Here is a 60,948-nt window from a genome sequence, read left to right on the forward strand (position 1 = left end):
TTTAAAGTATATGGGAAGATGAGCTGGTTATATGTGAATAATGTAATGAAAAGGGTACAGAACTGAGAGGAGACAGGATACAAACTCTCAGCCAGAACGAATTTATTTAAGGAAAATAAATAAATTTGCAGAGGTGGTGACCCACTGCCAGCACACACACAGACTGAACACGTGGCAGAGGGCCCAGTCCTTAGCAGACTGGATTTGTTATATCTCATGGTGGGCTAGGGGTCTGGAGCAGAGGTGGAAGTGATAGATGGAGGTGAATTTTTCCATGCAGTTTTTTTTTTTCAAGTTTGTCGCTGGCTTCCAAACCTGAAAAAGACTGCAGGGGTGGGGGTGGAGAACAACACAGGGTATGAGACTCAATCGGTCTCTTAAAAGGATGTTAAGGATAAGGGGTAAATTCTGATTTTATCTATTTTTGTTTGAGAAGCTAGAATGGCTGAAGCCTATGTCTCTGTTCCATCAATCCTGGCTCTGTGTAGAGACAAGGAGATGGGCTCCGGTTTCTTTCTGGCTACTTCCTGCTGATACGGGGCATAGATGCAGGGCGGGGAAATCTATACTCAGGATCGGATTGATGGAAGAAGGAGAGCAGTCTTGTGTTGTTCCTGCGTGATGGCTTGGGATATAGTAGTCATTCATTCCTGAAGAACTTTTGAAATAAGTTAATTATAAAGATTTTTATTTATTTATTTGAAAGTCAGAGTTACACAGGGAGAGGAGAGACAGAGAGAGAGAAAGGTCTTCCACCTGTTGGTTCACTCTTCAATTGGCTACAATGGCCGGAGCTGTGCCAATCTGAAACCAGGAGCCAGGAGCTTCTTCCGGATTTCCCACGCGGGTGCAGGGGCAAAAGCACTCAGACTATCTTCTACTGCTTTCCCAGGCCATAACAGAGAGCTGGATCAGAAGAGGAGCAGCCAAGACTTGAATCAGTGCCCATATGGGATGCCAGTGCTTCAGACCAGGGCGTTAACCCACTGTGCCACAGCGCTGGCCCCAAAATAAGTTAATAATACATGGTTGGAGTAGGAGCACTATGATTAGGAGGATAAAAGGAGATATTAGAGACCTTGCCTATGGCAGAAAAGATGGCCAAGATGAGGCAGAATTATTTTGGGAACACATTTTGTTACCACATTTTTTAATGCATTTGAACCCTACTCTTGCCGCACCCAATTTATTGGTGTAAAAACAACATTATTCACCCAAAAAGAGGCAAAGGAGGTCTAGCCCCAAAGGTTCTGGAGAACTACTTGTAGCCACCGATGAATCCACCTGATCCTGGAGGTGAGACGGTTGCTGAGGGAGGGATAGGTCTTCAATTTTATTTGCTTTGTCTCCCAAAATGGCCAATCCAGCTATTCCTGTTCCAATTCCTACCAAGCCACCCAATGAGATTAGCAAGGGGCCAAGCCCAAAATTCCTCTCAATGAGGTGACTTAGAGGGACAGAAAATAGAGATTGGTCTAGGGTATAGGACAAAGTGGGAGACAGGAAGGTGAGTGTATAAGTCCCCGTCTGGTTGGTGGGGAGGCAGAGGTACGCCTGGTTGCCACAGAGAAGGAGAGCCCGTGCTTCTGGTCCTGTACATGGCAACCGTGTGGAAAGAGACAACCTTTGGGCTTCCTCCTGGTCGGGGGACTTGATGAGTAATTGCCATGGCAGCCACTTCCACTGGGTGTGAGGAGGAGTGGTGGCCAGTAGGGGGTGGGCCTGGAAGATTGACAAGTGGGGGTGAGAGGTAGCGGGGACTTGGAGCCATGAAAGGGGGCCAGGTTAGAAGCGGCAGACAACAGTAAAGCACCTTTCCTAGAAGAGGAAATGAGAGTGCTAAGAGAAGTGTTTTCAGTCGGTTGGGGCCAGGATTAGGGCTAAGACTGACTAAAGACACTGGCAAAAGGGGACAGTGTATTACAGTGAAAAATGTAAACAGGAGGTAGAAAATGATATTTGCGTAGGTGTGGGGTCACAGGTCACCCTGGGAACCAGCAATCAGATGAGGTCAGGAAGGTAAACGGGGCAGAGATGAACAGTAGAGAACAGTAGCTTCCCTGTAGAACTCTTGCAGAAATCTACAGAATTCAGGAATTGTCCTGGCAGGGCCCCGAGGAGGCGGTTCTTGTGGGGGAGAGGTGGCACTTAGAGGAGGGAGGTGTCACTAGTTCCAGCGAAGTAAAACGTGGCTGGGCGGGGGTTCCTCTTGACTGTGGCGGCGGTCAGTGTCCCTTGGTAGGGACAAGCTCCATTTTAGCTTTAGAGCAGCCTCATTTTGTTTTAGATAAACCCAGGCACCAGGTTGAAAGCTAGGAGCGTGGTTGGGAGGCAGAGAGTGCGGTTTGGGTAGGTGTGTGTCTGCGTAGGTCGTCACCGAGAGGAGGAGGAATAGCTCCAGAACTTTGGAGGGGAGGGAAGTCGGATGCAAGAAGAGCCTTCCACAGAGAATTCCGAACAGGAGAGAGAGAGGTCTTTCATCCACTGGTTCACTCCCCAAATGCCTGCAATGGCTGAAGTTGAACTGATCCAAAGCCAGGAGCCAGGAGCTTCTTCTGAGTCTCCTACGTGGGTGCAGGGGCCCAAGGACTTGGGCCACCTTCTGCTGCTTTCCCATGAGCATTAGCAGGGAGCTAGATTAGAAGTGGAGCAGCTGGGACTCGAGCTGGTGGATGCTAGTACTGTAGGCCTGGGCTTTAGCCTGCTACGCCACAGTGCCAGCCCCATGAGAGATGTAATTATTAACGGAACTAGAGGAAGGGGCCTTATCCAATCTAAGTGGACCTGGGCAGAGAGTTTAGTTAGAGCTCGTTTTAAAATTCCATTCATCCGTTCTACTTTTCCTGAAGAAGCTAGAGAATGAGACATGAAGAGAGGCAATGCTGTTTGAGTAACGTGAGAGGTAAACTCCGGGCCATCATCTGAGTGAATGGAAGCAGGTAGTCCAAACCTTGGGATGGTACAGTGGGAGTGGAGGAAGCTCTTCTGTCTGTAGTGGGGAAATCTCCCACCCACCCCGAGAAGGTGTCCACCATAACCAGAAGGTAACATGTCCGCCTAACTGGTGGCATTTGGGTCAACTCAATCTTCCAGTCCTTCCCTGGGAGTGACCCGCAGGCCTGGTGGATGGGGAGTGGGGGAGGCCTGATATTAGGGTTAGGGTTAGAGTTGGCCTGGGAAAGCAGCCTGGTTGTAAGCTGCTGTTTATCTTTCTGGTGGCCTTTGCAGTGAATAATAGCAGCCTTTGTTGGCAGCTGGGCAGCATCGAGTAGAGCCTTCATCAGCTTGCCATTTATTATAGAGATCGCTCGGCTGTCACAAAGCCCCCTTCTTAAGGGACTTGAGCAGATATTGGTATCGTGAGGTTCTAGAACCCGTCCCCCAAGAAGACCGATGAATGACTGTAGCGTGAGAGCCTTAACTTGTCCCCCATTGAGACATAGCCCATGGTCTCAACACCATTCATCAGAACAAATACATGATTAAGCGTTTCCTCCTTCATTTGGAATGTTACCATCGCAATGTACTGCATGTCCACATACGCATGTGTTTGTTTTGGGATTCTCTTCTGTTCTTTCGAGGTATTGGTCAGTGTCTGGATAGCACCATGCAATTTTAATGTAGAGGAAGAGTTTTGATTTGGGAAGGCAGTTTCCTTCCCCTGTCCTTTCTCCCCTGTTTGTATTTTTGAATCAGTTACTCTCCAGGATGTGACTTTGCCTCCAGGGGACATTTGGCACTGGCAGGGGAAATTTTTCACTGTCACAACTGGGGCAGTCCCATTGTTCCTTCTGTAGAGAAGCCCAAAAGCATTGGGAGCCACTGACAGACTGGTGGACGCAGGGAGGGAGACAGACAGGTGCAGACCAGGGGTTCTGATTTCTTTTCTTTTTTTCCTTTTTATTTTTGTTTCAGTGCAGCGGGTTAAGCTATGGGTTGCAATGCCAGCCGGCGTTCCATATCAGAGCGCTGGTTTGAGTCCCGGCTGCTCCATTTCCGACTCAGCTTCCTGCTAATGTGCCTAGGAAGATAGTGGATGATGACTCAAGGATTTGGGCTCCTGCCACTCATATGGGAAACCTGGATGACGTACCAGATTCCTGGCTTCACTCTGGCCCAGCCCTGGTTGTTGTGACCATTTGGGAAGTGAATCAGTGGATGGTAGATCTCTCTCTGTCTCTCTCTCTCTCTCCCTTTGAAATAAATAAAATACATCTTTAAATTTTAAAAATTTGTTTATTTGAGAGACTGAAAAAGCTCTCATTCACTGAATGGTTCACTCCCCACTCAGATGTCCACATCAGTTGGAGCTGGGCCAGGCCTGAGCCAAGAGGCAGGAACTAAATCCAGGTCTCCCATTTGGGGATCAGGGACCCAAGTACTTGAATCACCCCTGCTGCCTCCCAGGGTCTTCATTAGCAAGAAGCTGGAGTCAGAAGCGGCGCAGAGACCTGGACCCAGGTGCTATTGTTAGCGGAGATGAGTAGTGTGGGGTTCTTGTCTTCGCACAAGAAAGAATTCAGGTGTGAGACAGAGAGCAGTGCTGAGCAAAGTGGCAAGGTTTATTGGGGGTAGGGCATCCATCAGAACGGATGGGACAGAATCCAAAAGAGTGTGCAGTCAGACTGGGGAAAGCAAGGCTCCATAGTTAAATGGAGAGGACACACCTGGCCGGCCGGGTGGGTGGCTCGGCAGAGAGCTGAGCACTGAGCACACAGTCTGCATTCAGATTGCGGCTTGTAAGGGAAAGCATCCAGTTTTCCTCGCTGTTTCTCCTTCCCCTCCTTCTCCAGGACAAAGACAATTCCTCCCAGGCTTTACTACGCAGTGCTCTCAGACCAGGGAGCCCACCTGGGCCAGAGGAGCTTCCCCTAGGGCGCCTGCCTCAGAGGGAGAACGCAGTGGTTTTACGGCTCGGTGTTATCAGGCAGGTAAGCCACTGGGTGCTGAGAAGAGAGGATTATCCTGGGGAGCGTCCCTAGTGGGAAGGGCTGAGACCACCTGGAAGGTTATGGGGTCTGGGCAGGACTTTGCAGCGTAGATGCTGGGCTGCTTCCAAGGTGGGCTTCTGCAGATGCTGTTTTCCTAGGCCCCTCCCTCACACACGGCTCATTTCTAACTTCCTACCTGACATGATGATGTGGAATGGGGGTGTCCTAGTCTCCAGGCTTGAAGCTCACGCCTGTGATTGCTGAGTGGATTAAAGGTGTGGTCTTCGGTAGTAAGGTAAGGGTGGTGGGAGTGGGGAGGAGGCCTGGAGAGTGAGCGTGTGCAAGTGCGAGGAAGTGGTGTTGGGGCTCCCGCTGTGGAGTTGTGGACACTGACCCCCAAGCCTAGCTGCTCCTGCAGAGCTCAGCAGTAGGAATTAGAGCATCTTCTCAGTACACATTTTTTCTGCATTTCCTTGAATTTCACCACCCAGGTGGTTTTGAAGTTCATGGACCAGCTGTGTTCGTGAATGTCTGATAAATCCTTGGTGGCTGGATTTAGGCATCTTTTGCAGGAATCTCATCCAAAGGAGGCTGCGATCTCATTGCATCCTCTAGGGGGCACGTAATTCCGATTTGTCTCATTCCCGACATCGTTTGTGTTCGCCACTTGGCTCAGGCGGCCTTTGCCAGGCTTCGCCTCCATGAAGTTACTTATTTTCTTTGGTAATAAGTGTTTTGAGGGGGGTAACTATGAAGTTACATAAATATCTGTTACCCATTAATTAATATCAGTGTGGGACTACCATAATGGAATACCTTAGACCCAGTGGCTTAAACAACAGGAGGCCATTGTCTCGCAGTTCTGGAGCGCGAAGTCCATGATAAAGTCCAGTGTGATTTTTTTTTTTTTTGACAGGCAGAGTGGACAGTGAGAGAGAGAGAGAGAGAAAGGTGAGAAAGGTCTTCCTTTTGCCGTTGGTTCACCGTCCAATGGCCACCGCGGCCGGCGCGCTGCAGCTGGCGCATCGCGCTGATCTGAAGGCAGGAGCCAGGTGCTTATCCTGGTCTCCCATGGGGTGCAGGGCCCAAGCACTTGGGCCATCCTCCACTGCACTCCCGGGCCATAGCAGAGAGCTGGCCTGGAAGAGGGGCAACCGGGACAGAATCTGGCGGGGCGACTGGGACTAGAACCCGGTGTGCCGGCGCCACAAGGTGGAGGTTTAGCCTAGTGAGCCATGGTGCTGGCCGTGATGTGGTTCTGATGAGAGCCCTTCCTTGCTTGTAGATGGTTGCTTTGTCATTGTGTCCTCATGTGGAGGGGGGGGCGAGATCTTCCACTTCTTGTTTAAAAGTTTTTAAATTTTTATTTTTAAAATTGTATTTAAGCAGCCGGCGCCATGGCTCACTAGGCTAATCCTCCGCCTTGCGGCGGTCCCGGTCGTGGCGCCAGATTCTGTCCCGGCTGCCCCCTTCCAAGCCAGCTCTCTGCTGTGGCCCGGGAGTGCAGTGGAGGATGGCCGAAGTCCTTGGGCCCTGCACCCCATGGGAGACCAGGAGAAGCACCTGGCTCCTGCCATTGGATCAGCGTGGTGCGCCGGCTGCAGCGCGTCAGCCGCGGCGGCCATTGGAGGGTGAACCAACGGCAAAGGAAGACCTTTCTCTCTGTCTCTCTCTCTCACTGTCCACTCTGCCTGTCAAAAAAAAAAAAATTGTATTCAAGTTATACAAGTTTCATGTATTTTGTGTGTGTGTGTGTATATATATATATATATATATACATACATAGGAACATAGTGATACTTCCCACCCTAAGCTCCCTCCTGCCCATGCTCCAACCATTCCACTTCTTATAAATTGGATTAGGCCCACCCACATATCCTCATTTAATTTTTTTTAAATTTTTTATTTATTTACTTGAGAGGTAGAGTTACAGAGAGAGAAAAAGAGAGAGAGAGAGAAAGGACTTCCATTTGCTGGTTCACTCTGATCACAATGGCCAGAGCTGAGCCGATCTGAAGCCAGGAGCCAGGAGCTCCTTCCAGGTCTCCCACATTGCTGCAGGGGCCCAAGCACTTGAGCCATCTCCCACTGCTTTCCCAGGCCATAATCAAGGAGTTGGATCTGAAGTGGCGCAGCCAGAACTCAGACTGGTGCCGGTGTGGGATGCTGGCACTGCAGGCAGAGGCTTAACCTACTCCACCACAGTCTTGGCCCCAAATGCTCTATTTTAAATGAGAGTTTACTTTCTCTGTTATGTTATATAATTTCTTTAAGACTTATTTGTTTATTTGAAAGGAAGAGTGAGAGATCTCCCTTTCACCCATTGACTCCCTGAATGACTGCAAAAGCCAGAGCTGGGCCAGGCCAAACCCAGGAGCCAGGAACTCCCTCTGGGTGTCCCATGTGGGTGATAGGGACCCCAGTACTTGAGCCATCATATGCTGCCTTCTCAGGCACATTAGTTGGAAGCTGAATGAGAAGTGGAGGATCCAGGACTCAAAGCTGGCATCCGACATGGGACGTGGGCATCCCAGGTGGCTTAGCCCACTATGCACCATGCTTGGCTCTCAGTTATGTAATTTTTGTAACAAACTTGAAACATTTTCTTTTAACATTATTATAAATTAGTCCTGTCTAAACTAGATATATTTTTCCATGTCGACACCAAACATTTAAAAATAATCATCTTTTTTTTTTTTTTTTGACAGGCAGAGTGGACAGTGAGAGAGACAGAGAGAAAGGTCTTCCTTTTGCTGTTGGTTCACCCTCCAATGGCCGCCGCAGCTGGTGTGCTGCGGCCGGCGCACCGCACTGATCTGATGGCAGGAGCCAGGTATTTATCCTGGTCTCCCATGGGGTGCAGGGCCCAAGCACCTGGGCCATCCTCCACTGCACTCCCTGGCCACAGCAGAGAGCTGGCCTGGAAGAGGGGCAACCGGAACAGAATCCGGCGCCCCGACTGGGACTAGAACCCGGTGTGCCGGCGCCGCAAGGCGGAGGATTAGCCTAGTGAGCTACGGCGCCGGCCAATAATCATCATTTTAAATTAATTTATTAGGTGTTTAAATTGATGAGAATTATATATAATTATGCTATACAACATGATGCTTTGAAATATGTATACTTTGTAGAATGGCTAAATGAACTAATTTGCATATATATAACTTCACATATTAATCTTTTTTGTAGTAAAAACACTTAAAATCTTTCTTAGCAATTTTCAAATAAATCATACTTAATATTTTCTACATTAATTTTGGACTGCTTAATTTCTTTCATGAATTTTTAAATGTCATAATCTATTTTGTTGTTGGTATTTTTTACTTTTAATTAATGTCATCCATTTGTTGTTGTTAAGCCATGGTTTCTGTTTTCTTGCCCTATACCACACCAGAGGTGTGCACCAGGAACAGTGGCTCCTTATATTCAAGACAGCCGTGTATTTCATTTCATAGAAATGCCTTCGAAAGAGAAAGGGGACGCTACTCTCAGCTGTGCTTGGACAACGAGCGTAACCCTGGATCTTTCTAGGCAAACTGGGATATATGGTGAGCCTGGTTATTGTGGCGATTCTGAAATGGAGAAAGGGCAGGATCTTCCGTAAGTGAAAGAGCATGTCAGCATGCACCCAGGGGTGCAAGCCGCATTTAGAGTCCAAGCAGAAAGCCAGAGACCACACCAGAATGGGACCTACGTAACTGCTAACCAGCAACTGGGAGAACTGACAAGAGAGGAAGGGAGCACTGGGTTTCATGACACGGAAACTGCCAGAAGCAATGGCCGCTCCTAGGCCTGCGGAGGAAAAGTGGTCTGATTATTTGAATCTCCCTGCTCCAAAGAGAGCTCCCGAAGGAGCTGGAACTCAGACCCTGTGGAGGGCGCAGCAGGTGCCTGGGGTGAAGAGCTGCAACCTGCAGCCCAAGGTCGCTGCTGGACCCAGTGTTGATGCCCTGGTGAGGAACAGTTGCCTGGTGACACTGGCAGGGAAGGAAAGCAAACACGAGGGAGGAAATCCCGCACCTGCTCTCCCCGTGGAGCCCCTATTAGAAGATCCTGGAGAGAAGCTAGCAGAGGAAAAACACGACTTGCAGATTTCCAGGCATGGTAACATAAAGAAACAAGAAGCTGGCCGGCACCATGGCTCACTTGGCTAATCCTCCAACTGCGGGGCCGGCACACCGGGTTCTAGTCCCGGTTGGGGCGCCGGATTCTGTCCTAGTTGCCCCTCTTCCAGGCCAGCTCTCTGCTGTGGCCAGGGAGTTCAGTGGAGGATGGCCCAAGTGCTTGGGCCCTGCACCCCATGGGAGACCAGGAGAAGCTCCTGGCTCCTGGCTTCGGATCAGCGCGGTGCGCTGGCCACGGCGCACCTGCTGCAGCGGCCATTGGTGGGTGAACCAACGGCAAAAAGGAAGACCTTTCTCTCTGTCTCTCTCTCTCTCTCTGTCCACTCTGCCTGTCAAAAAAAAAAAAAAAAAAAAAAAAAAAAAAAAAAAAAAAAAAGGGAAGAAACTTAGAAAATGGCTTCATAACCAACACAGTCCATCTCTCAGTCCCTCAGTGCTTCTGGGCACAAGACAACAAAACAACTTGTGCCTTTGGCTGGGAGATGCATGTTCCTCTGTACAATGAAGACATTCTCATTCTCCTCCTGCAAGGAGAAGACACAAGGCCTTATCGCTATTCACCTCTGGGTGGCAATCCCTGTGTCTTTGGCAGGTGCATAGAACAATCACACAAACAAGCACCCCATTTGCATGCCTCATTAGAATGAGAAGCCAACTCATTGTCCATTTCCCGGAGAGAGAGAAAGATTCATCTGGCGTGCAAATTAGCTTTATTAAGCTTCAGTGGTCATCTCACTCACACAAGGCTGTGTGCATCGGACATCTGCTTATGCCTGCAGGGTGCCAGCTGAGAGAGCATCCTCTCCTTCAGTGGAACTTGTCCAGCTGAACTCCCCATCAGGCAACCCTCTGACCCCGTGGAGCTCATGGAAGTAGCTACTCCGGGGAATCCAGGAAACACAGCAAATCACGCGTGGTCCTCCTCTGATTCATTCAACACCACCGCTCTCCCTGTACAGCTCAATGCTCCTTTGACAGCCTTGCACCTGCCTTGCTGCCTAACCTTTGTCTGATTGGCTCAGCATTACTCCTGGATTTGTTTCTAGGCTTAACACTTGGCACTAGCATTAGCCTTCCCTCTCTTCGACAGATGATAAGGTTTTTCTTCTGTTTATGAAACTTTTGCTCTCTCAAGCGAAAGCTCCTCTTGCTGGATGGCAAGACTTGTCCAACTGACCCTGTGGGACTGGGCCCTGAGCACCTCACTGGCTGGTTGTACAAAGACATTCCCTGCCCACACACTCTCCCTGCCTGTGTTTTCCTGGCTTACGGCACACAAATGCTTAACTCTGATCCCTACTGCAGCCATGGTTTGCAGTAAGTGACCTGGTTTTCATAGGAATTCTTCCGCTGGACACGTGGGGTGGGGGCGTTAATTGGTTATATGTATCTCATAGACTCTCTGACCTCAGATGAATGGCTGGTCTTACTCTCCCTTGGCCCACTGGAGCTAGCTGGCTCATTTCAGGTCAGTGCAATCAATTTGCAGCTGTAAATGACAGAAAGTGGAGGAATGCATCCTGACACTCTCATATTTTTGGGAACAAATTCCCTCCTACCCCTTGCACCCAATCCCAATCTGGGAGCTTCTCTTGGGATTTAACATCTTGAACCTGGAGATCTGGATTTGGGAGAATAGGTGACCATTTTTCCACGGTGGCAGATGTTTCTTTCCAATTCTTCTAAGTCAAATACTGGGAAAAACAAGGGTGAATTGACTAATTGCTTTCAACATTACTTATTTATTGCTCTCATTTACTTATTTACTAGGATTTCATTTACTTGTTTACTACACTTTAAAATAAGAACCAATCCTTTATTTCTATAATTTCATTCCCAATAAGATAGATGAGATACTCGGAGCTGGCATTGTAGCACAGCAGATTAAGCCGCCCCCTGTGACGCGAGCATCCCATTTCAGTGCTGGTACAAATTCTAGCTCTCTGCTAATGCACCTGGGAAAGCAGCAGAAGACAGCCCAAGTACTTGGGTCCCTGACACCCACGTGGGAGACTAGGGTGGAGTTCCAGGCTTCTGGCCTGGGCCTGGGCCAGCCCTGGCTGTTTCAGCCATTTGGAGAGTGCACCAGATGGAGGATCTCTTTCCCTCTCTTTGCTCTCTGTCTGTAACTCTGCCTTTCAGATAAGTAAAATAAACATTTTTTAAAAAAGGTAGGTATCACTGCATGCTCTTTGCATTAGAGAGAGGATAAGAAAAGCAATAAACAATGGCAGTTTTAGAGGAATACTCACTTAGGTGATTAGGATATAAAAAAACTAAGCAAATAAAGACAGTTGTTAACTAGAGAAAATAAAATGTGCAGAAAATAAAAAATAATAATTTGCATAGTATTTTTAAAAAGATTTATTTATTTTATTTGAGAGGCAGAGAGAGAGAGAGAGAAAGAGATCTTCTATTTTCTGGTTTACTCCCAGAAGGGCTGCAATGGGCAGGGCTGGGCCAGGCAGGAGCCAGGAGGCAGGAGCTTCCTCCAGGTCTCCCACATGGGTGCAGGGGCCCAAATACTTGTGTCATCTCCCTCTGCTTTCCCAGGTGCATTATCAGGGAGCTGGATCAGAAGTACAGCATCTGGGACTTGAACTGGTGCCCATATTGGATGCTGGCATCACAGGCAGTGGCTTCACCTGCTACACCACAGTGCCGGCCCCTTGCCTAGTCTTCTTCAACACTGAGCATCAGTCTGGCCAGATTTTAGAATAACTACGTTGGAAGAGTGTAGGCTGCGGAGGCAGAGGAGGGGAAACAGGCTGAAGCATCAGGCTCCACACTGAGAGGCCACGGAACGCATCCAAATCAAAACCGACCCAGGAGAGCATCCCAGTCAGACGTATGGCGGCAAAAACCCAGAGAATCAGCTACCAGAAAACAAAGCACTTCCTCCATGATGGTGGAAGAGCGGGGAGGGGGACTTCCGCTTTCCACAGCTGTCTTTATAGAACCGTCTAGCTGGCTGGGTCCCTATTCAATGCTGGTAAAAGTTGTAAAAAGTGACAGGCACCATTCAATGGCAGGCATTTGGTCTAGCAGGTAAGATGCCAGGTACGATGCCCCTGTCCCTTGTTGAAGTGCCTGAGTTTGATTTCTGGCTCCGCTGCTCACTCCAGCTTCCTGCTAATGCAGACCCTGGGAGGCAGCACCGATAGTCTGAGTAATTGGGCTCCTGCCACCCATGTGGGAGACCTCAACTGAGTTCCTGGCTCCCATCTCCCACTCAACTCAGTCCAGCCTTTGCAGACATCTGGGGAGTGAACTGGTGAATGGGATCATGCTATCTCTCTCTCATTGTCTCTCCTCTCTTTCTGTTTCTCTGTGTGTGTCTGCCTCCCATATAAATTTAAAACGAAAACTACACACAATTTAAAGAAGGAGATGGAGAGAAGATTCCCTTGATTTCTGCAAGCAGCCTTCTGTTGCAAACAGCTAAAGCTGTGATTTGGAGGAAATACCAAAAGCATAAAGATGGGAATTAAAGCCACAAGCATCTCACTACCCAAACATAATTGCCGTTAGGATTTCAGCCAAGATTCAGAGTACTTATACATTCCCAGTTGAATATTTAACCTGGCACATTTCCATTACAGGTTGAGTCAACTGCATGGAACAAGCCGGGTGGAACACCCAGCAGGTGCCAGGCGCTGAATTAGGCACAGGGCCAGGAGGCAGGACACAGCCCTGTCCTTTAACTCTGCTATGAGTTGGATTCACTGTAAAAGAAGCAAAAGCAGTGTGGGGATTGACTGAAGAACTCTCTGCCTTCTTTTTTACTAATAAACTAACACTGTTTAATAACTGTGTTTAATTGAACTTAATTCTCACAGCCTCAGAAGTTCTAGAAGTTCCTGGCTCCTGGCTTAGGCCTGGGCAGCTCCAGCTATTGCAGACATTTGAGGAGTGAACCTTAAAAATGGTTTATTTATGTATTTGAAAGGCAGAGCTACAGAGAGGCAGAGGCAGAGAGAAAGAGAGAGGTCTTCCATCCGCTGGTTCACTCCCTGGATGGCTGCAACGACTGGTTCTGGGCCAATCTGAAGCTTCTTCTGGGTCTCCTACGCAGGTGCAGGGGCCCAAGGACTGGGGCCATCTTCTACTGATTTCCCAGGCAATAGCAGAGAGCTGGATCGGAAGTGGAGCAGCCAGGACTCCAACTGGTGCCCACACAGGATGCTGGCACTGCAGGCAGAGGCTTTACCCCCTACACCACAGTGCTGGCCCCAGTAAACAAATCTTTCAAAAAAAATTCTTTACATTTTTAAGTCAATTCAGGTCAAGAGGACTGAGATTTCTTAATCTGATAATAGGAAAAAAATTAAACAAGCCTCACAGGTTAAAAAAATAAAAATGTTTTGCTGTGCAGCTGCCAGGAGCCAGGAACTTCATCTGGGTCTACTGTGGGTGGCAGGGGTGCAAGCACTAGGGCCATCTTCCACTGCTTTCCCAGGTGCATTAGCAGGGAGCTGGCTCAAAGTGGAGCAGTCAGGACTTGAACCACCACCCATATGGAATGCTGGTGCTACAGGCGGTGGCTTAACCCACCGCTTATTGGGACAATAAACCTGGAAGAAATAACCACCTGGGGGCCGGCGCCGTGGCTCACTAGGCTAATCCTCCGTCTTGCGGCGCCGGCACCCCGGGTTCTAGTCCCGGTCGGGGCACCGGATTCTGTCCCGGTTGCCCCTCTTCCAGGCCAGCTCTCTGCTGTGGCCAGGGAGTGCAGTGGAGGATGGCCCAAGTGCTTGGGCCCTGCACCCCATGGGAGACCAGGATAAGTACCTGGCTCCTGCCATCGGATCAGCGCGGTGCGCCAGCCACCGCGTGCTGGCCGCGGCGACCATTGGAGGGTGAACCAACGGCAAAGGAAGACCTTTCTCTCTGTCTCTCTCACTGTCCACTCTGCCTGTCAAAAAATAAAAATAAAAAAATAAATAAATAACCACCTGGGGTCATCGGACAATGGTACTGCCTCAACTGAAGCCACCCCAAAGATAACAACGTCATTCTCAGTTATGTCAGCCATGTGGGGAGCAACTCGGACTAGACTGTTACTGGAATTAAGACTTATTCTATGCATCTGCTCTCCCACAATATGGCACTGAGAAGGGAGTAACAGCTTCTACACAGCTGCCTCCAGTTCAACCAATAAACTGTAGGACCTGCTCCTGATTGGAGGAGAGCAGCGTACTCAGCGTACTCGGCGTACTCGGCGTGTGGGTAGCAGAGTTGGGATTGGTGGAAGAGGACTATAAAGGAGGAGAGAGACAACATGCATCAGGGAACATCTATCTGAAGGAACACCTGTGCAGCCCCCGAGAGAGCCGGCCGGCGGCTGGCGGTGTGCCGCTCCCCGGCGGAAGTGGGGAAAGTGGCTAGGGGGAACCGCCCTTCCACGGAGGTGGAAGGGTCGGTAGCCAACCCGGGAAGAACCAGCAGCAAACCCGGGGAGGGCCGAGCAGACGAAAGAACAACGCAGGGTCCTGTGTCGTTCCTCCACGAAGACGGGGAGCGACAAGCCACGCTGTAGGAGACAGTACACCCAGAGAACAGAATTTGGTAGCTTCCTGATTGGCCCTTTGTGTGTTCATGTCAAAAGCGTACACTGATCTTGGCAAAGTTTCTCCTTAGTAATCTTACCAAGATTAAACCAAAGCCCCTGGTGGCCAAGTCCTCTGCTGAAAATGCCTGCAGCAGCGTGACTCAAGAGGCCTGGCTGAAAACCGGGATGGTGGTGTTCCGCTTGAGGAGTCGGCCCCAGGCACTGGCTTCCAGTTCCCAACTTCTCTTTGAACCCCGGTGCAGGGAGCAGGAGGCGGGTTCTTGTAGGTGCTGGGGAGCAGGCGCAAGGCTGTGAGCCATTCACACAGCCTGTAGAGAGCTTGTGGTTTAATCTTGCAAATGACCCTCTGGATGCGGGCGCGGGCTCTGCAGAGGGGCTACCTCGCTTATGCAGGGCTTTTGCCTGGTCTCAAATAGGATCGGGGTTCCTCCAGGAAAGCTGATTAGTAGGACAGGGGAAGGTAGCATTTACGTCAGCAGCGTAGGAAGTATGGGGATAGGAACCAGTCAGCATCCGTCCTTCGCTGCCTGTCCCGAGAGGCAGCTCTGATTGGCTGCACTCAGTAACATTGGGAGGTAGGCGCAGGGCCTTCCATCACGTGTCAAGGAAAGGGACTGTGAGGGGGCTGCACCTTAAGTGGTAAAGAGCCACGGGGCAGACGGCAAGACCCCCAGCTCCGTTCCTTAACTCTACCCGGCGTGTTAGGAACCATTGTTCTCATTTGAGTGAGGACCTCAGCCTGCTATCTATGGCACCACCAGTTCAAGAAATCATTTCTACTCGGCTTTGAAACAAACGTGATTTGGGCTGGCGCTGTGGCGTAGTAGGCTGAGCCTCCGCCTGCGGTGCCGGTAGCCTATCTGGGCTCCAGTTTGTGTCCCAGCTGCCCCACTTCCGATCCGGCTCTCTGCTTATGACCTGGGAAAGCAGTACTTCTCCTGGGACGTGGGCTAGGCAGGGAAGGAGTGAGGAACAAAGCAGCTGACAGGTTTCCCGCAGTCTCTGGCCCACGGCCTGGCACCCTGACTCCACCCCCTTCCCTGCCAATTCAGCACACCCACTTTCCCATGATGCACCTGGGCCTCCTCCACCATGAAGAAGACGCCATGTTGAACACATGTATGCTGAACTCCACGTAGAGACACTATAAAACCTTCCCAGAGATCATCGTGGGCACTGACTGCAGCCCAAGCTCCACCCCATTTGTATACTCAGGGTATGCCCCTACCCAAGAAAGGAGACCACAAAAGTGGGGTGGGGGCAGGCCTCTGTGGTGTGAATTTTCCTCATGTGTTGTCCCCATTGTGTCTCTGGGTGTATAGTTTTTCTTTAACCTCACTAGATAAACTCTATTCTCATTGTTATGTTATCTCTATGTCTCTGCTTGAAATAAGTCAGCGTGGTACACCAGTCCTACTACTGCTGTCAGCAATGCTGATAATAATAGTCCGGCCTGCCAGTTACCCAGTGGTTGGTCCTGGTCTGGAAGGTCAGGGCTGTGTAGTCCCACCCCCAGGCCAGTAGGGCTCTTAGGAAAAAACCTCGTCAACTGGTTTTCTGGAGCATGCTCAGAGGCTGCCAGGAATTTCAGGGCTTGATTGCTCAGTCCTCAAGTCAGCGATTGTTTTTATTGCTGCATACTTGCCTTGCTAAATCTATGTGGCTCAAATGCACATGCAATGAGCTGGTGTTCCTGGAAGATCACACAATGATTACAGGGGTGGGGTGAGGCAAGGAGGCAAAGCAGAGGAGGCTGGGGGAGAGGTGGAGTTAAGCTTGCCTAGTTTTGAACAGTGGTGAATATCTCATAGAGTTAACAAGCTGGCTCCCGCCTAGCTCATGCCTTAGTGTCCGTCTAGACATCTCTTTTTTCAAGACGCCTCCTCCAATCCCTCAAGGCGAGACTAATTGCCCCTGCCTTGTATGAGTTCCTGCAACACATGGTTCCTCGCTCAGCATTACGCAAATCATGCTTTTTATAAGTACTTATTTCCTTGTCCTACGCCGCAGAACTGGAAGTTCCTCCAAGATGGAGATTGAGGCATTTCACCACCACGTCTGCAACCCCAGGCACAGAACCAGCGTATGGGGATGGCTCACCCCAAGTGTCAGCTCAATGAATGAATAAAGGGTCGTCCCTGATTTTTGGCACGAGGAGGAGCGGATCTACAGCAAATCCTTCCCAGGGCACCTCACTGAAACCACAGTTGAATTGCTCCAGAAAGCAAACTGCCCAATTCTCTGGGCATCCACACAAGTGTGCAAGGTGCAGTAGGAAAGCCAGGGAAATGGGGACACCTCATGTGCTAGGGAGAAGCTGCCACCACAGCGAGGACCCAAAGATAATGGTCAGGGACTCTGACATCAAATACAGGTGAACGACAAATTCAGAATCATTTATTTGTGGAAAACGGCTAGATCTTCAGGCAAGATGGCAGAAATCTGGCCTCTCCAGCTGAGGCCACTCCCTTTGTCCCTACCCTGTGCGGCAAGATGGCAGTGCTGCAGGTGCAGGGTTGGCTGGAAAGCCAACAGCTTTGCTGCCAGTCGGGGCAGGCTCAATTTCAGGCAGAAGTGACCACACCAGAGCCTTACCAGTAAAAGCAGCAAACTCGGTAGGAAAGGAACAGAGACAATAGGGAACACAGCTCCTCTGGCCTGTTGGGCCAGCAGTAGACCAGCCAGAAACCTAGTTCACGATCTGCAGCCTGGAAACCAGTCAATGCAATACCGGAGCAGAGCCGAAAGCAAAGCCAACACTGATCATTGTCTGGAACTGGAAGGCCCTCCCAGGCTGTGACAACCAAAAATGTCTCCATGTTCCCAGTGCCTTCGGGTGGGACTGGGGGGGCAACTTGTCCCTGGTTGACAACCATTTCTCTAGAGCAATCATTGAGGAAATAACATTTCTTGAAAGTTTTAAAAACTCGGGGCCGACACTGTGGTGCAGCGAGTTAAAGCCCCAGCCTGCGGTGCTGGCATCCCATGTGGGCACCGGTTCGAGTCCCAGCTGCTCCTCTTCCAATCCAGCTCTCTGCTATAGCCTGGGAAAGCAGTGGAAGATGGCCCAAATGCTTGGGCCCCTGCGCCTGCTTGGGAAAGCAGGAGGAAGCTCCTGGCTTCTGACTTCAGATATGCACAGCTGCGGCCATTGTGGCCATCTGGGGAGTGAGTTAGCGGATGGAAGACCTCTCTCTCTCTCTGGCTCTACCTCTCTCTGTAACTCTGTCTTTCCAATAAATAAAATAAGTATTTTAAAAAACAGTTTTAAAAAATCAACAGAGGGGGCCCTCCGCCTGCAGCGTCGGCATCCCACATGGGCGCCAGGTTCTAGTTCCGGTTGCTCCTCTTCCAGTCTCTGCTGTGGCCCAGGAAGGCAGTGGAGGATGGCCCAAGTGCTTGGGGCCCTGCACCTGCATAGGAGACCAGGAAGAAGCACCTGGCTCCTGGCTTTGGATTGGCGCAGCGCCGGTCGTAGCGGCCATTTGGGGAGTGAACCAATGGAAGGAAGACCTTTCTCTCTGTCTCTCACTGTCTATAACTCTACCTGTCAAATAAAAAAAAAAAGCAAATAAAAAAATCAACAGAGGAGCTAAAATAGTGTATTAAATTTTAAAAAGATGTATTTATTTATTTAAAGGCAGAGAGACAGAGGCAGACGGAAATCTTTCATCAGTTGGTTGACTCATCAAATGCCTGCGATGACCAGAATGCTGCAGAAGAGCTGGGGGCCCTCAGTGATGTCTCCTAGGTGGAGACTCCATTCTGCCTTCAAGAATTGTTGACTAGCAGTACTTCCTTTTTTGCCTCCTGATTGGAAGATGTCCTTGGCTAAGAAGTATATTTACACACATTTCTTCAGTCATTACCCTGCCTGTTTCATGTCAGAAACTCCGACTGGGACGTTGTGTCTATTGCTCCAAGTCTGGCTGTAGCCGTCTCTGTACCTGTCGGCACTGATGCAGAGGGAGTTCTCGCTCGAGAATGTCTCGGGCAGGCCGGCCGGCCATAGTTCAATGACCTTCATATTACTCCAGGCTCCTTCTTCTTTCTGCTGCCCTTTGTTTCGGCTGAGATCCACTGGGGGCTGGGGAACATGCTGAGACTCAGCGGGGGGAGGGGGGGCAAGCCTGGCCCATGGGAGAGAGGAGGTTTGGAGGGCAGCTGACCCCCGCCCCTGTGGGAAAGAGCTGGAAGAGGGGCCCAAGCAAGGCAGGTTAGAAGGTTCGTGGAAACAGAAAAAGCCCATGCCACATCACCTTCAACTATTTTTTTTCTTTTTTTTTCCCCCAACGATTTATATATTTAATTTTAAAGGCAGAGTTATGGAGGCAGAGGCAGAAAGAGACAGAGAGAGGTCCTCCATCTGCTGGTTCATTCCCCAAATGGCTGCAACAGCTGGAGCTGGGCCAACCAAAGCCAGGAGCCTGGAGCTTCTTCCAGGTTTCCCATGGGGGTGCAGAGGCCCAAGCACTTTGGCCATCTTCTACTGCTTTCTCAGGCCATCAGCGATGAGCTAGATGGGAAGTGCAGCATCCAGGACTTGAACCAGTGCCCATATGGGATGCTGGCACTTCAGGCGATGACTTTACCCACTACGCCACAGTGCCAGCCCCCACCTTCAACTATTAATGATGACGTCTTCCACCTAAATGCACAGGTTACCACTTAAATAGCTTCCGTCCCAGACCTCGTGTCCTTTCTATTCAGGCCAGCTTCACCAGAGCACGCGAGGTCTGTGAGGTCGTCTGGGGTCTGCCTAAGCGCATGGTGGAGCTGTGGCTCCCTGAGGCCGTGCCACTCCCAGAGGTGCTTCCAGAAAGTGAGCCCTGGTCCCTCGTGCTCTGGGGCCCCCAAACCTTGCCCTCCTCTCCCATGGGCCAGTGACTCTCCTTGCGTTAGGGGAAAGGCACTGCTTCTCTGAGACGTGTGGACACCCACAGCTCACACACCCTTCTGCTTCTTTCTCCAAACTCTGCACGTTTTCTAAAGATACTGCAGTCGGGGAAACTCAAGCTGGAGGAAATCTGCGTCCAGGCCTCTCCCACATCTCACCCAGGTCGTGAAGTGCCAATGGCTACCCACTTCCGCGGGGAAAGAGGAAGCGAGAAAACAAGGAACTGCGGAAAAGCATACGTTAGGATCTCAAAGTAGTTCCTAGTCCTGATTTCCTTCATAAAGTGTTTGTGTCTTCAACTAAGAAAATTACTTTTGGGCCTCTGTAACCTTCTCAACAGTGCGTGGGTCTGAGTTTTGAATTTTCCGAGGCAGTAGGCACCGTGACCAGTTCCCCAACACCCTCATCCTGTCCCATGATTAAGGAATTCATGGCAGCTGCATGGCGGAGCACAGACTCAGACAGAGCCCAGGTGCTGACGTCAGCAGTCAGCCACAGGGTCCTGTCGGTGCTCCACTGTTGGAGTCAGCGTGGGTTGGCTTTTCTGTTGCTTATTGCTTAATGCATTCTTCCTGATTCGGAATTTGATACCATGAACAGAACTACTGCAAATAGTAGACAGTAGTGGGTTGCAAGGTACCCCCCTCCCCAGAAAAAAAACACGATATGTTACACACTAGTTTCTGGATCCTGTGACTGTTATCTTATTTGGAAAAATAGTCTTAGCTATGGATATAATTAAGTCACATTCTTGTTTTCAAGTTCAACCAGATGTTGCGGATACACAAGTTCAAGACATTTTAATTAAAAAATTCAAACTTGACCTCTGTTACATGACCACTCGTCAAGATCAAAAAAGTATTTTCAACAGAACTTACGCCAGAAATTTAAGGTTTTGTGAAAGAATTAGTTCCAAGACTCATTTGATGGTGTCCCTAATTTAAGCAATTGATTCTCTGACGATGGAAAAAGGATCCCAGGTCTGGGGGTCTGAACACCTGAGCTCTGTCCTTGGCCAGTGAGCTGGGGTCCTTGGGTAGACCCCTCTGTCTTCTGAGCATTGGTTATTTTGTCCATGGAACTATCAGTGGCTCCCAAGTGCCCTAAGGCATCAGCGTCAGCCAGGTTGTAGGTGCAAATACACACTGTTGGGCTCGCTCTCAGGCCTACTGGATCAGATCACTCTAACACTGGGGCCCACGGAGCTGTAGCTTTAGTTCACTGGGTGATGACGATGTATAGCTCCATCTAGAAGTTACTGGGCGATGGCATCCATGATCTCTCTAAAAATGTAGTTTCTAATTTCTGTTCTTTCTATCACTGTTCATCCTATCCCTACTACCAGACATTGTGCTAAAACAAAACAAACAAATCATAAAAAAGACAATGATTCAATCATATTTATACCATTCCACCTCCCAGCAACTATGCAGTGCCTCATGGGTAGTAGGCACTGGATAAATATTTGAATATTTCATCCATGGTGAGCAAATAAACGAATGTTGTTTCATGCGGAGCCCAATCACCTATGAAAAGAGAAATCTGAAGAGAGAAAGCGTTTTTTTAAACTGTCCGACCTACTCTCGCACTGCCCGCCTGCTCCAGGAAGAGGCCATGTGAGCGGGCTTAGCGCGCGCTTGCAGACCCAGGAGGAAAGGGGTTCGAGTCCCCCCGGGGCCATATTCTCCGGGTTTCCCAATGGACTGCACCCCAGCAGGCGGTGAGTCTCCTCTCGTTGACTTCTCCAGGCGGAAGACGTCCTCTGCCACGCCGCAGCGCTCTGAGCCTGCCAAGACCACTTCCGGCCTCTGGGCCCCAGGGTGTGGGCAGAGGCAGCCACTCCTCTGTTAGAAGTTACAGGTCAATCCGCCGGTGGTGGGCATCAGCCTAGCAAAGTGTCCTTAGCAGCAAGTACCCCCGGGACGGGCGAGGCCCCCGCTTGCCACCGTGTCGTCCCTTCCCCCACCGCCTCCTCAACACTCCACCCACCACGGCTCCAGCCTGCCCAGCTCAGACACTGTCTGCCGGCCTTGGGAGGTAGCGGCTCAGAATGAAGTCCGTCACCGCGGTGGGCAGCTTAGCCAGGGGGAGGTAGAGGAGCTTGGCATCCAGGCCGGGGTTGTAGCGGATGCGGGGGTTCCGGGAGACAATGGCGTGCTCCATGCTGTCGGTGACGGCCCTGAATCTCGGCTCTGCCAGCTGCATCATGTGTTTCAACTTCTCGGTATCTGTTTCAGGGCACAAACACAAAAGGGTCTGTTACTGTTTGTGAAAGGTGGTTTCTTCTTTTTTAAGATTGAAAGTCAGAGTTACACAGAGAGAGAAGGAGAGGCAGAGAGAGAGAGAGAGGTCTTCCATCCTCTGGTTCACTCCCCAATTGGACGCAATATCTGGAGCGGTGTCGATCCGAAGCTAGGAGCCAGGAGCCAGGAGCCAGGAGCCAGGAGCCTGGAGCCAGGAGCCAGGAGCCAGGAGCCAGGAGCCTGGAGCCAGGAGCCAGGAGCCAGGAGTCAGGAGCCAGGAGCCTGGAGCCAGGAGCCAGGAGCCAGGAGCCAGGAGCCAGGAGCCAGGAGCCTACTCTTAGTCTCCCATGTGGGTGCAGGGGCTCAAGGACCTGGGCCATCTTCTACTGCTCTCCTAGGCCATGGCAGAGAGCCGGATGGGAAGTGGAGCAGCCAGGACTTGCACGGGTGCCCATATGGGATGCTGGCACTGCAAGTGGCGGCTGTTTACCCCTACGCCACAGCGCCGGCCCCGAGGTGGTTGCTTCTGAGTGCCATCCAAGCTCCGTTTCCTTGAGCTGCTGGGTCTAATGTCTCAGGTGGCTCTGCCAACCACCCCTGGCATTGACCTTTCACAAACAGCCACTTGTCAGGTTATAGCAAATAATCGTATTTCTCCTGCCGAGTGCAGTGCATGGACTTCCTACTCTTGCATTAGACCCGCGATGAGAGCTGTGCCTGGTTCTTCCTCTAACTGTGCCACTTCGTAATTACAAAACCTTGAGTTTAAACTCTCACAGTCTGTAAAGTGGGGACAGCAATGCTTGGATGATGCAAGGCAGGGAGATGAGGGGGCAAGACAGGAGCAAACATATATATGTGTGCATGGAAAATTGGAGGAAGGGAAAACCCTGTCTCACTGATAGGATTCTCACATACTGCAGAGTGTCTGTTTTCCTTCTGTGCCCTTTCCTGAATTTCCACGTTTTCTACCAAAGCGCATAAGAAAAAAAAATGTTATTCAGAAATAGACATACTGGATGATGGAAAAAAGCCACCAGAATCCATCGGGTAGAAGTCACCACAAGTTCAAGTGCTCCCCAGCACGGTGGAGTGGCTGTAGTTCACAATAAGGAATTATAGGTTGCATACAGAGTGGCAAGGCCCCAGATAGACAAAGATAGAGGAACGGCAAGGTTGATTGGCTTATGCGGTGCGCATGTGTTGTGATATTGCATTCTACCCCATAAACATGTGTGAGTGCTTCATGGCAAGCAAAAATTAAAAAAAAATAAATAAAACTACATGAGAAGATAGAAATGCTGCCCCCAACGCAGTCTTAGGCCACTGTGGACTCAAGTGGCTGGCTGTCATTCAAGGCCTTGTGTTTGTCCTGGATGGCCCTTAGCCACGTGGGTCATTAAGTCTGTTTTCGTTGAGCTCTGTCTGAGGCTCCCAGCTACTCTGCAGCCCCTCTCAGCACCCCGCAGGCGGTGGCCTCCCCTTGAACTCTGTATTGAGTGCAGAAATGGCTGTCTTGGTTTTGAGCTCCACTGATGCATGGCACCCAGGAGAATCTGTTACTAAAATAACCCCGGGGTGGCTGGAGACCTGCCCCAGACCTGATTGAGTGATTGCAGTCAGCTCACCCAGTGTTTCTGTGTGTACATCAAGGATTCATCACTTCAGTCTGCAGATAATTATGATTTCGAGATCTCTCTTTGGGGGCTGGTGCTGTGGTTCAATAAGTAAAGCTGCCACCTGTGTGGTTCGAGTCCCAGCTGCTCTACTTTCCACCCAGCTGCCTGCTTATGACCCAGGAAAGCAGTGGAAGATGGCCCAAGTGCTTGGGCCCTTGCACCCACGTGAGAGACTTGGAAGAAGCTCCTGGCTCCTGGCTTCAGTTTGGTACAGCTCTGGCCATTGCAGTTATCTGGGGAGTGAACCAGCAGATGGAAGACCTCTCTCTCTCTCTCTCTCTCTGCCTCTCCCTGTCTCTCTGTAACTCTGCCTTTCAAATAAATAAATAAATACTAAAAAAAAAAAAATCTCTCTTTGCAATACTGGAACCTACAGTGTGTAGGTGGCAGCGTTTGGAAGAGAAGGAAGCCTCACTCAGTCCAAGCAAAGATAATACCAACTACGCAGCTTTTAAACCCGCCGTGGTCACCAGGGGCCAGCGCTAGTCTGTGTGCTTTACATAGCTTCATTTGCTTGATTCTCAGAACTCATTGCAGCTGAGAGTACTGGGAGGTTAAGTCTCCTCCCCCAGGTGAGCAGGCAGCTGGAATGCGTACCTGGGTGGCCTGGTTCCAAGCCTAAGAACCTGACCAGGACAGAAAAGTCTGTCCCAAGTGAGAGAGGGAAAAAAAACAAAAAAACAAAAAACAGATCAGAGAAATGTGGGACGTGGCTGAGGTCCAGAGGGAGCGAGGGCAGGGCTGGCAGTGCGGCTGCTTTGCTCTGACCTGGCTTGGGGGGGTGGCACACCTCCCGAGCCCTCCAAGAACCAGCCCAGCTTCTTGGCTGGTGGCGGCCCCATTGTGAGAGCCCACAGCCGACTGCGACTGCGACTGCCGAGGGAGCTGCCTGCACTGTGAGCCGGAACCTGCTTCTATGGGCAGAGGTTGTCCCAGGTACCGGCGGCTGGGGTGACTCTTAGGGGTGCTCTGCCTCCCGGCCAGTGGAGCCAAATTTGGAGAGAGCTGGGAGGTGTTGCGAGTCATCCTCCGCTGAAACCACACGGGCCGGCTTTGAGTCAGAAGCTGCCGGTGACTACGGGGCTTTCTGCTTCTCCCTCACCAGGAGATGTTCCATCAGGCCTTCGGACCAGTTCCTCCTCCCCTGCTCCTGCAGGCCTCCCACTACCACGCGCCACAGCGGCTGCCCCCGCCCCCACTGGAAGAGCCACACTAAACTGGGCAGGGGGCAGCGGAGCTGTCCCTCATCCACCCTCCAAGGGCACCTGAGGCTTGCGGGTGACCCTCAGCACAGGGAGAGCACGGGAAGCTCCCTTTAAACACCCAGTGCTCATTTTCCTCTTTATTTAACAAGCACTTGGTGTGAGATACTTCCCACCTACGCATCCTCATAGCCACCCTGTGAAATAGGCGCTGTCGTTAGCTCCATTTCACAGATGAGAAAACTGAGGTTGCTATGACTGGACTATGATCTGAGAGTGTACCCCCAGAGGTTCGGTCCCTGGGGAGGCAGTGTTGGGAGGTGGGCGAACCTTTAGGGAGAGGGACCTACCGAGAAGTCATGAGGTCATTGGGGCATCAACCTCCGAAGAGATTCGTGCATTGCTCAGGGAGCCTGGTTAGTCCCCACGGAGCAAGTTGCTACAAAAAGCCCAGCTGACCCTCGAGCCAGGCGGCTTCGTGTTTTGCTCTGTGACCTCTTCCCCATGAGCCCTTGCCACCGCAATGCCACCTGCATGAAGCCCACATCCGAGGCGGGCCCAGTGGGGCCACCATTGATCTTGAACTTTCAATCTGTCACACTCTGAGCTAAATAAGCTCCTTTTCTTTATCCAGTGCTCAGCCCTGGCTGTTATGGCTGTGGAAAGTGCACTGGCACAGCGGCGTGGGAAGACACCACACATGTGCGATGTCTCCTGGCTGGGACTTGGCAGTACCAGCCTTGAACCCGGGAATCCCGGCTCCAGGAGCCATGCCACTCATCTCGGCACGCTGTCACGGCATTCACCTGCATGACGGTGTCGAGGTCGGGGTGGGGTGGGGTGGTAGATGCCAAGTATGGGAAGTCTCTCTCCTGATCCCCTCATCACCCCAGCAGCTATGGTGCCACTGCTTGGTCTCCATTCTCGAACACCCCAGCTTGGCCACTAGCTGTGTGCCCTGGGCTCTGGACCCCTGGGAGCTTCCAACCCTTCATCTGGACACTGAACAATTGTCAGCAATGCCAGCAATGTCCCCGGCCCTCCCCCACTGCCCCCCCCCCCCCCCCCCCGGGCAGCTCACAGGTGTGCAAGTACTCCTCGCCGTAGCTGTCCCGGGTCTCCTGCGGCAGCCTGTCCCACAGCTTTCGCAAGCGTGCCTCCAGCTTCTCCTTGCCCAGGATGGATGTCCGGTAGTTCCCAGGCTCAATGATGCTAACCTTCACCCCGAAGTAGTGGAGCTCACGCCTGGGACATTAAGAGTCACACTCAAACTGGGCCATAAGGGTATAGCCATCTCTCTGGAGGGACCTGTCTCTCCAGGAACTGACAGTGCTCTCCCCACCCTGGCCCGCTCATTGCATTCAAGCAGAAAAAGCCCTTCCTTAGGGCTGGGCCCCTCCCCAGCCTGGCCCCGCAGAGGCTGAGCAACTGTGTTAGGCAAACCCAGCCCAGAGGAGGCCGATAAAGAATCGAGGCCAAGACCTCAACACCCACCAGTTCCTCCCACTCTTGGCCCCACACCCAGCACCCACGTGGCTGTTGGGGTGACACGGTCTATACAAGGGCTACACAGAAGACTCCTCCAAGGGCCCCTTGTAGCACCTGTGCCCCCAGGCCTCTCTGTCCTACACCCGTGGGCCCAAACAGGGTTCTAGTCACCCTGGGATGGCACCAGAGAGGACCCACCTGGTGGCTCTCCAGCCCCCTCTTCTCATCCCTTCTTTGCCTGGTCCTTGGAGAAGGCCTCTAGAAGTCTTGTCTTCCTCCCTCCAGAATGGCCCTGCCCGCACGCTATCCCCCCTGACCCTTTCTCCCTAGGTAAAACCCCCAGGATTCCCACCCAGAGCGGGGTGACCCTAGGACCCAGTCACCTGATGCTGTCAGAGAAGGCCTCGACACCAAACTTGGAGACACAGTAGCCACCACCGATGACAGCCACACGCCCACCAGAGCTGGACATGTTGACCACTCTGCCCCGGGCCTTCTTGATCATGGGCAGCATGTGCAGGGTCACGTCAATCAGACCCACCAAGTTCACATTGATCACCTTCACAAAGTCCTCCTTGGTCAGCCACTCGTTGGGACCACTGGGCAGGCCCACACCTGCATTGTTCACCAGGGCCCAGAGGCCTGGGAATGAGATGAAGGGACAAAGAACCACAGAAAATCAACAGTGCTTATCCAGTACCTGCCAGCTTAGGGTCTGAGAAAGGTAGTGCAGGTGCCTAAAACACAGGACAGGGGCAGACTGCCTGCAATGCGGGCATCCCACGTGGGTGCTGGTTCCAGTCCTGGCTGCTCCACTTCTGAGCCAGCTCCCTGCTAAGGGCCTGGGAAAAGCAGCAGAAGATGGTTCAAGTGCTTGGGCCTCTGCACCCATGTGGGAGACCTGGATGGAGTTCCAGGCTCCTTGCTTTGGCCTGGTCCAACCCTGGCTGTGGTAGCCATTTAGGGAGTGAACCAGTAGATGGAAGATATCTCTCTGCCTCTCTCTCTCTCTCTCTCTAACTCTGCCTTTCAAATAAATAAATAATTCTTTAAAAAAAATAAAGATACAAGAGCACCTGGCTTGGGGCCTGGGGTGTGGAGCTATAACAGCCTAAAGCGCGTCAGCCTTTTACTAGTCTTCTCCCTAAGGGACATTCACATAAAGCCTGCCGGTCGGCGGGGGCTCTGTCGAGGCCACAGTCCCAGCTTCAGCTAAGAGCACCAAGTTATTAGTTCTGGGCTAAGCAGTGTCCTTGTCATCCCAGTGAATTCATGTGTAAATCCTCCCCTTCTCTATTCACCAGAGCACAAGAAATGTACTCACTTCACGTTACCAAAATCAGTCCCTCCCTCCATGCGTTCGTTCTCACAGCCAGCCACTCATCCATCCGCACCTTCATTCTATTCTCTGCCAATTACAGGACCAAGGAGACATACCTCTCCCTCCAGGGGCTCACACACCAGAGAAGAACAATGTGTAGGTAAAGACACAACCTATTCAAACGAAATGATTATGGGAAAGGTGAAAAGGACTCGCTGAGATATTTAAACTGGGTTGGGATAAAGAGGGCAGGAGAGATGTTGGGTAGTGTTGTCCAGCTCTGCAGGGGTTTGGGGCTCCACCTCCAACCTTGAGCGAGTGACTTCCCCTCCATGGGTCTCGGGTCTCGGGTCTCGGGTCTCGGGCTGGGTGAGAGCGCCTGCATCCAGCCTGCATTTTGCAAGTCAGGGGGAAGTGCGGGGTGGCTCTCCTTGCATTTGCTTTACACATGGAGCTTCCAAGGCCAACTCCACTGCGGGGAGGGCAATGCCAAAGTCACTGGCAGGGCCTCCAAATGGTCCTCATGGACCCCTTCCAGCTCCTTCAGTCAAGGGTTCCGTGATCCCACAGCCTTGTCTCCTCTCCCTCCCTCCCCCCAGACTGCACCCCGTCCTTGGCCCCCACAGCCCCAAGATTCCTGCACATTCCAACACGTTCCGCTCTCTCCCCAGGCCCCTCAAAGATGTCCGCACCCTCACCCTGGGGACCTGTGACTGTGTTGGTTACGTGGGAAAGAGCAGATGGGATCAAGGTTGCGCCTCACTGGCCCTAAAGGGAGGAGGCGACTCTGGATCAGCCTGGGGGCCCGGTATCATCACAAGGATCCTCTGGAGTGGACAAGGAGACTGAGGCCAGGGAACCAGAGATGGAGAAGGACCCAGCCCAACCTTGTGGCCTTGAGGATGCGGCCGGGGGCCAAGGGATGCAGGCGGCTCCAGGAGTTGGAGAAGGCAACGGAAGGGATTCTCCAAGAGCCTCCGGAAGGAGCGCTACTCTGCCAGCACCATGGCTTTAGCCTAGGGAGGTCCATCTTGGGCTTCTGTCCTACAAGGTCCTAAAGCTGAGTCATGTTAAGCCATGAGGTACACGGTAATTTGTTACCTGAAACAGGTACACCCAGTGCAGTGGGAAACTAAGCTACTTGGTGAGTCACTCCCCTGTGTGGCCCAGGGGTGAGGGAGGGAGGTGCCGGGCAGCCTGTGGAGGAAAGAGGCTCACCCCTGCTGAATTATTCATTAGTTAGTTCATTTAACAAATATTTATGATAAATCAGAAAAGTAGAGTAAAAGGCGTTGTGCACTGCACAACGACAAAGGCTGTGGAGAGAAGGTTAAGCAGGGCTCTGCGGCCCCGCCGTGCACTTCCACCCCTTTCTGGACGAGGACCGCCCCCACCCGCCCCAGGCTGCAACCCGCTTTTCCTGCTCCTCCCGTCCCTGCATCCATGTCCACGCCCACGCCTTGCGTGTCGGAAAGTCGCTGGACAGAGTCCTGTGGGCACCCAGCCTCCTTTGCCAGTTAGGAGCAGACGCTGTGATGCAGGCATTCTCCCCGAGTCAAACCAACAGCCACAGCGTGACACAGGAAGAGAAAAGATTTCACGCTCCGCTCCGCTCCGGGGGCCAGGGGCTGGGGGCCGGGGGCCTGGGGCCTGGAGCCAGCGTTGTGGCACAGCCGGGTTCAGCCGCCACCTGCGACGCCAGCTCCACTTCCCATCCAGCTCTCTGCTGATGCGCCTGGGAAAGCAGCGGAAGATGACCCATGTCCTGCCCATGTGGGAGACCCGGATGACGCTCCTGGCTCCTGGCCATTTGCGGAGTGACCAGTACCTGGAAGATCTCTTTCTCTGTTTCTCCCTCTCTCTCTCTGTAACTGCCTTTCAAATAAATAAATAAATAAATAAATAACATCTAAAAAAAAATCTGCTCCCCTGCCTGACAGGGAGGAGAGCGGATGCTCCCCACTCGGGAAGTGCAATGACTGTGGCTGGGCCAGGCTGATCCAGTAGCCAGTAACTCCATCCTGGTTTCCCATGTGGGTATCAGGTACCCAAGTACTTGGACCACCTTCCGCTCATATTCCAAGCACATTAGCAGGGAATTAGATAGGAAGTAGAGCAGCCGAGACGTGAACCAGCACCCATATGGAATGCCCACATTGCAGGAGGCTTAACTGGCTGTGACCCCAGCCAGAGATGTGGGTGTGTTCCAGAGGGGCTACGGTGAGGCACCTCTGTCAGCCGCGTCTGGACAAACAAAATGCATCTTCCTTCCCTCCCCCCTCTCCCCTCCCTCCTTCCCTCCCTCCTATTGCCAGTCTGCCCTGTCCCCCGCTGGGCTTCAGGGAGAGAAAAGACGTGTTCCCAGGAAATCACCTCCTCGGCCAGCTATGGGTGGCTCCCTGCGTCACCTCTCCCACCCTTTGGACACCAGGCCCCCGGGCGCTATCAGATGCTGTGGGTCATGGACAGAGTCGGGAAGGCTAACCTGAAGAACGCAAAGAAAAAGCCATTTGCCCCACCTTGCTCGCCCACTTGGTCCCTCACCCACTGGGCCGCCGCCCGGATGCTGTCGGTCTTGGTGACGTCCAGGAGCGTGGTGTGCAGCCGGTAGGACGTCTCCCGCAGGAGCTTCTGGGCCCCCTCCTCGGAGAAGCAAGCCGCCAGCACCCGCATGCCCCGCTCCACCAGCTGCCTGGCCAGCAGGTTCCCGAAGCCGGAGTCACAGCCCGTGATGAAGACGAACTTCTCCGAGAGGTGGGGGACCAGATTGCAGTTCTTGAACCAGCGGTACATAAAGGAGAGGTCTGTGAGAGCCGCCATGGGGCCTGGGTGGGGGCGGCCGGCCAAGAAGCACGGGGCTCTGGGGACGGCGGGAGAGGCTGGTCCTGGAGCCCTGGCCGGCAGTCTGCGGAGCCCACACGGGAGGGCTCCCTGCCTTCCACCCCTCGCCACAGATGCGGGGCCCTGAGTGAGCCACTCTGTAATTTTTATAGGTGGATGTGTCACCACACCAATTAGTCCGGATGCAAGAAATTCAAGCTCAACCTGAAGCCCTGTCACCTCTGACAGCCCTGCTGGCCGCCTCCCTCCCTGTCCCTGCCCTGATGGCTGAAGACACCAAGGATGCGGGAAAGCCCCCACGGGCCAGGTGGGTGGCAGGAGGGGTCTCTGTGTCGTGGGGTGAGGGAGGTAGCTTGAGGAAGGGGAATCCAGTCCCAAGACCCTCCCCTACCCCAGGAATCTCTCACTCCAGCCCGACCTCAGCCCCACCCCCCAGGCCAGGGAGCAAAACCAGAATCATCTGTCCTGAGTGCATGTATGTACTTTAAATTCAATTTTTATTTTCAGGGGGGGAAAGAAATAAGACAGATTCACTGGTTAGAAAACAAAAATTGGCTTTATGTCCTCCGGCTGAGTGCGCCTCCATCAGCCCAAGGCCAAGGCAGCAGGGCCTTCCTACGGAAGTGGCTGGGGCTGTGGGCCCCAACTCCAGAAGATAGACCCAAGGCACGCCGGCCTGGCTCCCGGGAGGGTGATGCTCAGGTCCAGGTGACCGCCAGTTCCTGGTGACCAAGCCAGCAGGGGGAGCCAAGGACTGAGGGCACCCCAGCTCCCCCAGGACTGGACCCTCAGGGCCCCTCCCCAGCACCAGGCACATTCTAGGTGGGCTAAGGAGCCGGAAGGGGGGCTGGGAGGAGGGGGCGTGGAGATTGGCTGACTTGGTGTTCAATGGGATGTGCAGAGGGGAAGCAGGAATGGAATCAAAGGTATGAGGCCAATGACAGGTAGAACGACAGGTGGCTAAAGAAGTCAGAGGCCAGACGCCGGGCACAGAGAGGGAAGGCAGAAGAACAGAGGGCTCTGAGCGACGGCTGCATGACCAGGATGCGTGGGCAGGCAGCGGGCAGCCGAGGGAAGAGTCCCGGGCTCTGGGAGGACACAAGATGCAGAAGGAGCAGAGGAGGGGCAGGGCAGAGACCTACCGGAAAATTCTCAGAGTCAGGACTTAGAGGGGAAGGAGAGAAACTGCAGACACTGGGCAAGGCAGGAGGTGAGCTGGTAAAGCAAAGGAAATGCCGGAGGGGGCGAGCTGTGGGCGGCGGAGGGGCACACCCAGCATTGCATAAGGTACAGGCCCAGGACCAGGCTGGGGCCTAGAACGAGACCCTGAGTCAAGCTGCCAGTCCCTGGCTCACACCGCACACCTGTGATCAGAGGGCCCGACGCAGAAACGGGGCCAGCCAGTGGCCTAAGCGGAAGGACAAATGACGCCCGTCCACGTGCCGCTTCACCACCTCTGACCAAAGCCAGGATGAGATGAGGCCAGTGGCACCTTCGGGATGCTTCGCAGGGCCTGGCTGTTCTATGCCAGGGAGTAGAGGAGGTTCAACCCCGATTCCAGCTCATGCATGGTGGAACTGCGGAGAGAGGAAGGCGAAGCTCCCCTGTTCTGTACCTGCCCCCTAGGCTGGCATCCTGGGTGAGTGACAAGCAGCCATGGCTGGGAGAAGTCAGCTGATGTCACTCAAGAGCTCAGCAGGTAGAGGGGCAGAGCAAGTGAGGCCCCCGACACCCACCCCTCCCGAAGCCAGAAGACTCCATCCTCATGTGGCTCCCCACGGCCACAGGACGCCAATACATGCAACGGGTCTGTGTTCTTCAACTCTAAAAAGTGGTTCATTCCTCCTAATGTGCCCAGGCTTCCAACAATGACTGTCCCAGGAAAAACACGGGGCAGAGGTGAGGAGGGGGTGAGCTAAAGGACCCTGGAGACTTAGAGTGTCCTCCCCCGTGCCAGTCCCCATCCCCTGACACATTGCTCCTCCTGCAGCACCCCATGGAAACCCAGCCATGCACTCCTCCCATAGCTTCACAGGGCCTGGGCTGGCCGTGGGGTGCCCCAGGAGAGCACGGCGTCCACCAGGAAGGTGGGCATGTAGCTCATGGGGATGTAGAAGAGCTTGGCGTCCCAGCCGGGCGAGTAGCGGGTGCGGGGGTGGCAGGCGGTCAGCGCGTGCTCCATGCAGTCCGTCACCATGGACAGATCCACCTTGCATGCTTTCAGGCCATTTTCAGACATTTTGGCGTCTGTTCAGGATGAGAAAAGATCTTAAAGTACTTGCCCATCCCCCTCCCCCATTTAGAGCTATAAATTAGGAGAGTTTTAAGAATTCCCAATCCTCTCAGATAGGGCTCAAGCCTAACCTAGCCTCATCCACAGGGAGTGCGCACCCTTCCCCCCAGAGCTGCCTCTTCAGCCCTTCCTGGAATGTTCCAGAACACATGCCGAAGGTCTCTGCTGGGACTCTGACCACAGGAAAACTGACTTTCTCTGAGCCTAGCTGTCCAGGAGCCCATGGTGTCTCCCCTCTCTGGCTTTAGTATGCTCTTTAAAAATAATGAAGAGGGGGCTGGCTTGAGGCACAGCCAGTTAAGCCTCCTGTAATGTGGGCATTCCATATGTGTGCTGGTTCATGTCTCGGCTGCTCTAGTTCCTATCTAATTCCCTGCTAATGTGCTTGGAATATGAGCGGAAGGTGGTCCAAGTACTTGGGTACCTGATACCCACATGGGAAACCAGGATGGAGTTACTGGCTACTGCATCAGCCTGGCCCAGCCACGGTCATTGCAGCCATTTGGGGAGTGAACCAATGAATGGGATCTCTCTCTCTCTCTCTCTCTCTCTCTCTCTCTCTCTCTTTCTCGCTGCATCTTTCAAATAAAATAAATCTTAAAAAAAAAAGTTTTCCACTCTTTCCGTGTGCACACTCACTCACAGGCTGCCAGAAAGTCCTCGCCATAGATGGCCCTGACCTCCGGGCCAGCGCGCTCCCAGGCCACCCCTAAGGACTGCATGAATCTCTTCGGGTCCGCCATGTTGGTCTTGAAGGCACCGGGCTCAATGATGGCCACCTTCACCCCGAAGGGGGAGAGCTCCCTCCTGCAAGGCAGAGAGGTGGAGGGCACGGACGCAGTGTTCATGGAATCCACACACACACATCTCCACACACAATAAACCCCACAGAGCACTAGGGTGCAGAGGCCAGGGAGCAGGGAGGGCACAGCTGGGGAATGGCACTGGGACACAGCGCTGCTTCTGCTCGGGGCCCACGCATTGGACCCCCAGGCACTCATTGGCTGTAAGTCAGACATATTCTGCCGCCAATCACTGCCATGCTGTGCCCTCCTGGTCCCCTCACAGCCCATGCAGCCCAGGTCCCGCACATAGAACCCCCCCACCCCCGCTCCTCCACCCCCACCCAACTTCTCCCAGCCTGGTCCCAGCTCAGCCATGGCCACCGTCTTCCGGGGAGTGTCCGTCTGCCTCTGGCCTTGCCTCCCACACTCAGAGCCATGCCCTGTCCTCCTGCCAGGGCACTCTCTCAACGCCGACTGGACTAAGTGGCTCCCTGATTCAATCTCTCCCATGGGGCTCCATGCCAACAGCAGGATGCACAGCCCCACCCAGAATCCTGGACCCCCACAAGCCCACTGTGCCCACCTGTCCAACTGCCAGGCCCTGCCTAGTCTTCCCCTCCAAGAGCACCCCAATACCTGAGGGAGTCCGAGAAGGCCTCTACGCCATGCTTGGAGATGCAGTAGCCGCCACCAAACAGCGACAGGCGGCCCATGACACTAGAGACATTGACCACACGGCCCCTGGCCTTCCTCACTGCGGGCAGCAGGCTCAGGGTCACCTCGATCGTCCCCAGCAGGTTCACGTTGAGCACGTCCACAAAGTCCTGTTTGGTCAGCCACTGGCTGGGGGCCGTGGGCATGGAGACACCAGCGTTGTTCACCAGGCCCCAGAGCCCTGGGAAAGGAGTGGGCAGCTCTAGGCTGTGTATGTGCAGTGTGGACACAGTTGTGGTCCAAGTTCATGTCCCAGTGGGATTTATTGATTGTGTGCATAACGATGTGTGACATCGGGAAAAGAGGGACAGGGCGGAAATGATGCATGGTGATGCGGGTGTCAGGGTGTGCACGTACTTTAAGCTACTGGTGGTTGGGAGCAAAAAGACCACCTTTGCACCCTTGCCCTAAGCTCATAAGCCCCCAGCCCACTCGGCATTGGGAAAATTCCCTGGAAGACAAGCGGGGGTGGGACGGGGAGAGACAGGTCATTGGGATTTGGAACAGTCAGAGTTCCTGACCCATGACTCTCAGATCAACAGGACCAGGAGTTTTTGGTGGGCAAGGGCCAGGGAGGTGGGGGAGACAGCTTGGCCCTGGGCATACTGGGAAGAACATAAGTCCTTACTACCCATAAACCTTCCCTGGCCTCCGAGAAAGGAATACTTGGATCCTATTATTGTATTCTGTTTAGATAATATTGTGAGCATATGAACAGACTTCCATTGCCAGGAAAAGCAGGAAGCAAGCATCAACAGCCAGCAGGGTAGGAGAGCTGTGACAGTGCTGTGACGGTCTCTCAAGGCTGGGAGGCACGGACACTGAATGCCAGGTGTTGGAGATGTGGTGATGGAAACGCTGATCTCAAGGTGCACTCTGGAGCGAGTCATCAGCTCTGGAGGGTGGGATTAGGGTGAACGTGGTTTCACCCTGACCCTCTTCTGTGCTTTCTGGAAAGAGCGTGTTTTACATTTCCAGTCAGAGAAAGACAAACCAATGATCTCTAGTTTTACATACAGAGCAGGCAGCCTAACACGGTAGAATAGGATCTACCATGGGTGTGGGTGCAAAAGTCCCTCAGCGTTCCCAACCTCAGTTCTCCTAAGTCAGGCACAGATGACCTTAAAGCCTTGCAGAGGGGAGAAATGTGATGGATCCAATAAGAAGTGCAGAGCTCCTGCGCCTGGCTCCAGCCTCCAGCCTGGCCCAGTCCCCCAGGGCCCGTGCCAACCCCCAGGTCTGGCTCCAGATGCAGCCTTTGGCCAGAGGGTCAGCCCTAAGCCTAGCTGGGCTCAACCTGGGGCTCAGTGCAATCACTGCAGGAGTTCTGCTCTGAGGAACCTGACGTTCAAACCCTTGAAAGTAAAATTTAAAACAAAAACCTTGGCATTTCCCCAGTTAGCAGGCAGGCAGTGTTTCCTTTGCACAGAGTGAAGCAGCCAGCAGACAGGGGCAGGGAGGGGCTGGTACCTCGGTCCCCCACGCGCTCCTGCACCCACTGGGCGGCGGCCGCGATGCTCTCGGTCTTGGTGACGTCCAGGGTCACCGTCTCCACCCTGTCCGATGTCTGGCGCCTCAGCTGCTCGGCCCCCTCCTCCGTCAGACACGCAGCCAGCACCCTCAAGCCCCTCCTGTCCAGCTGTCTGGCCAGCAGGTTCCCGAAGCCCGAGTCACAGCCCGTGATGAAGACGAACTTGTCCAGGAGCTGGCTCACCACCTGCCTCTCCCGGTACCAGCGCACCAGGTAGTACAGGCCCACGAGGGCCGCCAGCCACAGCCACATGGCTTTGTGGGGTCACGCACAGACAGGCTGCGGGGAAACCTGAGTGTGGCACCTGCTCCAGCAGAGGAGGGAGCAGCCAGAAGAACGCAGTAGGCAGCCTGACCTCAGGTGCTCTGGCAAGGTTCTTCCTTCCCAGCTAACCAACGTCTGTCCAGAATGTTTTTTAAATCGTGACTCCTCCTCTCTGCTCTTTGGACTTGTTTTGCAGGTGCCCAAACTCCTATGCATGGACTTCAATTTTATTTGAACCAAAACAAACATATTTTAATTATATTTCCCATTAACTTTTTTTTAAATAAGGATTTACTTATTTATTTGAGAGGCAGAGTTACAGACAGAGAGAGAAGTCTTCCGTCCACTGGTTCACTCCCCAAATAGCAGTGGCTGGGCCCATCTGAAGCCAGAAGTGGAAGTGGAATAGCTGGGACTTGAACTGGAGCTCATATGGGGTGTTGGTGCCGCAGGTGGAGGTTTAACCTACTATGCCACAACACTGGCCCCCTCCCATAAACTTTTTGAAGTACCTTTCTCTGTGTGTGTGTGTGTCTGTGTGTGTCTATGTGTGTGTGTCTGTGTGTGTCTGTGTTTGTGTCTGTGTGTGTCTCTGTGTGTCTGTGTGTGTCTGTATTTGTGTCTCTGTGTGTCTGTGTGTGTGTCTGTGTGTGTCTCTCTCTGTGTGTCTGTGTGTTTCTGTGTGTCTATGTGTGTCTGTGTGTGTCTATGTGTGTCTGTGTGTGTCTCTCTGTGTATGTCTGTGTGTCTGTGTGTGTCTGTGTATGTCTCTCTGTATATGTCTGTGTGTCTGTGTCTGTGTGTTTGTGTGTGTGTCTGTGTGTGTCTGTGTGTGTCTGTGTCTGTGTGTCTGTGTGTTTGTGTGTGTGTGTTTGTGTGTGTCTGTGTCTGTGTGTGTCTCTCTGTGTCTGTATGTGTGTCTGTGTGTGTCTGTGTGTGTGTGTGTCTGTGTGTGTGTCTGTGTGTATCTCTCTGTGTCTGTGTGTGTCTCTCTGTGTATGTGTGTGTCTGTCTATGTGTGTGTGTGTGTGTCTGTCTATGTGTGTGTCTGTGTGTGTCTATGTGTGTGTCTGTGTGTGTCTATGTGTGTCTGTGTCTGTGTGTGTGTCTCTGTGTGTCTGTGTGTGTGTGTGTCTGTGTCTATGTGTGTGTGTGTGTGTCTGTGTGTGTCTATGTGTGTGTCTCTGTGTGACTGTGACTGTGTCTGTGTATGTGTGCTGCTCAGCAACACTTCCCATTCTACTGATCCCTCTCTGCCTTTCTGTGCACACACAGATGCACACTCAGGTAACCACACGGAGCCCACACACAATGGCATCACTCCAAGGTCTGGTCTGTCTACACATCCTGTCTGACCACACTGCCAGACCCAGGCTTTCCTTAGTGCAAGACCATCTCACTGGGGATCTGCAGTCACGGGCAAGACACAGTGGACGGAATCCCCTCTCTGAGCCTGCACGTCCTCTTCCGGCTCAGCATCCAGACTCGCCCATTGGAGAACCAAATCAGAGTCTCTCCAGGAGTGGAAGCGGGAGGAGAGAGGGCAGGAGGAGGTCCCCTCCTGGGATGAGTGCTCTGCAAAGAAGGTGGGGGGATGCCAAGGGGGTCGGGCATCAGCAGCAGAGAAAGGGAAGGAGGACTGGCACTGGGGACCCCAGGAGTGGAAGTCCCAGAGTTGCAGAGAGGGGTGAGAGGGAGGTTGGGGGAGAAGTTCCTGCCTCCATCAGAGGCTCCCGTGCAGCTGGCCCAGAGGGAGGAGATGAATGGTGTGTGTGTGTGTATAGGCGTACGCAGATCCCAGCCCTGCCCGAAGGGCTCCCCCGTACCAGCAGGGGGCGCATTGAACCCGGGAGCGTCATTCCTCCAGCGGGGGCCGCGCTAGCTCCTGGGGCGAATCCAGGGAAGCCCTAGGGGAGACGAAGAGGGCAGAAGACGACAGGACCCGCAAATCCTAATCGTGGCTGTCAGAGAGGCTGAGGAGCGAGGCAGGAGCCAAACGTCTCTGCGGGCGTCTCCCGCGCGCATACACACGCCCTCCGCCAGCCTCCTGCCCAGGCCGTCCTCACCCTGACCCCTGCGCCTCGGCCTCCTGGGGAGCCACAGCCCAGACAGATCCAGGACCCAGGGCCCAGACTGAGTCCCTGCGGGGCCCCTACTGGCGGTGGCCCTCGGGGTGTGGGCCCCAGGGGAGCCCGGCTCAGCCTGGCAGTGAGGGCCCCAGCCGCGCCCCCTTCTCCATCTTAGCTGGGCTTTGCAGGGGGAGGGGGCAGTGTCGGAGATGGAGGCACAGCTGGAAGGGCGTGAAGGGGCGCCTCGCCAGACCTGGGACCCGCCCTGCAGCCCACAGCCCCCACCAAGTGTGCAGTGGGTCCCAGAGACAAGAGACCCCTGCCCCGCCCACCGCGCCTGTCTAAGACCGGGAGGGAAGTGTTTTGAGGTGGGCGCTCAGGGACCCTTGCTCCCAGGAGGCTGACAGGGAAGGGAAGGAGGAGATGCGCTGCGGTGACAGCCCCAGGCCCCTGATGGGACCCTCCTGCCCCTGTGCAGGTTCCCGGTCTGACCCGACCCTTGCTGAGGGGAAGGGCTGCGTGGAGCAGGGTGTCTGTGCTCCGGCTTTGTTTTCTGGTGGCAGTTGTCCTTTGGTGACCGAAGTGCACCCTTGAGTGGCAGTCCTTTGGGACAGTTGCACCTCAGTGCAAACCCAGAGCCCAGCATGGAGGGTAGGGCTTTGTGCCCTCCCCGGCCCCTCCCTGGCACTGTGGAGGGGACTTGTGGGGAAGGACCCCCTCAACGCCTACCATCCCCCCAAATGGGGCTGGGACGCACAGTAGCAGCCTGTACTCCGCAATAGTGTGTCGTGTAGTATGGGAGAGTGTGAATGAGTGAGTGTGCAGGGTTTGATAGGACTGGGGGGCTTCGCCTGAGAGGGAAGCTCTAGCTTGGCTGTTGGATTGGCGCCGGGGGACTCCCTTTGGGCTCCTGGCAGTCCCTTCCCTGTCTTCTGGGTCCTCAGCATGCAGAGTCCAACACCAGACACTGTCCATGCCTCCCAGGGTGTGTACCTCGCTTTGCTGTTACTGCACAAAAGGCTCCATGCCCTTGATTTTTTATTTCTGTATTCATTTGAGAGAGAGGGAATTACAGACAGAGGAAGTGAAAGGTCTTCCATCCTCTGGTTCACTCCCTAAATGGTCAGAATGGCTGGAGCTGGGCTGATCAGAAGCCAGCAGCCTCCTCTGGGTCTCCCACGTGGGTGCAGGGGCCCAAGCACTTGGATCATCTTCAGCTGCTTTCCCTGGACACAGCAGAGAGCTGGATTGGAAGAGGAGCAGAAGGGACACGAACTGGAGTCCACATGGGATGCGGGTGCTGCAGGCAGAGGCTTAGCCCACTACGCCATAGCGCTGGCCCCACCACCCCTTGATTTTAGTGCTGGGGGAAAAACTGAGACCCCCGAGGTGCCGCTGCCAGCTGCAGGAGCCCAGGAACCTGCAACCATGCTTTCTGGGAGCATCAGGAAGCCGGCAACATACAGACCCAGGTCTCAGCAGGTATTAGGTGGTTCCAGAAGGTTCCAGCCCCGGAAGTTCAACACGGGTTAGAGGACAAGGACAAATGGGCCACAGAAGTGACATGGGCCTGGGCCCTGAGGGACAGCAGGAGCACATCTGCACTGACCCTGCAGCCCAGCGCAGCCACTGAGGGGAGGGGCTGGAGCTCCCCCACACAGGGGTTGGGACCCCTCAGTCTGCACTGTCAACCTTTCTCGTCCTGGTCTCTAACCCTGCCACTCTGGGTGCCTTTCGAAGTCTGGAGAGGGGAGCAAGTGCCCCTCCCACCAAGGCAGGGAGACCGAGAAGGCAGGGACAGCTCTCCCTTGGGTGGTCCCGCTCATCCCTGACCTCCAGAAACTCCCCCAATGCTTCTTCCCACAGGCCCACAGCCCCAGACTCCACAAGGTCAAGGCTGGGAAATCACTGTGTGTGTCTGAAATGTGTGATTTTTATTTAAAAAAAATAAGCAAAAGAAAACCATGGTTTCAGGACAAATACGAAATTGGTTCCTAGGTCCCATGCCAGGCCTGATATGAAATTTCCATCCTATGGGAAGGTGCAGACTGGCCAGGGCCAAGGGACACCCTGGCTATGTGGACAGGAGGCAGAGCAGGTGCGGGCAGAGCCTCCATCCCTTGTGTGGCTTCCTCGGGGTTGACCACGAGGCTTGAGTGGCTGCCCAATTCAACTGAGCTCCCTGTTCTACTGCCGAGTTCTTGGGTCTTCTCTCCTAATGGGCCCAGAGCTGGTACCCCAAGAGTGTCCTGGGGACAGGTAAAGATGAAGGCAGGCCCTGGTGACATGACACCTTCCCCGCCCCTTCCACCTCTCCCCGAGGTGCCCCTTCACTCACTCACTCAACATCCAACTCTGCACCACCAGGCGCCCTGGGCATGGCTTCACAGGGCCTGGGCTGGCCGTGGGGTGCCCCAGGAGAGCACGGCGTCCACCAGGAAGGTGGGCATGTAGCTCATGGGGATGTAGAAGAGCTTGGCGTCCCAGCCGGGCGAGTAGCGGGTGCGGGGGTGGCAGGCGGTCAGCGCGTGCTCCATGCAGTCTGTCACCAAGGACAGATCCTCTGTGTACTTTTGCTCCATAGATTTACTTGATTGCATGTCTGTACGGAATAGGAAACAACCCAGGTATATTCCCACCTCCACTGCTCCTGCTTTGGGGTCAACTTAGGAAGGGACATTTCTCTTAAGAATTCATGTCACCCACCCCCAAAACCCATGCCCAATATCTCATCCATCGACTTCCCCTGGAAGTGCCCACTGTCCCAACAAGAGGAACAGCTGTTCTGGTCACTCTTCCTGGGGATCCCTGGGTTGCACGAATTCAAAGTCTCAGCCAACACTCACGCCATCTAAGCACATAAGGACTAGCTGTCTCTGACACCAGTCCACAAGTCCAGGCGTGCCTTCCTGTTCTGGCTTCACGTCGCCCCTTAGAATAATCGAATGTTTTAATGAAACAGCGGTTCTATGTTTGAACCAGCCTGGACACTTGCTTAGGTGCCCAGTTGACCACACAGCACCATGGAAATGGGACTTGTACATCTGCACTTGCTGGGGTGGGGGGTGGGGTGGTAGCAGAGGCGCAGACACATCCTGATACTGCTGGAGGTGCTCATGCTGACCCAGATTCCAAATAAGGAGGTGCTTCTCTCCCCATCGCCCAGAGCTCACTCACAGGCTGCCAGAAATTTCTCGCCATACAACTCCTTGACCTCTGAGCTGACCCGGTCCCACAGTCCCCTGAAGCTCTGGATGAATCTCTCGCTACTCGTTACCCTAGTCTTGAAGTAGCCGGGCTCGATGATGGCCACCTTCACCCCAAAGTAGGACAGCTCCCTCCTAGAAGACAGGGAGATGGAGAGGAAGGACTTCTGTGGTCTCGGGTGGTAGCACACACACAAGAAACAAGACAACCTCCTTGTAGAATCGGGGTGACGTAAACTGGGATAATATGCAGCATCCCCAGGGTACAAACTCTGATAGCATTGCCCCAGAAATGTGGGATGCTTATTCAAAGAGCTCCAAATCCTACCTGTTCTGCTGCAAGGTACTGCAAGCAATACTGCCCCCTCTGTAGCCCTCAATCCCACGGATCACCAGGCTTTGTCCGTTTCACCTCCTCCATGCTGCCCATCCATGCCCACCCTGGTCAGGTCCCTGGCCCTCTCCTGGCTGAATCATTGCCGCCATCTTCCATGGAGCCTCTCTGTCTTTGGCCTTGGCCCCTGGACTCGGAGCCATGCCCTGTACTGCAGCCAGGGGGCTCCCAGATGCTGACTGGACTAAGTGGTTTCCCTGACTCAATCCCTTCCATGGAACGAAGTGTGGCACCTGCCCAGGGTCCCTTGCCTACCACAAGCCCACCACCCTCCCTCTGGTCAGACCCAGCCATGTCCATTCCCTCCAAGAGCACCCCCATACCTGAGGGAGTCCGAGAAGGCCTCTACGCCGTACTTGGAGATGCAGTAGCCGCCACCAAACAGCGACAGGCGGCCCATGACACTAGAGACATTGACCACGCGGCCCCTGGCCTTCCTCACTGCGGGCAGCAGGCTCAGGGTCACCTCGATCGTCCCCAGCAGGTTCACGTTGAGCACGTCCACAAAGTCCTGTTTGGTCAGCCACTCGTTGGGGGCCACGGGCATGGAGATGCCAGCATTATTCACCAGGCCCCAGAGCCCTGGGAAAGGAGAGGGCAGCTCTAGGTTGTGTGTGTGTAGTGCGGACACAGCTGTGGTTCAAGTCCACGTGCACTAGCCTGACAGCACTGGGACGGGTGTGGCACGGGGGCGAGGGGTAGCACAGAGAAGCACACGGGGTCTGTTGGGCTTGGGGGTGCTGAGGATCCTGTAAGCTGCTGGGCGGCAGCCGGCAGCCTTCCTCCCTCTGCTCTTCGTGACCCAGCTCAGCGCGTGCGCAGCGCACAGCAGGCGGCCACCACGCACGACACCCCGCACTACAGGACCTGCTGCCCGCACTGTCTGGAGACGTGGGACTGACGTCTGCGTGTTTACGCGCTCACGTTGCCCTCTTGGGCACCGTCGGCATCCCCGCTGCAATTTCAGACTTTCTGAACAGCTTGTAGTGAGTGCTGATCGTTTATCACGGGAAAAGACAGACCATAGAGAGAAGCAAACGGGGAAGAGAGGGAATAGAGGAAGATTAAAAAAAAAAAAAAAGGCAGAAAGAAGAAAAAACAAAGCAGGCTGAGACAAGGTTTGTTGAGAAAGTGAATTTGGAATGTGGAATGTGGAGAGGGGTCACGTGTTTGACGTCAGTGGACTGCCTTGAAACCCACTGTATAAATGTTTTAAAAATATTTATTGCCGGCGCCGCGGCTCACTAGGCTAATCCTCTGCCTAGCGGTGCCGGCACACCGGGTTCTAGTCCCATCAGGGCACCAGATTCTGTCCCGGTTGCCCCTCTTCCAGGCTAGCTCTGTGCTATGGCCCGGGAGTGCAGTGGAGGATGGCCCCAGTGCTTGGGCCATGCACCCCAGGAGAAGCTCCTGGCTCCTGCCTTCGGATCAGCGCAGTGCGCCGGCCGCAGCGGCCATTGGAGGGTGAACCAACGGCAAAGGAAGAACTTTCTCTTTGTCTCTCTCTCTCACTGTCCACTCTGCCTGTTATATATATATATATATCTGTTTGTTTATTTGAGAGGTAGAGTTACAGACAGTGAGAAGGAGAGATAGAGAAGTCTTCCATCCCCTGGTTCACTCCCGAAATGGCCGCAACAGCTGGAGCTGCGTGGATCCGAAGCCAGGAGCCAGGAGCTGCCTCTGAGTCTCCCACGTGGGTGCAGGGGCCCAAAGACTTGAACCATCTTCTACCGCTTTCACAGGCCATAGCAGAGAGCTGGATCAGAAGTGGAGCAGCCGGGACTTGAACCGGCACCCATATGGGATGCTGTTGCCACAAGCAGAGGATTAACATACTGTGCCACAGTGCTGGCCCCCACTTTATCAATATTGAACAACATTCCTGCAGGAAGTGCTTGGCAGCCCAGTGGGTGGGGCCAGAATTGAACAACGCTGGATAAGCCGCTGCTTGGGATACCAGCATCCCCTATCAGAGTGTTGGTTCCAGTCCCAGCTATCTTGCATCACAGCTCTGGGCTAATGCGCCTGGGAGAGCAGTGGACAATTGCCAGAGCACTTGGGTCCCTGACCCCCAAGTGTAAACTGTGTGGTGATCCTTGCTTATGGCAATTGCCTGATGGAGCCCCGTCCACGAGGGCAATTTAGGTAGCGAACCATCATGTGGAAGATCTCTTGCTCTCTCTCTCTCTCCCTTTCTCACTGTCACTCTGCCTTTCAAATAAATTTAAAAAAAAAAAGCCTTTTTGTGAAGAGTGGAAAGCACCCACCAGGCGGGCTTGGGGGAGCAGGCAAGGCCGACTTCTCCCACCCCTGGCAGGCCGTCCTCTGCTCGAGAAAACATGGGCCCTCTTCGGTGAACTGGGAGGGCCACCGTCTCCCCAGCTCTTCCGGTCCCCAGTTCATGGATCTGCCAGGAAACTTCCCTGGAACACCCACACACAAGCTCCAGAACTGCAGAGTTTCCCCGCCTGCAGACACGGCTCCACGGACTGCAGGCCGGATGAGGGGATGTGGCCAGTGGACAGGCTCCTCCCCTGCTCGAACCAAGCCCCGCCCCATGGCCATGCAAATTCCTACCCAGAGAGATTTATTCCCAATATCCCAATCACACACAGGCACACAGAGAGGCAAATGTACAGAAGTTTACCAAGACAGTTAAAACTTGGAATTAGATACCTCGACATAGCATAGCAGGCTTTAAGGACAGAATATTCTAATTAACTATACGTGGCATTTTGAAGATATTTCCCTTTTATTGTAATACTACTTATATTAAGTAAAAAAGAACATGATATAAACTAGACAAAAAATAGAATTCTGTAGACATCAAATATTAAACTACCTCTCTCAGCAGTGCAGATTAGGGATGATCAGGTTTCTATTTTTATGTTTTTCAGTATTTTCCACAAAGATTATGGTTTCCATTTGGAAAAGTGTAAGGAATGTTCTTTTCCTTTCCTAAAAGACAGGTAAAAAGAGGGAAAAGGGGACCCATCACCAGCTCGGCTACTCTAAACCTGACCTTAACCTTCGGACCGGTCTGAAAATGGGAGGAGTCCCCCTCTCGGTGGACGCCAACGGTCACCAGGAGGAGCAGGGCAGGTACTGAGGGCCTGAGGCTGCTCCAGCGCGGCCCCAGCCTCCAGGGCAAACCCGAGACCAGGGCTCTGCTCCCCTCCCCTCCCTCAGGTGCCCGGCTCCAGCCCAGGCGTCAGCGTCCAGCAATGAGAACTTCTGCTTGGAAAGGAGGCCCCGAGACAGGAGGGTTCTGGGGGCAGATTCTCAGCAGGGCGGCCTCGCACCCTGGCCACAGGGCCCCCAGCAGGAAGAAGAGGCCCAGCCTGGCCTGTCGGGCGAGGGCCAGAGTCAGACTGACCTCAAGCCCTGAAAGACGCCTTGGGGCTCCTGCCTGGAGGAGGGAGAAGCAGCCAGCAGACGGGAGCAGGGAGGGGCTGGTACCTCGGTCCCCCACGCGCTCCTGCACCCACTGGGCGGCGGCCGCGATGCTCTCGGTCTTGGTGACGTCCAGGGTCACCGTCTCCACCCTGTCCGATGTCTGGCGCCTCAGCTGCTCGGCCCCCTCCTCCGTCAGACACGCAGCCAGCACCCTCAAGCCCCTCCTGTCCAGCTGTCTGGCCAGCAGGTTCCCGAAGCCCGAGTCACAGCCCGTGATGAAGACGAACTTGTCCAGGAGCTGGCTCACCACCTGCCTCTCCCGGTACCAGCGCACCAGGTAGTACAGGCCCACGAGGGCCGCCAGACACAGCCACATGGCTTTGCGGGGTCACGCACAGACAGGCTGCGGGGAAACCTGAGTGTGGCACCTGCTCCGGCAGAGGAGGGAGCAGCCAGAAGAACGCAGTAGGCAGCCTGACCTCAGGTGCTCTGGCACAGGCTCTGCCTTCCTACCTGACCAACGTCTGTCCAGTATGTTTTTTTAATCGTGACTCCTCCTCTTTGCTCTTTGGACTTCTTTTGCAAGGGCTCAAACTCCTATGTGTAGACATCAGAGTTTTTATTGAACTGGAATAAACATATGATCTAAATTATTGTGCATATGTATGTGTGTATATGTGTGTGCACACACATGTGTACACATATATAGAACGTGTGTACACGTGTGCTTGTGTGTACACGTGTGTGTATGCATGTGTGTCCATCATAACCCGTGTCCTGCCCATCCACTCCTCACTGATTCCCCTCAGTTCCTGTACACACACACAGGTACCCATACAGGCGCATCCACAGGTGCACACATTGGAATGCAAGCCCCAGAGTTGCAGGGAGGGAGGAGGGGCTGTGTGCACAAGTAGGTGTGGCTCTCTCACCCCTCCCCGCCTCCCCTGGGCACTGCTGTCACTGCCCTCTGCCCTCAGATACACTGGGCCTGTCCTGCCGGGTCACATTCAGAGTCGGGACCCGCAAGACCTCCAGGGTCTCAACTCAGGAAGACCCCAGTGATCAAGGGGTCTGGCCTGGCCAAGGCATGGCAGGTGCTGAGCTTTGTCAGTATCATTGGGCTGGGACACACCAGGGAGCTTCCTTCAGAGATCCACAAGGGCCGGAGAGCGACCCCTACAGGTGTGCACGGAGGGCTCTTGGGTGAGGTTGAGACCAGCCCTTCCCAGCAGGAGGAGGAGGGAAGGGGGCAGGGGCAGGGGCAGGGGGCTGGGCCGGGGCCTGGGCCAGAAGCAGCCAGGGCTGTGCTGCCTCCGCCGCCGCCCAGTCCTGCTTTCCGGCCCCCTGGCCTCCTGACAGAGGCCCAGGAGCTGGGCTAAAGGGACGGAGGTTCTGGCCCAACCAGAGGCTCCCGGGCAGCCGGCCCAAGGGAGGAGAACAGGGGTGCAGAGCCCAGGCCGGCATGAAGGGCTCCTCGTGCCAGCAGGGGGCGCTCTGCAGCCTTGGAGGAGTCATCCCTCCTTGGAGGGCCGCACCTGCTCTTAGAGACACTGCCAGGGAAGCCCTGGGGGAGACCAGGGAGGGTAGAGGGGGCGGGACCGCTCTGCACCCCAGGACCCTGGAATCCTAATCGTGGCTGTCAGGGAGGCTGAGGCGTGAGGCTGGAGCCAAACGTCTCAGCGGCAACTGCCGCGTGATACGCTCGCCCGCCGCCAGCCCCTGCCCAGGCCGTCTCCACCCTGATCCCTGCGCCTCGACGTCCTGGAGAGCCATACCCAGCCGGCCCATGGTGGAGTCCCTACTCGCTCCGGCCACGCGCCCTCTACTGGCGATCTGCTGCTCGGGCATTGTGGTCTCTGGTGGTCAGGCCCCAGCGGAGCCCTGCTGGACTCGGGAGGAGGGGCTGCGCTGAGGGTGGAGATGGGGACTTGACCGAGACACACTGATCTTCCTCCCGCTGTTGTCACTCAGTCGGCCCCCGAGTTGCAGTCCGTGCCTCGGGCAGAGGCCCTATTTGGGTGCTTGTCCACCCACATGAGCCTAACAAGGCAGGCAGCTGAGAGCGTGGGAGGGGCGCGGGCCTGGGCTGCCCAAGGGTGGCAGAGGTGCAGGTGCAGGGACTCTAATGGAGGGGAGGGTCAGCTCCTGGAGGCCTGGGGAGGGGTTCAGTACCCACGGGAAAGGGCTTGGGTCCATATCTCGCCCTGTGGGCATCTCCTTGTGTACTGCCCCGTCTCATCCTGGAATCAGGGCAGGGTATTAATCCTAGCGGGAAGCAATCCCTTCTCCCCTGTGTCAGCAGGCCCGAGAGAGCCCCAGGAAAACCCAATGTCCCCTTCAAATCCCTCCACAGGTTGGCCCCTCTTCACCTGACCTCAGGAGGCACCTGACATTTCTACTAGAGTCCCCCCCACCTTCCCCAAGGCCAAGGTTGAATCATGGTGGGGGGAGAAGATGCAGTAATCTTTGAATTTTTTTTTGAATAACCACAAGAAAACCATGGATTTATGACAAATGCTAAATTGGTTTGTGTGTCATACACTGAGAACCTATGAGGTGTGTCCCACCTGCCAGCGCCAGCTGAGTCGGTCCCAGGCTGCTGGGCAGGGGTGGGGTTTGCTTCTGCCCATCCCCAGCAGTGCACAGGTGTCTTCTCAAGAGGTGCAGAGTGCACAGGCCGACGCCCACCCTGAGGAGACAGAGCAGGTGTGGGCTCCTTGCACCTGCTACGCCCACGGCTGTTCAGATGTGCCCTGGGAGCCAGGAAGCCGGGAGCCTCGAGTGGCCGCCCAAGGCAACCTAGCACAAGAAGATCCCTGGGGAGGGGCAGAAGGAGACAGGAGAGCGCCCCCACCCACCTTTCTCCTCTCTCAGAGCCCAGCTCTGCACCACCTGGTGCCCTGGGCAAGGCTTCACAGGGCCTGGGCTGGCCTCGGGGAAAACCAGTGAATGATGGCGTCCACCAGGAAGGTGGGCATGTAGCTCATGGGGATGTAGAAGAGCTTGGCGTCCCAGCCTGGCGAGTAGCGGGTGCGGGGGTGGCAGGCGGTCAGCGCGTGCTCCATGCAGTCCGTCACCAAGGGGAGGTCCTGCCTGAACGGAGACTTGAACGACCGACCCAACTTCATGTCTGCACAGAACAAGAAAGATCTCACGTGTACGTCTGCCTTCGCTGGCTCCTGCTTGCAGTGTAGAAGGAAAGGGCTCTCCACTTCTCACCCTCCTCCTCTGAAGCACCCAATCCCATGCACCCGGCTCCCCTGGAGAAGCCCCAGCCCTGACTCCACAGGAAAATGGCCCCACTCAGCCCCCACTCCCCTCCACCTGGCAAAGCCGGGCACCTAAACGCAAGGTCTCGGCCACGCAGAAATGCAGGCACAGGGTCTCAGCTCTCTGTAGCGCCAGCTGGCCGTGAGTCTGTGGCAGCTTCCCTTCCTGCCTCACTTCCGCCCGCAGTTACCCAGGTTCTGGTGCTCGGGGGTGTATGTTCTACTAAGCCTGCACATGGCTTCAGGTGACCGCTGACCACACATGACCGTGGAAATGGGGCTGAACGGCCCGCCCTGGGGGGGGGGTGGAGGCGGAGCCTGCAGGATGGACCCTGTCAGGACTGGAGGCACAAGGGCTGGGCTCAGGATTCCCACAGGACATTGTCCCTCTACTGTGTGCACACTCACTCACAGGCTGCCAGAAAGTCCTCGCCATAGATGGCCCTGACCTCCGGGCCAGCGCACTCCCAGGCCGCCCGTAAGGACTGCATGAATCTCTTCGGGTCCGCAAGGTTGGTCTTGAAGGCACCGGGCTCAATGATGGCCACCTTCACCCCGAAGGGGGAGAGCTCCCTCCTGCAAGGCAGAGCGGCAGTGGGCACAGACACAGTGCTCATGGAATCCACACACACACATCCCCACACACAATAAACCCCACAGAGCACTGGGGTGCAGAGGCCAGGGCACAGCTTGGGTACGGCACTGGGATCACAGCGCTGCTTCTGCCCGGGGCCCACGCATTGGACACCCAGGCGCTCATTGGCTGTAAGTCAGATGTATTCTGCCGCCAATCACTCCCATGCTGTGCCCTCCTGGTCCCCTCGCAGCCCATGCAGCCCAGGTCCCGCCCATAGGCCCCTCCCCCCCCCGCTCCTCCACCCCCACACAACTTCTCCCAGCCTGGTCCCAGCTCAGCCATGGCCACCGTCTTCTGGGGAGTGTCCGTCTGCCTCTGGCCTTGCCTCCCACACTCAGGGCCATGCCCTGCCCTCCTGCCAGGGCACTCTCTCGACCCAGACTGGACTGAGTGGCTCCCTGATTCAATCTCTCCCATGGGGCTCCATGCCAACAGCAGGATGCACAGCCCCACCCAGAGTCCTAGATCCCCACAGGCTCCTTGTGCCCACCTATCCACCTGCCAGGCCCTGCCTAGTCTTCCCCTCCAAGAACACCCCCATACCTGAGGGAGTCCGAGAAGGCCTCTACGCCGTACTTGGAGATGCAGTAGCCGCCACCAAACAGCGACAGGCGGCCCACAAAGCTGGCGACATTGACCACGCGGCCCCTGGCCTTCCTCACTGCAGGCAGCAGGCTCAGGGTCACCTCGATCGTCCCCAGCAGGTTCACGTTGAGCACGTCCACAAAGTCCTGTTTGGTCAGCCACTCGTTGGGGGCCACGGGCATGGAGATGCCAGCATTATTCACCAGGCCCCAGAGCCCTGGGAAAGGAGAGGGCAGCTCTAGGTTGTGTGTGTGCAGTGCGGACACAGCTGTGGTTCAAGTCCACGTGCACTAGCCTGACAGCACTGGGACGGGTGTGGCACGGGGGCGAGGGGTAGCACAGAGAAGCACACGGGGTTTGTTGTGCTTGGGGGCGCTGAGGAGCCTGTAAGCTGCTGGGCGGCAGCCGGCAGCCTTCCTCCCTCTGCTCTTCGTGACCCAGCTCAGCGCGTGCGCAGCGCACAGCAGGCGGCCACCACGCACGACACCCCGCACTACAGGACCTGCTGCCCGCACTGTCTGGAGACGTGGGACTGACGTCTGCGTGTTTACGCGCTCACGTTGCCCTCTTGGGCACCGTCGGCATCCCCGCTGCAATTTCAGACTTTCTGAACAGCTTGTAGTGAGTGCTGATCGTTTATCACGGGAAAAGACAGACCATAGAGAGAAGCAAACGGGGAAGAGAGGGAATAGAGGAAGATTTAAAAAAAAAAAAAAAGGCAGAAAGAAGAAAAAACAAAGCAGGCTGAGACAAGGTTTGTTGAGAAAGTGAATTTGGAATGTGGAATCTGGAGAGGGGTCACGTGTTTGACGTCAGTGGACTGCCTTGAAACCCACTGTATAAATGTTTTAAAAATATTTATTGCCGGCGCCGCGGCTCACTAGGCTAATCCTCTGCCTAGCGGTGCCAGCACACCGGGTTCTAGTCCCATCAGGGCACCGGATTCTGTCCCGGTTGCCCCTCTTCCAGGCTAGCTCTGTGCTATGGCCCGGGAGTGCAGTGGAGGATGGCCCCAGTGCTTGGGCCCTGCACCCCAGGAGAAGCTCCTGGCTCCTGCCTTCGGTTCAGCGCAGTGCGCCGGCCGCAGCGGCCATTGGAGGGTGAACCAACGGCAAAGGAAGAACTTTCTCTTTGTCTCTCTCTCTCACTGTCCACTCTGCCTGTAATATATATATATATATTTATTTATTTGAGAGGTAGAGTTACAGACAGTGAAAAGGAGAGATAGAGAAGTCTTCCATCCCCTGGTTCACTCCCGAAATGGCCGCAACAGCTGGAGCTGCGTGGATCCGAAGCCAGGAGCCAGGAGCTGCCTCTGAGTCTCCCATGTGGGTGCAGGGGCCCAAAGACTTGAACCATCATCTACTGCCTTCACAGGCCATAGCAGAGAGCTGGATCAGAAGTGGAGCAGCCGGGACTTGAACCGGCACCCATATGGGATGCTGTTGCCACAAGCAGAGGATTAACATACTGTGCCACAGTGCTGGCCCCCACTTTATCAATATTGAACAACATTCCTGCAGGAAGTGCTTGGCAGCCCAGTGGGTGGGGCCAGAATTGAACAACGCTGGATAAGCCGCTGCTTGGGATACCAGCATCCCCTATCAGAGTGTTGGTTCCAGTCCCAGCTATCTTGCATCACAGCTCTGGGCTAATGCGCCTGGGAGAGCAGTGGACAATTGCCAGAGCACTTGGGTCCCTGACCCCCAAGTGTAAACTGTGTGGTGATCCTTGCTTGTGGCAATTGCCTGATGGAGCCCCGTCCACGAGGGCAATTTAGGTAGCGAACCATCATGTGGAAGATCTCTTGCTCTCTCTCTCTCTCTCCCTTTCTCACTGTCACTCTGCCTTTCAAATAAATTAAAAAAAAAAAGCCTTTTTGTGAAGAGTGGAAAGCACCCACCAGGCGGGCTTGGGGGAGCAGGCAAGGCCGACTTCTCCCACCCCTGGCAGGCCGTCCTCTGCTCGAGAAAACATGGGCCCTCTTCGGTGAACTGGGAGGGCCACCGTCTCCCCAGCTCTTCCGGTCCCCAGTTCACGGATCTGCCAGGAAACTTCCCTGGAACACCCACACACAAGCTCCAGAACTGCAGAGTTTCCCCGCCTGCAGACACGGCTCCACGGACTGCAGGCCGGATGAGGGGATGTGGCCAGTGGACAGGCTCCTCCCCTGCTCGAACCAAGCCCCGCCCCATGGCCATGCAAATTCCTACCCAGAGAGATTTATTCCCAATATCCCAATCACACACAGGCACACAGAGAGGCAAATGTACAGAAGTTTACCAAGACAGTTAAAACTTGGAATTAGATACCTCGACATAGCATAGCAGGCTTTAAGGACAGAATATTCTAATTAACTATACGTGGCATTTTGAAGATATTTCCCTTTTATTGTAATACTACTTATATTAAGTAAAAAAGAACATGATATAAACTAGACAAAAAATAGAATTCTGTAGACATCAAATATTAAACTACCTCTCTCAGCAGTGCAGATTAGGGATGATCAGGTTTCTATTTTTATGTTTTTCAGTATTTTCCACAAAGATTATGGTTTCCATTTGGAAAAGTGTAAGGAATGTTCTTTTCCTTTCCTAAAAGACAGGTAAAAAGAGGGAAAAGGGGACCCATCACCAGCTCGGCTACTCTAAACCTGACCTTAACCTTCGGACCCATCTGAAAATGGGAGGAGTCCCCCTCTCGGTGGACGCCAACGGTCACCAGGAGGAGCAGGGCAGGTACTGAGGGCCTGAGGCTGCTCCAGCGCGGCCCCAGCCTCCAGGGCAAACCCGAGACCAGGGCTCTGCTCCCCTCCCCTCCCTCAGGTGCCCGGCTCCAGCCCAGGCGTCAGCGTCCAGCAATGAGAACTTCTGCTTGGAAAGGAGGCCCCGAGACAGGAGGGTTCTGGGGGCAGATTCTCAGCAGGGCGGCCTCGCACCCTGGCCACAGGGCCCCCAGCAGGAAGAAGAGGCCCAGCCTGGCCTGACCGGTGAGGGCCAGAGTCAGACTGACCTCAAGCCCTAAAAGACGCCTTGGGGCTCCTGCCTGGAGGAGGGAGAAGCAGCCAGCAGACGGGAGCAGGGAGGGGCTGGTACCTCGGTCCCCCACGCGCTCCTGCACCCACTGGGCGGCGGCCGCGATGCTCTCGGTCTTGGTGACGTCCAGGGTCACCGTCTCCACCCTGTCCGATGTCTGGCGCCTCAGCTGCTCAGCCCCCTCCTCCGTCAGACACGCAGCCAGCACCCTCAAGCCCCTCCAGTCCAGCTGTCTGGCCAGCAGGTTCCCGAAGCCCGAGTCACAGCCCGTGATGAAGACGAACTTGTCCAGGAGCTGGCTCACCACCTGCCTCTCCCGGTACCAGCGCACCAGGTAGTACAGGCCCACGAGGGCCGCCAGCCACAGCCACATGGCTTTGCGGGGTCACGCACAGACAGGCTGCGGGGAAACCTGAGTGTGGCACCTGCTCCAGCAGAGGAGGGAGCAGCCAGAAGACTGTGGTAGGCAGCCTGACCTCAGGTGCTCTGGCAAGGTCCTTCCTTCCCAGCTAACCACTGTCTTTCTAGAACTCTTATTTATTCTAACTCCACCCCTCTGTTCTTTGGACTTCTTTTGCAAGGGCTCAAACTCCTATGTATGGACTTCAGAGTTTTTATTGAACTGGATTAAACATATTATCTAAATTATTGTGCATATATATGTGTGTATATGTGTGTGCACACACATGTGTACACATACATAGAACATGTGTGCTTGTGTGTATGCATGTGTGTCCATCATAACCCGTGTCCTGCCCATCCACTCCTCACTGATTCCCCTCGGATCCTGTACACACACACAGGTTCCCATACAGGCGCACCCACAAGTGCACACATTGGAATGCAAGCCCCAGAGTTGCAGGGAGGGAGGAGGGGCTGTGTGCACAAGTAGGTGTGGCTCTCTCACCCCTCCCCGCCTCCCCTGGGCACTGCTGTCACTGCCCTCTGCCCTCAGATACACTGGGCCTGTCCTGCCGGGTCACATTCAGAGTTGGGACCCGCAAGACCTCCAGGGTCTCAACTCAGGAAGACCCCAGTGATCAAGGGGTCTGGCCTGGCCAAGGCATGGCAGGCGCTGAGCTTTGTCAGTATCACTGGGCTGGGACACACCAGGGAGCTTCCTTCAGAGATCCACAAGGGCCGGAAGGCGACCCCTACAGGTGTGCACGGAGGGCTCTTGGGTGAGGTTGAGACCAGCCCTTCCCAGCAGGAGGAGGAGGGAAGGGGGCAGGGAGCTGGGCCGGGGCCTGGGCCAGAAGCAGCCAGGGTTGTGCTGCCTCCGCCGCCGCCCAGTCCTGCTTTCCGGCCCCCTGGCCTCCTGACAGAGGCCAGGAGCTGGGCTGCAGGGACGGAGGTTCTGGCCCAACCAGAGGCTCCCGGGCAGCCGGCCCAAGGGAGGAGAACAGGGGTGCAGAGCCCAGGCCGGCATGAAGGGCTCCTCGTGCCAGCAGGGGGCGCTCTGCAGCCTTGGAGGAGTCATCCCTCGGGCGGGGGCCGCACCTGCTCTTAGAGCCACTGCTAGGAAGGCAGAGTGGGCGGGACCGCTCTGCACCCCAGGACCCTCAAATCCTAATCCTGGCCGTCAGGGAGGCTGAGGCGCGAGGCTGGAGCCAAACGTCTCAGCGGCAACTGCCGCGTGATACGCTCGCCCGCCGCCAGCCCCTGCCCAGGCCGTCTCCACCCTGACCCCTGCGCCTCGACGTCCTGGAGAGCATACCCAGCCGGCCCATGGTGGAGTCCCTACTCGCTCCGGCCACGCGCCCTCTACTGGCGATCCGCCGCTTGGGCATTGTGGTCTCTGGTGGTCAGGCCCCAGCGGAGCCCTGCTGGACTCGGGAGGAGGGGCTGCGCTGAGGGTGGAGATGGGGACTTGACCGAGACACACTGATCTTCCTCCCGCTGTTGTCACTCAGTCGGCCCCCGAGTTGCAGTCCGTGCCTCGGGCAGAGGCCCTATTTGGGTGCTTGTCCACCCACATGAGCCTAACAGGGCAGGCAGCTGAGAGCGTGGGAGGGGCGCGGGCCTGGGCTGCCCAAGGGTGGCAGAGGTGCAGGTGCAGGGACTCTAATGGAGGGGAGGGTCAGCTCCTGGAGGCGTGGGGAGGGGTTCAGTACCCACGGGAAAGGGCTTGGGTCCATGTCTCCCCCTGTGGGCATCTCCTTGTGTGCTGCACCGTCTCATCCTGGAATCAGGGCAGGGTATTAATCCTAGCGGGAAGCAATCCCTTCTCCCCTGTGTCAGCAGGCCTGAGAGAGCCCCAGGAAAACCCAATGTCCCCTTCAAATCCCTCCACAGGTTGGCCCCTCCTCACCTGACCTCAGGAGGCACCTGACATTTTTTTTTTAATTTTTTTTTTTTTTTGACAGGCAGAGTGGACAGTGAGAGAGAGAGAGAGACAGAGAGAAAGATCTTCCTTTGCCGTTGGTTCACCCTCCAATGGCTGCCGCGGCTGGCGCGCTGCAGCCGGCACACCGCGCTGATCCGATGGCAGGAACCAGGTACTTATCCTGGTCTCCCATGGGGTGCAGGGCCCAAGCACTTGGGCCATCCTCCACTGCACTCCCTGCACTGCCACAGCAGAGAGCTGGCCTGGAAGAGGGGCAACCGGGACAGAATCCGGCGCCCCAACCGGGACTAGAACCCGGTGTGCCGTCGCCTCAAGGCGGAGGATTTGCCTAGTGAGCCGTGGCGCTGGCCTGTCACCTGACATTTCTACTAGAGTCCCCCCCACCTTCCCCAAGGCCAAGGTTGAATCATGGTGGGGGGGGGAGAAGATGCAGTAATCTTTGAAATTTTTTTTGAATATCCACAAGAAAACCATGGATTTATGACAAATGCTAAATTGGTTTGTGTGTCATACACTGAGAACCTATGAGGTGTGTCCCACCTGCCAGCGCCGGCTGAGTCGGTCCCAGGCTGCTGGGCAGGGGTGGGGTTTGTTTCTGCCCATCCCCAGCAGTGCACAGGTGTCTTCTCAAGAGGTGCAGAGTGCACAGGCCGACGCCCACCCTGAGGAGACAGAGCAGGTGTGGGCTCCTTGCACCTGCTACGCCCACGGCTGTTCAGATGTGCCCTGGGAGCCAGGAAGCCGGGAGCCTCGAGTGGCCGCCCAAGGCAACCTAGCACAAGAAGATCCCTGGGGAGGGGCAGAAGGAGACAGGAGAGCGCCCCCACCCACCTCTCTCCTCTCTCGGAGCCCAGCTCTGCACCACCTGGTGCCCTGGGCGAGGCTTCACAGGGCCTGGGCTGGCCTCGGGGAAAACCAGTGAATGATGGCGTCCACCAGGAAGGTGGGCATGTAGCTCATGGGGATGTAGAAGAGCTTGGCGTCCCAGCCTGGCGAGTAGCGGGTGCGGGGGTGGCAGGCGGTCAGCGCGTGCTCCATGCAGTCCGTCACCAAGGGGAGGTCCTGCCTGAACGGAGACTTGAACGACCGACCCAACTTCATGTCTGCACAGAACAAGAAAGATCTCACGTGTACGTCTGCCTTCGCTGGCTCCTGCTTGCAGTGTAGAAGGAAAGGGCTCTCCACTTCTCACCCTCCTCCTCCGAAGCACCCAATCCCATGCACCCGGCTCCCCTGGAGAAGCCCCAGCCCTGACTCCACAGGAAAATGGCCCCACTCAGCCCCCACTCCCCTCCACCTGGAAAAGCCGGGCACCTAAACGCAAGGTCTCGGCCACGCAGAAATGCAGGCACAGGGTCTCAGCTCTCTGTAGCGCCAGCTGGCCGTGAGTCCGCGGCAGCTTCCCTTCCTGCCTCACTTCCGCCCGCAGTTACCCGGGTTCTGGTGCTCGGGGGTGTATGTTCTACTAAGCCTGCACATGGCTTCAGGTGACCGCTGACCACACATGACCGTGGAAATGGGGCTGAACGGCCCGCCCTGGGGGGGGGAGGCGGAGCCTGCAGGATGGACCCCCCTGTCAGGACTGGAGGCACAAGGGCTGGGCTCAGGATTCCCACAGGACATTGTCCCTCTACCGTGTGCACACTCACTCACAGGCTGCCAGAAAGTCCTCGCCATAGATGGCCCTGACCTCCGGGCCAGCGCGCTCCCAGGCCGCCCGTAAGGACTGCATGAATCTCTTCGGGTCCGCAAGGTTGGTCTTGAAGGCACCAGGCTCAATGATGGCCACCTTCACCCCGAAGGGGGAGAGCTCCCTCCTGCAAGGCAGAGCGGCAGTGGGCACAGACACAGTGCTCATGGAATCCACACACACACATCCCCACACACAATAAACCCCACAGAGCACTGGGGTGCAGAGGCCAGGGCACAGCTTGGGTACGGCACTGGGACACAGCGCTGCTTCTGCTCGGGGCCCACGCATTGGACCCCCAGGCACTCATTGGCTGTAAGTCAGATGTATTCTGCCGCCAATCACTCCCATGCTGTGCCCTCCTGGTCCGCTCGCAGCCCATGCAGCCCAGGTCCCGCCCATAGGCCCCTCCCCCCCCCGCTCCTCCACCCCCACACAACTTCTCCCAGCCTGGTCCCAGCTCAGCCATGGCCACCGTCTTCTGAGGAGTGTCCGTCTGCCTCTGGCCTTGCCTCCCACACTCAGGGCCATGCCCTGCCCTCCTGCCAGGGCACTCTCTCGACCCAGACTGGACTGAGTGGCTCCCTGATTCAATCTCTCCCATGGGGCTCCATGCCAACAGCAGGATGCACAGCCCCACCCAGGGCCCTGGACCCCCAGAAGCCCACTGTGCCCACCTGTCCACCTGCCAGGCCCTGCCTAGTCTTCCCCTCCAAGAACACCCCAATAACTGAGGGAGTTGAGAAGGCCTCTACGCCATGCTTGGAGATGCTGTAGCCGCCACTAAACAGCGACAAGCGGCCCATGACACTAGAGACATTGACCACGCGGCCCCTGGCCTTCCTCACTGCGGGCAGCAGGCTCAGGGTCACCTCGATCGTCCCCAGCAGGTTCACGTTGAGCACGTCCACAAAGTCCTGTTTGGTCAGCCACTCGTTGGGGGCCGTGGCGGTGGAGACGCCAGCGTTATTCACCAGGCCCCAGAGCCCTGGGAAAGGAGAGGGCAGCTCTGGGCTGTGTGTGTGCAGTGGGGGACTCAGCATGGTTCAAGGTCACACCCACTAGCCTGACATCCCTGTGACAGGTGTCTGGGGTGTGGGATAGCACAGAGAAGCATACAGGGTCTGCTGGGCTTGGGGAGGCTGCACATCCTGTAGGCAGTCCTTGTCCTTTAAAATCCCCCCTTGCGGCTTTTTGGACACCCAAGAGCACATTTTGTGTGGATAGATGGCTCCTGACTCAAACTGTCTCTGTGCCCTCTCTCATCTCTCTCTCCTATCAGCCAGCAGCAACACCTGGTTATCTGGTAATAAAATTGTTGAGGCAGCCCAGGCGTTTGGCGTCTTTTCTTCCTGCGGCCTCCCCCCCTCAGGTTGGAGGAAAGACTGCTCCCCCAGTGCAGTTGGTGGTGAGCGGTCCTCAAGGCTGGGACCCCAGGGCCACCCCAGCACCACTGGGCGCCCTTTCTCTCAGGGACTCTTCCCTCCCACCCTCTGGCCACTTGCTCCCTGCTCTCGCTGTGTTGGTCTGAGGAAAGGGTACTTCGTAGGCGGGGAGGGGGTTGGGGAGTGGACAGGTGCTGAGACCAGGAAGTGGAACTGGGTACGTGGAGGGAGCCCTCCATCTTCACCCACTGGGCTTTGTGTGGTTGGACCTGGCTTCGGTTGTGTGTCCCCCAGTCCCGCAGGTGGGAGGGAAGATGTTAAGGCTAGTACCCCGGTCCCTCCACGACTCCAAGTGTGCCTTTTCGTGTTAGGGCCTGCTGGGCTGCGTGGAAGGCGAGAGGATTGTTCTTCAGGTTTCCTACTGAGGAAGGCAATCCCCCAGAGGCGAACAGGACAGACAGAAACGTGTGCCCTCAGCCAAACAGGAGGGTGTGTGTGGTGGTGGTGGTGGTGGTGGTGGGGCTAACGTGGCTCAGAGCATTTTTCCAGCTCTCTAACCAATGCCTCCCCAGTGACTTCTCTGTTGACCCCTATCCTGAGCTGTCGCCCAGGGCTCTACTGAGTGGAGCTTAAAGGCCCATGGTGACAACTGGTAATCTTTCTGATTTGCTTTGATTGCAGTGAAATGATGACACACCTACAAGACCAATCATGCCAAGACGACCTGAGTCAAACACATGCTTTTCCAAGGATTCAGAGACTAGGTTTTGCCTTTCTTTTCCTGGGTACCATCTGGAAGCAGGTTCATTTTTGAAAAAATTTTTAGAATCAGGACTAACACCTCTACTAAGAGCACTGGGAACTTCCTTAGGGTGTAAAGTCGCTGTGTTACATCTACAGGGATTTGTCACCCTACAACAGGCATCTCCCTCCCCCTTTCACAGTTGCACTGACAAGGATCCAAAGGCCAACACTGTGAAGATTTACCCCCAGCAGTCTTAGAAATAATGAGCTTGACGTAGGATCCGAGAGAGCCCAGAAAAGGGGAGAGTGGAAAGGCAGACCTCACCCCCCGCTAGGAATGAGCCCTGACGCACCTGACTGCCAAGCCCCCCAAAACCTCCCTGCTTGACACCCTGGGTTTCCCAGAAAATCAGCAGAGCAGAGCAGAGCTAGAAATGCCGCCTGCTAATCAGGGGCTTTCTCTTGCTTTATTCCTAATCTCCCTGCGAAACCCCTTGTGCTTTAACCCCCTGCCGCATGCTGACTTCGTGGGTGGAAATGAGCCATTTGGATGGAGAGATGCCTCTTTCCCAGGACCACCTGCTCCCTGACACAGCCTCCCTCCTGCCACCAGCTCTGGCCTCCAGCAAGTTGGAACCCGCACACTGAGCTGCCAGCCCGGACTGTTCCTCTGGTAATAAAATGTTACCCGTCTGCTCCTCCAGGTTTTCAGTTTAAGGCTAAAGTTGCTTTTGTTTTTGTTTCTCAGTATCATCCACATGAGCACAGTTATAGGAAACTGTAAGGAATGTTCTTTTCTCCTCTCAAAGTAAGACAGAAAGTGTGGGGGAAAGACAGAGAGAAAAGGAGACTCATCACCAGCTCGGCTACTCTAAACCTGACCTTAACCTTCGGACCCATCTGAAAATGGGAGGAGTCCCCCTCTCGGTGGACGCCAACGGTCACCAGGAGGAGCAGGGCAGGTACTGAGGGCCTGAGGCTGCTCCAGCGCGGCCCCAGCCTCCAGGGCAAACCCGAGACCAGGGCTCTGCTCCCCTCCCCTCCCTCAGGTGCCCGGCTCCAGCCCAGGCGTCAGCGTCCAGCAATGAGAACTTCTGCTTGGAAAGGAGGCCCCGAGACAGGAGGGTTCTGGGGGCAGATTCTCAGCAGGGCGGCCTCGCACCCTGGCCACAGGGCCCCCAGCAGGAAGAAGAGGCCCAGCCTGGCCTGACCGGTGAGGGCCAGAGTCAGACTGACCTCAAGCCCTGAAAGACGCCTTGGGACTCCTGCCTGGAGGAGGGAGAAGCAGCCAGCAGACGGGAGCAGGGAGGGGCTGGTACCTCGGTCCCCCACGCGCTCCTGCACCCACTGGGCGGCGGCCGCGATGCTCTCGGTCTTGGTGACGTCCAGGGTCACCGTCTCCACCCTGTCCGATGTCTGGCGCCTCAGCTGCTCGGCCCCCTCCTCCGTCAGACACGCAGCCAGCACCCTCAAGCCCCTCCTGTCCAGCTGTCTGGCCAGCAGGTTCCCGAAGCCCGAGTCACAGCCCGTGATGAAGACGAACTTGTCCAGGAGCTGACTCACCACCTGCCTCTCCCGGTACCAGCGCACCAGGTAGTACAGGCCCACGAGGGCCGCCAGACACAGCCACATGGCTTTGCGGGGTCACGCACAGACAGGCTGCAGGGAAACCTGAGTGTGGCACCTGCTCCAGCAGAGGAGGGAGCAGCCAGAAGAACGCAGTAGGCAGCCTGACCTCAGGTGCTCTGGCAAGGTTCTTCCTTCCCAGCTAACCACTGTCTTTCTAGAACTCTTATTTATTCTAACTCCACCCCTCTGTTCTTTGGACTTCTTTTGCAAGGGCTCAAACTCCTATGTATGGACTTCAGAGTGTTTATTGAACTTGAATAAACCAATATTTAATTAGATATCCCATGCACTTGTTTAGTACATTTGTGCATATGTATGTGTGTATATGTGTGTGCACATTCATGTGTACACTTATATAGTACGTGTGTACATGTGTGTGTGCACATGATTAGGTATATGCAGGTGTAAGCATGTGTGTCTATTATAACCCATGTCCCGCCTGTCCTCTTCTCACTGATTCCCCTCAGTATTCCTGTGCACACACACAGGTACCCACAAAGGTGCACCTGCAGGTGCACACATTGGCATGCAAGCCCCAGAGTTGCAAGGAGGGAGGAGGGGCTGTGTGCACAAGCAGGTGTGGCCCCCCGGGCACTGCTGCCACTGCCCTCTGCCCCCTTTCTCCGTAGGGCCTGTCCTGCCGTGTAACACTCAGAGTTGGGACCCCTGTG

At 54.9% G+C, this 60,948-nt stretch overlaps 5 protein-coding genes across 10 annotated transcripts; all 5 read right to left on the reverse strand.

The window, feature by feature from the left end:
- Positions 1-20,207: 20,207 nt before the first annotated feature.
- SDR9C7 (short chain dehydrogenase/reductase family 9C member 7) lies at positions 20,208-30,433 on the reverse strand. Of its 2 annotated transcripts, none has more exons than XM_089308556.1 (4): positions 30,002-30,421; positions 26,520-26,778; positions 25,730-25,893; positions 20,208-21,752 (listed from the first exon to the last, which is right to left on the reverse strand). In XM_089308556.1, the coding sequence occupies exons 2-4, from the start codon at positions 26,648-26,650 to the stop codon at positions 21,535-21,537; spliced, it is 513 nt and encodes a 170-aa protein (XP_089164682.1). In that variant the 5' UTR covers positions 26,651-26,778; positions 30,002-30,421; the 3' UTR covers positions 20,208-21,534. The 2 variants fall into 2 exon arrangements, with proteins under 2 accessions (XP_089164682.1, XP_008272412.1); XM_008274190.5 differs by having other exon boundaries at positions 20,210-21,752; positions 29,977-30,433.
- Positions 30,434-30,764: 331 nt separating this feature from the next.
- LOC100343254 (retinol dehydrogenase 16) lies at positions 30,765-36,010 on the reverse strand. Of its 2 annotated transcripts, none has more exons than XM_051832723.3 (4): positions 35,561-36,010; positions 34,013-34,271; positions 33,235-33,398; positions 30,765-32,545 (listed from the first exon to the last, which is right to left on the reverse strand). In XM_051832723.3, exons 1-4 carry the CDS (start codon positions 35,871-35,873, stop codon positions 32,328-32,330), a joined length of 954 nt encoding a protein of 317 aa, XP_051688683.3. In that variant the 5' UTR covers positions 35,874-36,010; the 3' UTR covers positions 30,765-32,327. The 2 variants fall into 2 exon arrangements, with proteins under 2 accessions (XP_051688683.3, XP_089164683.1); XM_089308557.1 differs by having other exon boundaries at positions 32,390-32,545; positions 33,231-33,398; positions 35,561-36,009.
- Positions 36,011-38,984: 2,974 nt separating this feature from the next.
- LOC138843048 (retinol dehydrogenase 16-like) lies at positions 38,985-45,447 on the reverse strand. 3 transcript variants are annotated; one of them, XM_070052433.2, is made up of 5 exons: positions 45,017-45,447; positions 41,878-42,136; positions 41,132-41,295; positions 40,297-40,556; positions 38,985-39,197 (listed from the first exon to the last, which is right to left on the reverse strand). In XM_070052433.2, the coding sequence occupies exons 1-4, from the start codon at positions 45,327-45,329 to the stop codon at positions 40,339-40,341; spliced, it is 954 nt and encodes a 317-aa protein (XP_069908534.2). In that variant the 5' UTR covers positions 45,330-45,447; the 3' UTR covers positions 38,985-39,197; positions 40,297-40,338. The 3 variants fall into 3 exon arrangements, with proteins under 3 accessions (XP_069908534.2, XP_017205989.3, XP_069908535.2); XM_017350500.4 differs by having other exon boundaries at positions 40,293-40,556; XM_070052434.2 differs by lacking the exon at positions 38,985-39,197 and adding an exon at positions 39,868-40,203 and having other exon boundaries at positions 40,293-40,556.
- Positions 45,448-47,456: 2,009 nt separating this feature from the next.
- Positions 47,457-52,988, reverse strand: LOC138844369 (retinol dehydrogenase 16-like). 2 transcript variants are annotated; one of them, XM_070052430.2, is made up of 4 exons: positions 52,543-52,988; positions 49,406-49,664; positions 48,638-48,801; positions 47,457-48,086 (listed from the first exon to the last, which is right to left on the reverse strand). In XM_070052430.2, the coding sequence occupies exons 1-4, from the start codon at positions 52,853-52,855 to the stop codon at positions 47,869-47,871; spliced, it is 954 nt and encodes a 317-aa protein (XP_069908531.1). In that variant the 5' UTR covers positions 52,856-52,988; the 3' UTR covers positions 47,457-47,868. The 2 variants fall into 2 exon arrangements, with proteins under 2 accessions (XP_069908531.1, XP_069908528.1); XM_070052427.2 differs by having other exon boundaries at positions 48,634-48,801.
- Positions 52,989-54,843: 1,855 nt separating this feature from the next.
- On the reverse strand, positions 54,844-60,405 carry LOC138843120 (retinol dehydrogenase 16). Its single transcript, XM_089308563.1, has 4 exons — positions 59,968-60,405; positions 57,258-57,507; positions 56,483-56,655; positions 54,844-55,932 (listed from the first exon to the last, which is right to left on the reverse strand). Exons 1-4 carry the CDS (start codon positions 60,278-60,280, stop codon positions 55,715-55,717), a joined length of 954 nt encoding a protein of 317 aa, XP_089164689.1. The 5' UTR covers positions 60,281-60,405; the 3' UTR covers positions 54,844-55,714.
- Positions 60,406-60,948: the final 543 nt, after the last annotated feature.

This window comes from Oryctolagus cuniculus, chromosome 11 (assembly GCF_051225735.1).
Source record: "Oryctolagus cuniculus isolate XC-2025 breed Fujian yellow rabbit chromosome 11, ASM5122573v1, whole genome shotgun sequence".
Classification (NCBI taxonomy): domain Eukaryota; kingdom Metazoa; phylum Chordata; class Mammalia; order Lagomorpha; family Leporidae; genus Oryctolagus; species Oryctolagus cuniculus.

Excerpts from the sequence above, each read along its gene's own strand:
- SDR9C7 (XM_008274190.5), bottom strand. The coding sequence starts at position 30,277 with ATGGCGGCTCTCACAGACCTCTCCTTTATGTACCGCTGGTTCAAGAAC. Across the intron at positions 26,779-29,976 it reads GGACCAAGTGGGCGAGCAAG|GCCTCTGGGCCCTGGTGAAC; the intron begins GTGGGGCAAATG and ends TCTCATTCCCAG. Across the intron at positions 25,894-26,519 it reads GCCTTCTCTGACAGCATCAG|GCGTGAGCTCCACTACTTCG; the intron begins GTGACTGGGTCC and ends TTAATGTCCCAG.
- LOC100343254 (XM_051832723.3), bottom strand. The coding sequence starts at position 35,873 with ATGTGGCTGTGGCTGGCGGCCCTCGTGGGCCTGTACTACCTGGTGCGC. Across the intron at positions 34,272-35,560 it reads GGAGCGCGTGGGGGACCGAG|GGCTCTGGGGCCTGGTGAAC; the intron begins GTACCAGCCCCT and ends CTCCTTTCCCAG. Across the intron at positions 33,399-34,012 it reads GCCTTCTCGGACTCCCTCAG|GAGGGAGCTCTCCCCCTTCG; the intron begins GTATTGGGGTGC and ends TCTGCCTTGCAG.
- LOC138843048 (XM_070052433.2), bottom strand. The coding sequence starts at position 45,329 with ATGTGGCTGTGTCTGGCGGCCCTCGTGGGCCTGTACTACCTGGTGCGC. Across the intron at positions 42,137-45,016 it reads GGAGCGCGTGGGGGACCGAG|GGCTCTGGGGCCTGGTGAAT; the intron begins GTACCAGCCCCT and ends CTCCTTTCCCAG. Across the intron at positions 41,296-41,877 it reads GCCTTCTCGGACTCCCTCAG|GAGGGAGCTGTCCTACTTTG; the intron begins GTATGGGGGTGC and ends CCTGTCTTCTAG.
- LOC138844369 (XM_070052427.2), bottom strand. The coding sequence starts at position 52,855 with ATGTGGCTGTGGCTGGCGGCCCTCGTGGGCCTGTACTACCTGGTGCGC. Across the intron at positions 49,665-52,542 it reads GGAGCGCGTGGGGGACCGAG|GGCTCTGGGGCCTGGTGAAT; the intron begins GTACCAGCCCCT and ends CTCCTTTCCCAG. Across the intron at positions 48,802-49,405 it reads GCCTTCTCGGACTCCCTCAG|GAGGGAGCTCTCCCCCTTCG; the intron begins GTATGGGGGTGT and ends TCTGCCTTGCAG.
- LOC138843120 (XM_089308563.1), bottom strand. The coding sequence starts at position 60,280 with ATGTGGCTGTGTCTGGCGGCCCTCGTGGGCCTGTACTACCTGGTGCGC. Across the intron at positions 57,508-59,967 it reads GGAGCGCGTGGGGGACCGAG|GGCTCTGGGGCCTGGTGAAT; the intron begins GTACCAGCCCCT and ends CTCCTTTCCCAG. Across the intron at positions 55,933-56,482 it reads CGAGGACTTTCTGGCAGCCT|ACATGAAGTTGGGTCGGTCG; the intron begins GTGAGTGAGTGT and ends TGTTCTGTGCAG.